Here is a 71690-nt window from a genome sequence, read left to right as displayed (position 1 = left end):
CAAGTTGTTGATCTTGATGATATAGATGAAGAAGACGTTCCAACGGCCGCTATGCGCACCATGGCAATTGGTGATGTGCGACCACAGGAACAATTGGAGCAAGATCAACCTTCTTCCTCAACAATGATGCATCCCCCAACTCAAAACGATGAACAGGTTCATCAAGAGGAGTGTGATCAAGGGGGAGCACAAGATGATCATGTGATGGAGGAAGAAGCACAACCGGCACCTCCAACCCAAGTTCGAGCGATGATTCAAAGGGATCATCCCGTCGACCAAATTCTGGGTGATATTAGCAAGGGAGTAACTACTCGATCTCGATTAGTTAAATTTTGTGAGCATTACTCTTTTGTCTCTTCTATTGAGCCTTTCAGGGTAGAAGAGGCCTTGCTAGATCCGGACTGGGTGTTAGCCATGCAGGAGGAACTCAACAACTTCAAGCGCAATGAAGTTTGGACACTGGTGCCTCGTCCCAAGCAAAACGTTGTGGGAACCAAGTGGGTATTCCGCAACAAACAGGACGAGCACGGGGTGGTGACGAGGAACAAGGCTCGACTTGTGGCAAAAGGTTATGCCCAAGTCGCAGGTTTGGACTTTGAGGAGACGTTTGCTCCTGTGGCTAGGCTAGAATCAATTCGTATCTTGCTAGCATATGCCGCTCACCATTCTTTCAGGTTGTTCCAAATGGATGTAAAGAGCGCTTTCCTCAACGGGGCAATCAAGGAGGAGGTGTACGTGGAGCAACCCCCTGGCTTCGAGGATGAACGGTACCCCGACCACGTGTGGTGATGACGCAGAAATTCGAGATGTCGATGATGGGCGAGTTGAACTACTTCCTTGGGTTCCAAGTGAAGCAACTCAAAGACGGCACCTTCATCTCCCAAACGAAGTACACGCAAGATCTGCTAAAGCGGTTTGGGATGAAGGACGCCAAGCCCGCAAAGACTCCGATGGGGACCGACGGACACACCGACCTCAACAAAGGAGGTAAGTCCGTTGATCAAAAAGCATACCGGTCAATGATAGGGTCTTTACTTTATTTATGTGCTAGTAGACCGGATATTATGCTTAGCGTATGCATGTGTGCTAGATTTCAATCCGATCCTAAGGAGTGTCACTTAGTGGCGGTGAAGCGAATTCTTAGATATTTGGTTGCTACGCCCTGCTTCGGGCTCTGGTATCCAAAGGGGTCTACCTTTGACTTGGTTGGATACTCAGATTCCGACTATGTTGGATGTAAGGTCGATAGGAAGAGTACATCGGGGACGTGCCAATTCTTAGGAAGGTCCCTGGTGTCATGGAACTCTAAGAAACAAACCTTCGTTGCCCTATCCACCGCTGAGGCCGAGTACGTTGCCGCAGGACAGTGTTGCGCGCAACTACTTTGGATGAGGCAAACCCTCAGGGACTTTGGCTACAATCTGAGCAAAGTCCCACTCCTATGTGACAATGAGAGTGCTATCCGCATGGCGGAAAATCCTGTTGAACACAGCCGCACAAAGCACATTGACATCCGGCATCACTTTTTGAGAGACCACCAGCAAAAGGGGGATATCGAAGTGTTTCATGTTAGCACCGAGAATCAGCTAGCCGATATCTTCACTAAGCCTCTAGATGAGAAGACCTTTTGCAGGTTGCGTAGTGAGCTAAATGTCTTAGATTCGCGGAACCTGGATTGATTTATAGCATACATGTGTTTATGCCTTTAATCATGTTCATTCTGCATTGTGTTGTTATGGTGCTCAAGTTGTACAAGCACTCCCCGGACCTCACAAGTCCTTGTGCCAGTAATGCACATATTTAGGGGGAGATGTGTTACAACTTGACCCTTTGAGACTAACCGTTTGCTTGAGTTTGATTGTTTTAGTCTCAAAGAAGGTTTGAAAGGGAAAGGTGGACTTGGACCGTGAAAGACTTCCACTGCACTCCGATGAGAGGGTAACTTTTTCCAAGTTCATCTTTAAACTCTTACTAGGTATATGCCCGTGCGTTGCAACGGTATACAAAATATTCGATAAAATGTTAGTGCACAACGATTATATAAAATCAAATATCATATATATTATCGACCTCAAAATCTTACAAATTCTTTGGCAACAACCAATACAAAACTAAAATGAATCATGAAAATTAATGAATGAACTAAATACATGAAAAAACTAAACCCAAATCTAAGAGTATCTACAAAGAGACAATCACCAGGCATCTCTACTTTACACCAGAACTCAAAAGATGATAAAGGGTACATCAAAAGAGTGCCTATTAGGAGCAACTTAGATAACTGAAATCAATACTTTTGAATGGGAACTTACGTCTGGAGTTTTCCCTGGATGATTAAGATAGCACCATGTGGAAGACAATGTCAACAAACGTAAGCAGTGTTAGTTTTCATATGGCAATTTTAAACAAGGTATGATACAAGCAACCAAACTACTTTACAGCTTAACTGATATGGCATATTGAACACGTATCCTTTAAGTACATCTGAGGTGAATTCAAAGTTTGTGGGATGAGGGTACAAATCACACGAGCACAGTTTTAGGCAATTTGAAATCGCCAAATGATGGACAGAAATCTGGGGTTGTAAAAGTTTCAGAAGTATACCTCCTTTCATTAGTCGAAAACCAGGAAGGGGTTGTGCGGCGGCAACATTCTTTGTGAAAACTTTCTTGAAGATAGAATCTGTCATTGTGCCAGATACATGTACATGTAGCTGCATTTTATAAGAAAGGCAATGGAAACATGAAGTCAAGAAGACATTGGTCAAAACTGTTAATGATTCATTGACACCTTCCACACAGAGATGACAGTAAAATTCTAGCTAACCTTTATCAAACCATTCTATTACAAATCCAGGTGTCATTGCTGGCTTCCAAGCTGGGAGATTTTGCTGGGTAAACCTATAGAAAACTGCTGAGAACAGAATATTGCTTTCTCTAAAATGGATGGAGGCGCGGGGCAGTCCGGATCGCCAGATGTACTGCTTTCTCTACAGTTAATAGCTCACCATGTTAGTCGATTGCCAATAGAAGCTAATAATGATTACCTTGCCATGGGATACCACATACTTGCTGAGGAAAGCCAATTTATTTAGTGCACTGAACCTCCCAGGCAACCATGAGGACGGACCTGTCTTTCTGGTTTGGTCAGTGTTCTGTAATAATCAATAGATCCACCTGAAAGGAATGATTCGTCACTGAATTCATGCATCAGAATTTTGTTGTGGATGTCTCTATCCAACCACTTCAACTAATTGGTGTTAGTTTAGATGTATTCATGGTTCATAATGTTCAAAGCATTACTATAAAGGTATCCACACAATACCATTGGTATTAGTTCCGGACGTCAAAAACATATCAAGCTGCGACAGATCTGCTATATATCCATCTGAAGTCTCCTCTTCTTGGTCACAAAACATATGTCATCCTTTTCAGGGTGGAGAAAAATATCTTACTTCTTCAATGTCTCGTTCGAAATCAAGGATCGCTCCATTGAGTTTGATGAAACAGGTGCTCACTTGACATAATGCCACTGTGAGTTGTTAATGGAATCTTCATGGTGCTCACATCTGTCATCCTTTTTGGGGTGGAGAAAAATATCTTGCTTCTTCAATGTCTCTGAAACAAACAAAAAATCAAGACAAATCTTGTGCACGGATCTATGATAAAAAACAGGAAAACCTTTAGCAAAGCCTTCCAATGCATCCAATGATATGACTACAATCTTTTTACCTAGTAGTTTAACCGATGATTGGCAACAAGATGGATAAACACGCATGTGCCTCCCGCTGGGGAGAAGTTCTTCACATTGTTCACCATTTTATTATTTACAATAAAAATATAGTTTCAACTCTGAGATATCACCAATGTAATGCTGAGAATAGAAATCAAGATCAGTTGGGGGGCAAATTTAACATTAAATTGGTATGAACTGGGATCTAAAAGATTTTGGGCATTGGGACCTAAAATATATATGTGCAACTCCAGACTACTATATGGTACATATTTGAAACGTTTGGGATGATGCTGGAGTGATAGATGTAGTAGTTGGATTGCACAAAGAAAATGAAAATACCAGTTCAGAAACAAGAATTAGTAGTAGAAACAGGCTAAGGAAAATTGTACACTCCTTGCTTGTTTGAAGAGCTGAGGAAGTTGCCTGAGTTGTGGTGCCGGTGACTGATGTGCTAGCAGCAGCAGTAGAAACACCTAGTATAAGAAAAACATACAATTGGAGATTAGTAGGTGACTGATGTGCCCGGAAAGCTGAGGAAGTTGCCTGAGTTGTGGTGTCGGTGACTGATGTGCTAGCAGCAGCATGGGCGAGGGAGAGCTTGTTTACATTATCTGAAAGCTTATTTACCATGTGGAAGACAATGTCAACAGACGTAAGCAGTGATTAAGATATCTAGTAATTGGTTCTTATTGTTTAGGGTTTACTCCCGTCGCAACGCACGGGCCCTCATAAATTTAGGATAGTGTCTTAACTCTGTGGTGCTAAAGAAATTCCATGGTACTAAGAAGGTGACAGCTGCAATATACCGAAAATAATTCCAATGTAATGATGGTGAGTTAAAAACCCTCCTGCCATCCTGAAACCTGTAGAAAATAGGTCACACAAACTGGAGCATCAATTTAGGAACTAAGGAAATAAATCTATCAAAGATTTACAAAATAGGAAGGTAGGAGGAGGCAAGAACAACATGCTATATTGAGTTTCTAGAAAACAAGAAAATTCATTTTATAATACATTGTTTAAATATGCCTTGCTTTATATTTTTGACAGCAAAAATGATGTAGAAACATGATGACCCGAGGCAATGCTAAAGTAATTGTATGACCGTAATATAACCATCTATTCATCTTCCACAACAACGGTAAAGTACTTCAAATATTTAGAATCTACAATGAACTTCAGTCCAAATAAATCTGGACGGTAGTAAAAGCATAATCGAAGTTTCGCAATGGATCATTATACACGAGGGGCGTATGAGAGAGCAGGCGAGGAAGGTGGACCAATGATCCATGATTGAACGGCTACAAAGTTTTCCGATGACGTGGATGGGCTAGTAGACGCCGTTTATGTCCATCTTCAATAATAAGGAAATTTATTTTTATCACATTGCATATTTATCCAGTAAAAGAACAACACAATGCATATTTATTTTTATCACATTGCCAGATGAACACAACTTCCCTTCCCTACTCGAACAAAACAACAATGGTTCAGATATTTAGTTAAGAAATGGTAAACGACCACTATCATACTTGGTGAACTGTGTGGTCTCTAAAACTGAACCGTGGTGTTCATCCTCAGAGATTATTTCCAAGATATAGAACAGTTGAGGAAAGGGAAAGGAGTAACTCATATAAACAAAATAAATGGTTTTCATATTCCTTGCCCGACAAATACCAAAAAATGATTTTTCCTTTCTTTTTGTCTTTGACTCAAATGAAATCTGAAAAGTATACAATGTATGTTTTAGGGTCATGGGTCTCACTCTCTCCGACGTTAGCAGCCTAGCATATAACTTCTTGGGTCTATATCCTGGGAAACCACTTTATGTGTTCATCAGGTTTGTATTGTTAGACTTTTGAGATCACATTCAGAGATTATTCTTTGGACATTCAGTATTATTCGGTATTTCGATGTGTCCGCAAAAAAAAAGAATACTACTTACTCACCTGATCATATGTATGTAACTTTACTTCGATGTGGACCAGTGGCTGGACTCCAGAACGATGTGGACAAGAATATTACGTATGACAACGATGGCAAAAAAAAACAAATGAAGAACACCAGGACGAACGCAAGGCTTCACAGTTTTTTTTAAAAAAAATGGATGGCGGCTCAGATCTTGCGCCTTGCGCCGGCGACCCATCTCCGACCATAGCCAACGCCGTCACAGCACAGGTGCCCATCGAAACAAACTCAATCCGACACAGCGGAAAGTGAGGATCCGAGAAGGACAACCAATCGGGAGGCTGCCCGGCGTCCACCAACGCCGCCACAGCACCGGCGCCCGTCAAAAGGAACTCGAGCCGACGTGGTGGGGCAACGAGGGAAGGGTGGCCCATCAAGGTGAGGATCCGAGCAGGACCACCAACCGGGAGACCACCCGACGTCGTCGCTTTTTCTCACGGGCTGTAGACTCAAGTGGTGGAAGGGGGTTGGGGGAGGGGGCCTGCAGCCACGTGCCACGGGGGCTACAGTTCCGTGGCGGCGATGTTTTGGGGCGGGGGCGCTCCGTTGATAGAAGGAGGCATGGTGGTTGGAAGGGGGCGTGCATCTCTGCAATCAGGACTGCTGCAATCTCGGCGCTGTCGATGCAAGGATGCAGGAGAAGGGGGCGGGGGCTAGATTCACGCGATGATGGAGCCGGGGCAGGGGCACGACGAGCTCCATGGGAGGGAGACATATGCGAGGGCGGGGGTGGGAGCTGTGACTGCGTAAATACGGACAACACCTTCGTCATCAGACCTCAGCTATCAGCGTACCATGGGCAGTGGCGAGGAACGCACAAAGGCAGCCGAGGGTAGGGATTGACCCTCTTCGCCACAGCACCGGACGAGCGAGGGGTGGGGGACCCCGCCGCTTGCTACCGTGGATGGCGGATTCATCGTTGGGTCGGGGGAACAGCGGTGGGACCGAGAGTTCGAGGGAGAGGCGGGAAGTGCAAGGAATGAAATTGGAAGTTCTCGCCATTGCTGGGAGGTAAGGTTTACCGGATCTTGACGTAGAGCAGCTGGCTCTCGCTTGGCGCGCGGCGTACTCGCGGTCGAGAGAGAGGTCGCAGCGGCGCGGGTTGGACTCGGCATGGGACCGCGCTTCGACGCCGATAACGGAGCTCCTCCACCGTCGTACCTCCCACTCGGACTCGGGCATCGCGAGGAATGGAGGAGGCTAGGTCACGCGCACGCTCCCTCTGTGGGCTGGACGCCGGCTGCAAATGAATGGGCCTCAGATCCACAAAATGCATTGGGCCGCACGAAAAAATGCCACAGGCGCGTGCCATTTATTTTATTAGTGCCACATCGGGCATTGAGAGTGAAGAAACATGGCTTATAAGGGCAGCTGTGGATTCTATGTTGCTTATTGAGAGAGATGGAACAGAACATGGTGTATAAACTTGTGCATGTACTGTTTATTTTGTTGCGCGGGACTAACGACGGCAGAACGGCAGAACGGCAGAACGCGTCAGAGGCAGACTACTATTGCTTACTTAATAAGTAGTAGAGATTGCCTATTTGCTCTTAATTGAAGATTTTGGTGAGGCAATGGGGTTAAAGGGCCAAGATTGATCCCGTTTTGGTGCTTGATGCCAAAGGGGGAGAAAATAAAGGCCAAAGCAATAAATGGATCAGCTACCACTTGAGAAACTTTGAAAATAGTAGGATAGAGCTTTTGGTTTGTCAAAACTCTTGCATTGTCTCTTTTGTCAAAAGTTGGCCTCTTGTAGGGAGAAGTGTTGATTATGGGAAAAAGGGGGAGTTTTTGGAATCTTGAATCAATTTTCTTTGGAAAACCTCTCTTTATGTCTCTACAAGTGGATTTGACTTAGAGATAGGATTTTGAGTTTGATTTGCAAAAACAAACCAAGTGGTGGCAAAGGATGATCCATATATGCCAAATTGAATCAAAATAAATTTGAGTTTTTATTTGAAGTGATATTGCACTTGTTCTAGTTGCTTTATGTTGTGTTGGCATAAATCACCAAAAAGGGGGAGATTGAAAGGGAAATGTGCCCTTGGGCCATTTCTAAGTATTTTGGTGATTGAGTGCCAACACAAGTGCTTAAATGTAAATCTATGCCCATGAATGGACAAAGTGCAAATCAAGAGCAAAGGTATGTTTCTAAGTCTTAGTACATTAGTTTTGTGTACTAATATACTTGTCTAAGTATCAGAAACAGAAAGAAGAAAAGAGAAGAGTTGGCTGTGTACAGCCAAAAGGCTGTTTCGGTCTGGGGCACCGGACTGTCCGGTGGTGCACCGGACAGTGTCCGGTGCGCCAGGCTGGCTCGAGCGAAGTGGCCGCTCTCGGGAATTCGCCGACGACGTACGGCTAAAATTCACCGGACTGTCCGGTGTGCACCGGACTGTCCGGTGAGCCAACGGTCGGCCGGGCCAACGGTCGACCGCGGAATCTGCGCGCGACACGTGGCCAAGCCAACGGCTAGAAGGGGGCACCGGACATGTCCGGTGCGCCAACGGCTCCCAGATCAGCAACGGTCGGCTGTGCCATTTTAGGAAGAAAATCGGGCACCGGACAGTGTCCGGTGTGCACCGGACTGTCCGGTGCGCCCGATGACAGAAGGCAAGATCAGCCTTCCAGAATTGCTCTCAACGGCTCCTAGCTGCCTTGGGGCTATAAAAGGGACCCTAGGCGCATGGAGGAGTATACCAAGCAACCTTAGAGCATTCTTGATCATCCACACTCAGTCTTTGCGCATTCGTTTGTCATTCTCAGTGATTCGAGCTCCGTTCTAGTGAGAACTTTGAGATAGTCTTTTGAGCTCGATTCTTGGCCGTGTGTGTGCGCATTTTGCTGTGGATTTGTGTGTGTTGCTTCCCTTCCTTACTCCGTGATTCTTTGTGAACATCAAAAGTGTAAGGGCGAGAGGCTCCAAGTTGTGGAGATTCCTCGCGAACGGGATAAGAAAAGAAAAGCATAACACTGTGGTATTCAAGTTGATCATTGGATCACTTGAGAGGAGTTGAGTGCAACTCTCGTCCGTTGGGACGCCACAACGTGGAGTAGGCAAGTTTTGTACTTGGCCGAACCACGGGATAAATCACTGTGTCTTCTCTGTGTTGAATTCTTTATGATTATCGTATTGTGCAAGACCTTCTCTCTAGCCACTTGGCGATTATTGTGCTAACACTTAACAAGTTTTTGTGGCTATAAGTTTAAGTTTCACAGGATCACCTATTCACCCCCCCTCTAGGTGCTCTCAGGCATAAGAAGATTGCCTCGGCAACAGACATTAGAGGATCCAAGCACTATATTCTTTATGTCCCTAAGCCCACATGTCGGGGCCCAGTCCTTTTGTGCATGCCCCCCTTCAGCTATAAAAGGGGAGGCATACGACGTTACAAGGGAGGAGGCTCTCAGACCTAGCTTTAGGCAGACACTCACAAGTTCATACAAGCTCCCAAGCAATACATCACACAGTGGAGTAGGGTATTACGCTCCGGCGGCCCGAACCACTCTAAACCCTCGCGTGCTCTCGTGTGTTGATCCACCAGTCTCGTAGCAAGTAAAACGCTTAGGCCCCTCCTCTCTTTAGGATTTAGGGCGGGTGCAATCCGCCACCCGGCCGGGGAGATTTCCTCCCCAACAATATCCAAGACCCTCACGATTAAATGAGCACCGTTGACTTCCCAATATGAAATCCAATTTAGCCTTTTCACCATATGCCTTTGTAGATCATGGGTTAGAGCATTCACTCTATCTACTAATACTTTATTCTCAACAATGATTTGTGATTCATCATGAGCAATGTTATCATTCATAAGAGAAATTTTGCATTTATCAAAAAAAGAGTTAGTAGGTTGTGGTTCACTTGTAGGACTATCAAGTAAGTCACAAGTGACCCCAACATCCTCGGTGACCACCACAACTTCATGCAGAATAGATGAGTTTTGAGCTTCCATAAGCTTCTCACAATTCTCTTTTAGATCGTTGTGAGAGGTCTTGAGCTCCTCAAAAGACACTTGGCGGTTTTTATACAATTCCTTCAAGGTCTTAAACTTCTCTTTTTCTTTGTGCATGTAGTCATCGACCTCACCTAACATTCTAACAAGATCATCATATGAATAGCCATCATCATCAACATCATCAACACCATCATCTATATCATTTAAATCGGTGATGATTTTTACCTTAGCATCTCCCTTTGCCATGAGACAATGAGGGGATGAGAAAAGTGAAGGGGCTTCCTTGATGGCAATTTCGGCATTAAGCTTGGATGAGGTGTCATCATCATCATCATCATCATCATCTGAGCTATCATCTGAATCCCATTCAACTAGGTAGGCTTTGCCATCTTTCTTCTTGTTGTAGAATTTCTTCTTCTTCTTATCATCTCCATCTTTGCCCTTCTTCTTCTTGTTAGGGCAATTCATGGTGATGTGACCGGGTTCCCCACACTCAAAACACTATATATCATTGAAAGCATTTCTTCTTGATGTTTGGCCTCTTCTAGGTTGACCCCTCTTTGTCTTCATGAATTTGTTGAATTTCTTTACAAATAGAGCCATATCTCCATCACTCTCACTTTCATTTTCTTCATCATCACTATCTTCTTTTTCAATTGCCTTAGAAGCTTTAGCTTTGAGAGCGATTGATTTATTCTTCACTTTCTTTGCCAAACTTATAGCGTCGGCTTGAGATTTCTTGAATATATATTGAGTAAGAATTTCCCCCAATACTTCAGTTGGAGAAGTTGTAGATAGATCACTTCTTACTAACATGGTCACATTAGTCTCATACTTCTCCGGAAGAGATCTAAGGAACCTATGAGTGAAATCCACATCTGGTACATCAAAACCAAGTCCCTTGAGCCCATTCACTATCTCATTTAACCGATTGAACATATCGGATACACTTTCATCTTCTTTCATAATGAATTGCTCAAATTATCCTTTGCACACATATAGCTTTGCACTCTTCACAATTGTAGTTCCTTCATGAATTTCCATTAGCTTAATCCAAATCTCATGAGCAGTTGTGAGATTCTTGATACAGTTGAACTCATTTATGTCAAGAGCATCATAGAATACATTCCTGGCTTGATCATTTGTAAGAATGTTTTCATTGTCACTAGCTGATAGTTCATCTTCTTTCAACACAACAAACCCATCCTTGACAATTGGCCAAATTTTTCCACCCATCGCTCTAAGATGCATTGACATTCTTATTTTCCAATAGTCATAGTTATTCCCATCAAAATACGGTGGCTTCCCAATGTGCACATTGTTGTTACTAGCCATTTTGTCAAACTCTGGGATGATTAGATCCACAAACAATGGAGTCCTCGGCTCTGATACCACTTGTAGGATCTAGGACACCGGCTAGAGGGGGGGTGAATATACGGTTTTGACTAAAATAAAAAACAGTAGAGAAATTTAATCAATATGACAAGAGGTATAAATTCTCTAGTGACAACAAGTAAGCAATCTATTAGAAACAACTATGGTAATTGTATACGAGAAAGACAATATGCGAAATACTAATTACTTGCACGATAATAAGTAATGCGAGAAGAGAAAGACACCAGATTTATCCCGTGGTATCGGTGATTTGCCGATCACCCCTAATCCACGTTGAGGTGGACTTCAAGCTCTCACTTGCTCCTCTATCAAAACGCGGCTTGATCTTTGAGCCAAGTGGACAAGAAATCACTCAATACCTCGTTTCCACTAGCGTCGCCTTTGCCGCTCCGACGAGGTAGGAGCGAACCCCTCACAATAGACACCGCGACTTCTCCACAATCTTCTTGGAGAGCTCGACGGAGACAACACCCGAGCCGTCTAGGAGGCGGCAACCTCCAAGAGTAACAAGCCGATGACGCTTGCTCGGTGTACCACCTAGTGCCTCAAGAATCACCAATGGATGCAAATGCACTAGGAACTCTCAATCTCTCACTAGAATGCAATCTCAAGCAAGGAGTGTGAGAGAATGAGTGGGAGGATCACAAATGAGCTCAATATGTGCAAGGAATGGCCGAGAGAGCCCTCACACACGAGCTCCCCTTCTATTTATAGCCCACCTCACAATTCTAACCGTTATGTGCAACTAGCACAGTTTCTGCGCACACGCGGACGGTCCGCGCCCTTAGGCTGGACGGTCCGCCGTACAAGTAACGACTAGTTTTCCCGTTTGAAATTTGTCAGAGCTATCAGAAAAGCGAGGTTCGGACAGTCCACCAACCTTGGCCGGACCGTCCGACACCTGGCAGCATGGAGCACCAGAGCCCTGACAATATTGAGATAACACACGCGGACTGTTCGCCAACAAGGCCAGACGGTCTGCAACCTGGGAGTCAGTACTGTCGGGGCTCAGGCCCTGGGCAGTCCGTAATACAAACACCCAAAAACACACAGTCCCTGCCCAAACCAATTTGGCACTTGGGGACGGTCCGCCAACCCTGGCTGGACAGTCCGCACAATAATATAGGGACTGTGCACAGAGCGACCCTCTCTGGTCAGGACTGCAGACGGTCCGGCCCCAAGGCCCGGACGGTCCACAGTACAAACATACAGGACCAGTCCAAAGTGGATATATTTCGGACCCCTCTGGATAGATCGCGGACGGTCCGTCCACTTGGCCCGGACAGTCCGCAGAACCCATGACTTAGCAACTTTTCAATCACTCTTTCGAAAAGATTTTTAACTCTCGAAACTGGAAGCGCTGTTAGACCTCATGCAAATGCAACTACTAGATGCTCTATGAGGCACTAAGTTTTACACAGGCCAAAGTCATTGACCCCTCTTAATAGTACGGCCATCTAGCCTACTAATCGGGTCAAATATCTTCTCTAAACTCCTAGAGACCGACAAAAACAAAAACTTATGTTATACCTTTGCCTTCACTTGATCCACAACCAATGCTTATATGTCTCCATGATTTTCTGTTCTATGTGGTCCAACATGCATTCTTATTTCTCTAAGAACTGTTAGTCCTGAAAGTTCCCTATGCCCGGGAATAGGATCTGGATGTCGCCTAGAGGGGGGGTGAATAGGCGAATAATAATTATCACTTTAAAACTGGAAATTCTTACTCTGCTCGAAGGCTGGATCGTAGTGGAATGAAAGACCCTTCGAATAGGTTGCAGCGGAATAGAAATTCTTGTCTTAAAATACCCTGCACTTCAAAGATAGCTTGAACCACATATAAATATTCAAGTGTAAGTATAAACAACAAATAAGACAGAGAAATAGCACACAACACAGAGCAGAGCACACAGACATAGGGATTTATCCCGAGGTTCAGCCAAGCCTGAAATGCTTGTCTAGTCCTCGTTGGAGTTAGCCACACCTTGGCTTGGAGTCTATTTCAACTCCTTCCTCCGTTTGCTCAGATCTGTCAGTGCGACAGATAGAGCCTTCCACTATGTTGATATCAGTTACAACGATGCTGTGGCTGCTTATAATCTTCTCGATAGCACTCCGGCAGAGTAACAATGCGCTCAAGATATTGCTCTAGCTCTCAGCAGCACTTCCCCTCTCTCTAAAGGCTTATAACTTCGCCTCTACACAAACTAGAGAGATACACAAGAGAGGAAGAGAAAGAATTGATCCAAATGATGTATGGACTTGTTGGCTGCACTTGTGTACTTGTTTGAGGTGCCTAGGTGTCCCTTTTATAGACCCAAAGGGCCTAGGAGCCATTGGAGCTTCATTTGGAAGCTCCCAGCCTTCCCTGGTTGCGGGTGCACCGGACTGTCCGGTGGCGCACCGGACAGTGAACAGTAACAGATCTGATTGACAGTTTCCTTCTCTGGAACAGCTAGACGTTGGTGCACCGGACAGGTTACTATTCACTATCATGTGCACCGAACAGGCCACTATTCACTATCCTGTGCACCGGACAGGTCACTATTCACTATCCTGTGCACCGGACATAGCTGCTATTCATTGTCATGTGCACCAAACATGTCACTATTCACTGACCTGTGCACCGGACAGAGTTACTATTCACTGTCCTGTGCACCGGACAACTACTATTCACTGTCCTGTGCACCAGCCAACAACACACTAACTGATTTTTCCTCCGTTCTTTCTCCGTTTGACTTCAACTTTTGGGAGGATTTTCCTGAGACTTAAACAAACACATTTAGAGTATAATCCAATTGATTTAGTCCTAGAAACTTACATCTTTCTTGTTCTTCTCCTAGCTTTTATGTTTCTCCTCCAGCAGAGCTCAGAATGGTACTTTCTCTACAGAAAGAGTTAGAGAGCAAACCAAAGCACCAAATTTGTAGTAAAAGGTGTATGCAACATGGTTGAACACTCAAACCTTACATACTTAACCTTTTTCATCGTTTTACCCAATTTGGCATGTGTTGAGGTCGATGTTGGACTCTAAACCATTAAGTCAACTTGACTTGATCTAGATTGACATATCTGAGCTCCAACTCCCTTGTTCATTTCTCGAGCTTGATCTTGAGCCTTATGACTTACACCACATAACTGTAGATGTTACCTCATTGGTTGTAAGTCATGTCCTTATGTAGTGATCCTTGATGCACCATAACTCTTAACTCGATCAACCTTGACTTTGCAAGTCTTCTTATTCACCCCTGGCTTTGGGTTCCTAGTCTCCTTGACCTTCTCCCATGCACTCGGTACCTCGAAGCTCTTCTTGCCTCCAACCTTGGCTTGATCAGTTGTCTCTGGGTTACGCACACTGAGTCTCACTTAAGCAGTGTTCAATATCTATAGATAAATTAGTCTTTGGACCATCACACTTGTTCATTTGTGTTAAACCATGTTAGCTTTGCATTAAGCACCTGTTCAACACTTAGCACACTTGTTAGTCATTTAATTGGGTTGTCATCCAAACACCAAAACCCACAAGAGAGCTTTCAAGTCCACAAACAGTTGTTATTAATTACCAAAACATCTGAAAGTCGCCTAGAGGGGGTGGATAGGCGGAAACTGAAATTTACAACTTTTAAACACACTACAAGCCGGGGTTAGCGTTAGAATAAAAACCGAGTCCGAGAGAGGGGAAAAACAAATCAACCAAGAAATAAAGCGGATGACACGGTGATTTGTTTTACCGAGGTTCGGTTCTAAAGAACCTAGTCCCCGTTGAGGTGGTCACAAAGACCGGGTCTCTTTCAACCCTTTCCCTCTCTCAAACGGTCACTTAGACCGAGTGAGCTTTCTCCTTAATCAAACGGGTCACTTAGACCCCGCAAGGACCACTACACACTTAATGTCTCTTGCCTTGATTACAAGTCACTTAGAGAACAAGAATAGAACAAGAATGAGGAAGAAGAAAGCGATCCAAGAATAAGAGCTCAAAGAACACGAGCAAAAACTCTCTCTCTAGTCACTAGGAGTTTGGAGTTAATTTGGGACTTGGAGAGGCTTTGATTCTTTTGAATTGTGTCTTGTATTGATTGCACTAGGTCTTGTATTGAATGAGATGTATGAAAAACTTGGATTCTTGGAGTGGTGGTGGTTGGGCGTATTTATATCCCTCAACCACCACATAGCCGTTGGGGAGGCTGTCTGTCGATGGGCGCACCGGACAGTCCGGTGCGCCAGCCACGTCACCCAACCGTTAGGGTTCTGAAGATTCTGACCGTTGGAGCGCTGACTTCATGTCGCACCGGCCAGTCTGGTGCGGCATCGGACAGGTGTTGTTCACTGTCTAGTGCGCCTCTGACGCCTGCTCTGACTTCTGAGCGCACTGTTCACGCTTTTGCAGACGATCGTTGCGTTGGGTAGCCGTTACTCCACTGGCACATCGGATAGTCCGGTGGCACACCGGACGGTCCGGTGAATTATAGCGGAGTGTGCTCTAAGAAACCCGAAGGCGAGGAGTTCAGAGTGTATGACTCCTGGTGCACCGGACACTGTCTGGTGGAGCACTGGACACTGTCCGGTGGCACACCGGCCAGTCCGGTGTGCCAGACCAGGGTTCTCTTCGACTTCTTTTGCTCCTTTCTTTTGAACCCTAAGTTTGATCTTTTTATTGGTTTGTGTTGAACCTTTGGCACCTGTAGAATATATAATCTAGAGCAAACTAGTTAGTCCAATTATTTGTGTTGGGCATTCAACCACCAAAATCATTTATAGGAAAAGGTTAAACCCTATTTCCCTTTCAACATCACTAAGGGGCCTAGATGATTCACAGCCTAGAGGGAGGGGGTGAATAGGCGAAACCTGAAATTTATAAACTTAAGCACGCACTAAGGTCGGGGTTAGCGTTAGAATTAAATTCAAGTTGGAATGAGAGGGGAAAACAAATCAACAAGAATCAAGGCGAGTGAACATGGTGATTTGTTTTACCGAGGTTCGGTTACAAAGAACCTAGTCCCCGTTGAGCAGGTCACAAAGACCGGGTCTATTTCAACCCTTTCTCTCTCTCAAACGGTCACTTAGACCGAGTGAGCCTTCTCCTTAATCAATCGGGTCACTAAGACCCCGCAAGGACCACCACACACTTAGGTCTCTTGCTTTGATTACAAGTCACTTGAGAACAAGAATGAGAAAGAAGAAAGGCAATCTAAGAAACAAGAGCGCAAAAGAACATGAACACACTCTCTCACAAGTCACTAAATGTTTGAGTTGAATTCTAGGCTTGGAGAGGGTTTGATCTTTGGAAATGTGCCTTGGAGTGAATGCACTAGCTCTTGTATTGAATGTTATCTCTGAAAAACTTGGATGCTAAAGGTTGTGGTGGTTGGGGGTATTTATAGCCCCAACCACTTTGGTAGCCGTTGGGGAGGTTGCTGGCAATGGGCGCACCAGACAGTCCGGTGCACCACCGGACAGGCACTGTTTCGTGTCCGGTGCGCCGCCACGTCACCCAACCGTTAGGGTTCGGAGCTGAGTCGACCGTTGGAGCTTTGTCCTCTTGCGGCACCAGACAGTCCGGTGTCACACCGGATAGTCCGATGCCACTCTGACTTCCTGCTCTAACTTCTCCCGTGACACTGTTCGTCTGTCAGAGTCGACCGTTACGCGCAGATAGCCGTTGCTCGTTGGCTCAACGGACAGTCCGGTGGCACATCGGACAGTTCGGTGAATTATAGCGGAGCGCGCCTCCGTTTTCCCGAGAGTAGTTGGTTGACACCTGTACGGTCTTGGTGCACCGGACAGTCCGATGCGCCATTCTTTAGCACACTCAAGTCCTTTTGCTCCTTTAAAATTGTGTCACTAACTTGATTCTTTTATTGGTTTGTGTTGAACCTTATGCACCTGTAATATATAAATTTTAGACTAACTAGTTAGTCCATGTGTTTGTGTTGACTATCAACCACCAAAATTAATTATAGGAAATGGTTAACCCAATTTCCCTTTCAACTTCTTTCTTCGCTTGTGTGCTCTCTCCCTATATGTATCTAGCGGTATACTACCTATGTCGCCTCCAGATGCCCAAGACTTCGTCGTGTCCTTCTCCGGCAACGAACATGTATGCCCGCCTCTTCCCTTCCCTTTATGCTATACAGAGGCGAGGGATAGAGGTCCCTGATTTGCTGCCTATGGTACCTGTTCGATGGCTCGATATCGCTTGTCTACATGGCCTTCTTCTTACCACGGTGTCGACTCGATATGCTTCTACCACTTCTATTTACCTGTCATCCATCCTTCTGTCATTGCAAAAATGATTGTAAAAATGATTGTGTCGCTCCTCTGTTGTTTTGGGTGTTAGTTTTTTTGTTGTGCTAAGGACTGAACATAATTTATGTGTGTTAATATTTTATTCATTGTCTACACGTGGTTTGTGTTCTTCTGATGATGGCTCATGGATCCTGCAAAATATGTGTTAGAATTTAGAGATCCATACGGGCACTACCACATGGTGCTCGTCCCTTGTGTTCTTGGCTATTTATGCATTAAGTCGTTTCTGACACCACATTGGCACAATGGACTCCATGGTGTTTGAGGTTGCTGAATTGGATGGAGCAACTATGATTTGTCATGCTAACAGTAAAAGGAAATGTTATTTGTTGATTTCAAACATTAGTAATTGATATGAAGTACCATAATTTGTATGGAGCACATCCAGTTTTTATTGATGACTGACTTTAGCAACCACTCCATATTTTGATCTATGTTTTTTATAAGTTTGAGTTCACGTGACTTATTTTAGAAACTTGAGCTCACGAACTTCCTTTTATTTGGTCTCTGTATGGTCGAATTATATCATTCTATAATCTCTATTCGTTCAGTAAGTCATTGTGAACTATTTTCTAATTGCTCGCTTCATTGGCCGTGTTGTACTAAAACATATTGGATGGAGTAAACAACAACGTCAGTTAGTCAAATAAAAAAATTATATGGAGAGCAGAGACAATCAATAAAAAATCTTGCGATCTTTTTGGTGGATAATTTACATGGGTATTGTTGTGAGCTGTCGCAACACACGGACAACCGACTAGTTATAATAAAAAAAATTGTAGGAAATCATGGTCTTATTATCAGTAATTTTATACAATGACAGGACGGGATGGAACGGGACGACCCCTAAAATAAGATTGCTTGATTTAGGGTCAATGGTTGGGACAAAACTATCTAGTTATCCATCAAACTTGGAGAGACAAAAAAGGACGCCAGTGAACATCCCTGTCCCGCAACCAAACACACCATTAATTACCGCGAGAGAGTGAAAATAAAAAATTTCATTTGAGAGAGAGAGAGGATCAATAGAAATTTAAAAACAAATCAATGGCTGTCCACCATATCCAATGGGCGAAGGGCACAAAGCAAAACGAACTACCCGATTTCAACGGCCCATATCACTCCACCAAACCCTAAAACCGCTTCCGCAACCACGTATAAAAACACCGCACGCGCCGCCGCCGCCGTCCTATTCCTCGGAGAGGAGAAGCCGCCGTCGCAGCAATCACAGCAGCCCGGAGAACGGCCAGGTCCGACAAGATGCAGATCTTTGTGAAGACGCTGACAGGGAAGACCATCACCCTCGAGGTCGAGAGCAGCGACACCATCGACAATGTCAAGGCCAAGATCCAGGACAAGGAAGGTACGCGAGCGCGCCAGCCCATCTTTTGGTAGCAATAGTATTACTAGCATGTAGCGCAGGCGCTAAGAGGCTGTGTTTGTTCCATTCCATAGGGATCCCGCCGGACCAGCAGCGGCTGATCTTTGCCGGGAAGCAGCTGGAGGATGGCCGCACCCTTGCGGACTATAACATCCAAAAGGAGTCTACGCTCCACCTCGTGCTCAGGCTCCGCGGTGGCATCATTGAGCCCTCGCTGCAGGCGCTCGCTCGCAAGTACAACCAGGACAAGATGATCTGCCGCAAGTAAGTTACCACCTACGCCTTCGCCTTCGCCTTTTTAACACTTCTGTGACCCCGAATGGAAAAGTTTGCTAATATTATTGTTCGAAAACGTTATATCGAATTATAGCGACGAGGGTTATTTCACTTATTTGTAGTAACTTTGCATCGAATGTGGAATTGATAACCACACGTGCATTTACTTCTGCAGGAACCAATGTAGGAAAGATATTTTTTTTCGAACTGATAGGATTCCACAATTGCATTACGAAATTAACGTCAGAGACCAGCTAGCTACCCTTGCCACCACAAGACACCTGAATCCTAAGAATCACAAGAGATAGTAGCAACGCAACAGAAGGTCTAAACCATCATAAGTCTTTCCAAAAACAGTACAACTGCTAGAACTTGCGAGACAACCACCAGATCGCAAAACGACTGAGGGCTTTTAAATGTCCATGTATCCACTTAGATCCTTGTGGGTTGGATTGGTGTGGTTTGGATTTTAACCTAAACACTCCAACCCATGTGGATTGAGGTGAATACGTGTGCATCCAAACAAGGCCTAAAAGAACAATAGTATCAGCCCAGAACTGTCAGTTCTTCTGATTATATCCATCGTTGTCCTGCAGCAACTGTTGTCCGTTTCTTTCTAAGGAGCCTCACCACAATCTTTAGCGTTGTGTTGACGCCTTCAAAAGCCATCTTGTCACAACAAGTCGGTAGGCTAGAGTTAAATCCAATAGAAACCATCTGTCAAGGTTCAGCCATATGGATAGCTGTCATGGGCATCATAGGGAGCGAGAGGCAACATCCAGGCTGGGATAAGGCTAGAGAATAAGATTGAGATGAGCTGGGATAAGGCTAGAGAATAAGATTAAGATGAGAGAATTGTGGAGAGTTGGTTAGCAGCAGATAAGATCATTATCAAACCAATCTCTCTCTCTCAAGCGCCTAGGCCTGCTACCCTAGAACCAAGCCTGCGGCAGAGGGGTATAACCTCGCCGGAGAAGACAGCTATCCCATGGACCGAAGGTCCATGACACCTGGTATCAGCTCCAGGTTATCCTCACCACCACCAGCCGCCCATCCCTCACCACCACCAGCCGCCGCAACGCCCTCCCACCCGCCCTCTCCAACTCCAGATGCATTCACTCGGCTCGAAGAGAGTTTTGGCCGTCTCGCAGAGAAGTGGGATCAGTTCGTTGTGATGTTCCACCGCTACAAGGAGAAGACAGAGAAGGAACTCCAAGCAGCGGTGCGGCTTCAGGCGGCAGCGCGAGGGTTCCTGGCACGCCGCCAGGTACAGTCCCTTCGTGGGGAGAAGCACCTTGCTGTGGCCTCCAGGGCCATCCCATGGCCGTCATCACATGAGCAGGCTGTGGTGCGCTTGCAAGCCGCAGTGCGCGGCTTCCTTGTTAGGCGGGCGGTGCGGAAGCTGCACTTGCTGATCAGCTCATCGCTGCACCAACTCGCAGCCTGCTCGCCCAACCACCAGGTCTCGTCTATACTTTTTGAACCCCCTGCAGAAGTCGAGATCTGGGTATGCAGCCCCCCTGCACGGCCAAAGAGGGTCATCTCCTTCATTCGGGCAACTACCTTGGTGCTGGACAGACCCAACATAAGAACGGGCTGGTTCCTCCTTCACCTTTCATCCAACGTAAAGTCCGCAGTTCAGCTCTTTCCTTGGGATCCAGGAGGACATAGCTGCAGTTCAAATTTATATTTTAGTTCCACAATTATTTTGTATTTTCGTCTTAAATAATAAAGGTAAGCCGAGATGTAAAAGGCTTAACCTTAAGTCGTGTCAGGTAAGTCTATGGCAGCTCAAGGACGAGCTGGTCCTCAAGGGAGGGGGAGATGTCATGGGCATCATAGGGAGCGAGAGGCAACATCGAGGCTGGGATAAGGCTAGAGAATAAGATTGAGATGAGCTGGGATAAGGCTAGAGAATAAGATTGAGATGAGAGAATTGTGGAGAGTTGGTTAGCAGCAGATAAGTCCAAGAAAGTAGGGGTTAGTTGAGAGTTTGTAGGAGAAGTTGGTTAGCCATAGGGCTATTTATAAGCCGCATGACAGCAGGGAATAAATCAAGCAAGATCATTATCAAACCAATCTCTCTCTCTCAAGCGCCTAGGGCTGCTACCCTAGAACCAAGCCTGCGGCAGAGGGGTATAACTTCGCCGGAGAAGACAGCTATCCCCATGGACCGAAGGTCCATGACAATAGCATTTTTCCATATACTCTTATTCAAGACTAAATCTTTGGGTATATTTCACCCTTTCCTTTTAGCCTTCCCATGCATCTCTCATTACACCTTAGTGCCTTGGGATCTTTTCCCATGAACGCACATGCATATAAAAAAGGAACATATTAGGTGCACATAGAACTTTGGTGCATATATTAAATCATGATCATGACCATCCATTTTAGATCCAACGTCCTCTCACACCCTCCCTTTGTGCACAGCTCAGGGTAGAAGTGGTGGAGGGTGTTTTTGCAAAAAATACAGGGCAGCGAGATGGCTGTTGGATCCAGAATGAATTGTCGCAATTTAATATATGTACCATGTACACCAAAGGTGACACAGGTACACTTTTTATGTTCCCTGTAAAAAATAGTAGCAGGGTCTTGTACTGTTGTACATATTTGTCTTCAAAGCTTAGTTTGTTTTGAGTTTTTCATACTGTCCAGCAAATAGCAGCAATCCCTACAGCATGGAACTTATTTTTCCAGATGGGAGCCATTTTTGAACCCATAACCAACATTGTTCAAAAGATCTAGGTGCATTTGTAGCACCATTGCAGTTTGCATTAATTGCCCAGCTACACTACACTGGAACAAAAGATGAGAAAGAGATTCATTACAAATGTAAAAGTAGCAGGTAGGGTCACCAAGCCACTTCTAATCATATTAGCATTGTCAAAATTCCATTATTCAGCGTTAGCTAGAGATATTTTTCTTTTAGCTGGAATTTTCCTTTCGATATTTTCTTATGAAATGGACTTGTTTCATTTGAATTCAGCACATCGTAAACTGATTTGACACTTAAGTGTCCCTAACAGCCAAACCTCCATGCTATCTCATCATCACCCTCCCCATTGGCACATTTGCAACATCTGCTAGGATTTTTCATCTCAATCTCCATTCATCCACCAGCCATCTTGTGAATCTTAATCATATGAGGGTTAGATTTCATATTATATACACTTAGGGGGTGTTTGTTAGGGATTATAATCATAATCCCTAACAAACACCCCTTATACAGTTATATCTTGTTAACATGCTTTAAGCAGTTCAAGATGCAACTGATAAAGAGGTTTGTCATAAAGAAAGATATCGTTCCAGAAGAGAGCTTTTGTCCATTTTAATGGAAAGTTTCCTCCTTTGCAAGTATATATCTTTGACCTCCAGTAGATCTGAGTCATCTGACCAAATGGGTGGGTCAGTTTGCCTATGTTTCTCAGTGTAAATCGTCCCATCCTTATGTCTTTGATACCAAGACCTCCTTTTTCTAGCTCTTACAGATTTTGGACCATCTGATCATCAGACAATACTTATTTTTTATTAACACCACCTTTCCAAAAGAAAGTTGTTCTAATTTTCTCAATGGTATTCACAATTGTTTTTGGTAACTAATGCTAGTAGGAAGTGGATAATTTTGCAAACAGAATTTAACTTCAGCATTAGCAGAAGCTTGATATGTAATTCTGCGATTGCACTAGCTGAGGTATATTGTAGTTTTCCATTTTTAGGTTTCCACTGTGCACGCGTTGTTAACATGAGACCACCAAAGATCCTTCAAGTAAACATGCAGAAACTCCACTCGTTTTTCTCTCTCAAAGAAACACGATTTGTTTCTAGTGTATTAAAGCATTTTGTCACCGGACCAGCATTGCTTCATTTCTAACACTGGAGAAATCATTGAACAGCCTGATTGTTTTGTTTTCTCATCTTTGTTTTTGTTGCCATCTTACCTTTGGGATAACCAATTACGGGCTTGATGATGACTTCTTGCTTTAACCACACTGAAACTGAAGACTGGAGGAGGTGTATTTCTCTCTCTTCCTTTGCTGCTCCTCTCTCTCGGCGGCACCTTGTGAAATCTCTTTCTTTTGGTGAAGAACTAAGTCTATCTCCAGCAGCCTTACTAGTGCAAAACGTCATATGCACGATCTGCTGGCCACACCCTAATGTCGAAATTATTCTTTCCTTAGCACTGCTCTTCACCAAAAGAATTAGATGGAAGGATTTGGCGAGACTGAAGAGCACTGTTGGAAGGGAGTGAGAAAGATCACATCTGATGGATCTTCTCATGTGGAAAAACTTTGGCCTTTGTACTGAGAGCACCAAAGTAATTTTGATCCTTGCTTTGCTGTAACATTTATTAGTATTGCCATTTTGTTGTTTGACTTTACTGTGCACTTTACCCTGGACCTGGTTCTTTTTGTTCATTTGCATGGAGTTAATACTCTGACTTGCCAGTTTATGTTCCTGACTATTGTACAAATCCGATTCCCTGCCCGCTTGCCATTTTACATGCAACCAAAGCTAAGCCACAGCTGGTCTGTTGCATTATGTGAGGTGATTTTGCTCATTCACATTTTGTGTTTTATGGGTACATTTTATTACTTGGGCCTGTTATTTTATTACTTGGGCCTGTTTTGGTTATTGGTCTTTATGTGGAAGTGTTCTTTTTTCTGAGGAAAATGATGACACGAGTGAATAGTGATAATCAATTAGACGCCGGAAGTGAACTTATGAGCTGAGTCTTCAGGCCTAATCATGTCTGATTTGCCAATTTACTTGCCATTTTCCATGTTAGTGCTAGTTTGACAACTCCATTTTCCTAAGTGAGGGAAAATGAGCTAATTTCCCTTTGAGAAAGCCATAGAACCCCTGCTTCACCCATACAGTAGGCTAAACCCTAAACCCTAAAACCCTAGGCCCAATTTTTAGACCTGTGCTTTGTCGTGGGATTGATGAGGGGATTTTTTAATCCTAAATTAAAATTTGCTGAGTCGAATTTAGACATAAGGAGCGCTACTCATATCACATAATCAACTCAGTTAGAGTCCCTTTCTACTCATATTACATAACCATCTCAGTTAGAGTCCCTTATGGTATCAGGAAGCTCTTTTTGGTCATTGTCCTCATGTTCTACCCTTTCTCTACAGATGCTATGCACGGCTGCACCCTAGGGCTGTCAACTGCCGCAAGAAGAAGTGTGGTCACAGCAACCAGGTTAGTGTTATTGCATTGGAAAGTATCGCGCTTGTATGTATGTAGGCTAGCATCTTTCTTTGTCCTGCCATTTGTAAAGCATTGAAGCCCAACAAAGTTAACGAACTGTATCTTGCTTTTCTCCTTGCAGCTGAGGGCCAAGAAGAAGATCAAGAACTGAGGTGTTGCTGCTAGTCAGTTTCATGGACAATGTTGTTTGGTTGTTGAACCGTGTTTGTTTACGAACTGTATTTTTGTTTGGTTGTTGAACCGTGTTTGTTTACCGAACATATTGGCCTTATGTTATGTTTTACCATGTTGTCGATGACACAATACTATATGACGATAGCAACTATGCTATTGTAGTTTTGGTCATTGTTCACCTGATATGTGCCATATTTCGGTACAATTTCGTTAGTGGGCATCCCGAACTGTTTCCTTTCTACTCATTCCATTTTAAATTATTGAACTTTTATTTAGCAATATCTTGACTTCTTGAGGTGTAATTTTGCTGTCCTCAATAAATTTTTTAAAAATCAAGTACATCATTAAATTAGTTTAATGACTTTTGTCATAATATTGTCTCGGTTGTGCATTTATTTAAAAATGTATATTTAATTTTCTAAAAGTTTGATTAAAGTTAGAGAAGTTCAATTTAGGATAATATCTTAGCAATTTGGAAGGGAAGTGTATGTATCCTTCCATCTACCAACTCATTTTCAGCACCATTCCATTCGACTGCCCCGTTGAAATGTTTGCTCCCAACAGGCTCTCACCTTTTCCAGCTCCACTCCAATCTACTCCCCACTTCTCACGAGTTCTACTGGAAGAAGGGAACATGTTATGTACAAAACAATACACTAGAATATGTACAAAATAACACACAAGAATATCCATCTTGCTTGCACGGTTTATACTGATAGATTGGTTTTCTCAAAAGAGACGGCATCGGAACTCGCCTCGGTGAGGCCTGTGGGCTGGCTTTTGGGTGGCTTGGAAGCGTGTACAGCCATGTAAAAAAAACTATTTTACACTAGATAACATAGACAACAATTAATTCAAAATAAGATGTGAGATATTAGGATGGGAGAGCACGTAAGGCTAGATATCGAGCCAGTTCTGGTTGGCTCGAAATCGAGCCAGAGAATTAGTCTGGCTCGGCTCATTTGCGACCTCAAACTGACTCTTTGCCTCGCAAGTCATAACAAAAAATCAATGCACACATATACACAATAATATAATCATTTACTTATCAATTTTAGACCAATTTAGCACTAGAAAAAAATTAATACCACTAACAGTTTCACATACTACGTCAATCAAACACTAAATTAACACAATTCATCACTTATTAGTTCATGCAACACAAATAGAGACTTTGTTTTGCTGGCAAATAGTTGCTCATTCGAGCTAACAAGCTGGCTTGAATGGACTCGTTAAGAAATTGAGCTGAGATGATAGATCAGTTCATGATAAAATTGAAACGAGCCGAGTCGAGCTGACCACAAGCTACGAGTATTTTGTTCAAGCCTAGCTGCTGGGGGTGAGAGCGTCTCGAGTGAAACACTGATATTGCTATTCCATGTAACTACTTTGAATAAGGATGCCCGTACTCATCTTACTATATATATATATGCTCTAAAAAGAATATTCCATCATATTCAACAAAATTTTATCTTATACAGTGCAATTTTCTGCACTCATACTACTCTATATCTCAAACTCAATACCAATTGTCATATATTTTATCGAACCATCTTTGTGCCGTACGACGTGGTTGTTGCCAAGTCGTGGATAGTGTTTGTGCCGTACGACACTACGGGCCTGTTTGGTTCGCGGCTAATTGTGCCACATTTTATATAAGGTTAGTCGTCTGAATTGAAGAACTAACCTTAGGCAGAAAAGTTAGACAAAATATGGTAAGTTAGGTAGTAAACTAAACAGGCCCAACATATTTCGTTCGATCACTCCTACTTAAAAATAGCATCGTTGATAAGGCAGGCAACTGATCTCAAGTAGCGTAGCAGATCGAGTCCTCCAGTGCAGACAGCCTAACAAGCCTTTCTATCCAATTTGACTCTTATCTTGTGCAGTGACTTCTCCAAATATGTTTCAATTTGAGTGCAATATATATTTTGAACCCTTTTTTTTAAAGAAAAATATAGATCGGCTATGGTCTTGTTTGTCTGGGCGTTTTCAGTTTATGGTCACCAAAAGCTGTTACGGACCGTCAAATGCCATAGTTTTTCAGCCAGCTTCTATAAAAACTGTTTTGATAAAACCGTCCAAAATCAACGTAAACACAGAATCGGCCGGATCGTCACGATAGTAGGAATCCATCGCTTTCTAGATTATGAACTCTTTGGATCACTTCATCTTTCTCCGCACGTAATTCTCACGATACCTAGATTCTTCCCACTGCCAGATTCTCTCCGCAGCCAGATTCTTAGAAAAGCTGCTCAGAAAAAAGCTGAACTAAACAGACCCTATGTTTTAGCTGGGCACAATTGAAATTGTATTAAAACATCAAATGTAGCTTAACCATATGGACTGAATGTTACTTTAATTTGTAGCTGAACCAAACAAATTCGAATCAATGCAAAAGTATGACATCTCATTCTAAGAAATCAGTTTCTCACTAACAGTATCACTTTAGCTTGGCTCGAGTGGACGGATCTAGGATTGATGGTAATAGAGAGGCAGAGAGCTGGGCTCCTAGGTAGACATGCACATTATTGTCGAGCATTGCTGAAATGGCGCGAACGACTCCAGCGGCACTGCAGTACGCCCGCCTCGGTGCCATCGCCGCATCTCTGCTTTGTGTTTTCTCTTTCGTAACGGAGTCCGAATTTGGGTTAAGCAGCAGGTGGGTGGCATGGCGCCGCACATTCTGATTTCCCGAGAAACGCGTCGGTTGGCTGGTGTTGAGAGCGCCATGCTCGCTCTTATTAGCCTCCTGCTCCCCCTCCTATCCGGCCGCGACGTGACGGCCGTCCGATCGCCACACGCCTTCCACCGGTGCAAGGGAAGCCGACCAAACAAGATGATCTGCTGCGGTGGCGCGGAGGAGGATGCGTACCCCGCGCCTTCAAGCCGTAACGCAGCAGCACCTAGGAGTACTTGGCAACACAACGCAGGTGAAATTCAATGCCAGTTTGGTACATGTGGTATCGTTCCTTCTCCAAAGGTACGCGATGACTGGAGTGTTGACGCACAAGAGCGACGTGTATAGCTTCGGAGTGAACTGATACTGCTGGAGCTGCTAACCGGCAGGAAGCCCGTGGACCACACCATGCTCAAGGGACAGCAGAGCCTGGTGACTTGGGTGAGTTGAACTATGCTATGCACGCTCAATAATGTTCCAGTAAAATCCACAGAGCAGATCTTAGTGATACCTGAATTTCCCTGACGAAAAAGGCCACGCCGAGGTTGAGCGAGGACAAGGCCCCTGTTTGTTTCAGCTTTTTGGAGCTTCTGGCCACCAAAAGCTGCTGCGGACTGCCAAACGCTCAGCTTTTCAGTCAGCTTCTATAAAATTCGTTTGAGTAAAAATCATTCAAAATCAACATAAACACATAATCGGTTGGGTCATTGTAATAGTAGGAATCCGTCAATTTCTAGATCCTGAGTCCTATGGACACCTTTATCTTCCTCCGCACGTAATCCTAATGATACACAGATTCTCTACACAGCCAGATTCTCCCCACAGCTAGATTCTCAGAAAAGCTGGTCAGAAAAAAGCTGAACCAAACAGGCCCAAGGTCAGCCAATGCGTGGACTCCAAGCTAGGCGGCGACGACTATCCTCCAAAAGCCGTAGCAAAGGTAACAAACAAGATCACGCTCCCTCCTTGAGATCTTCACATCCTGACAGTCCGAAAAAACCAACCCGAGAGAGTTTCTGTGTTCCAGCCTCCAGATGGCAGTACGAGTCCGATTTCCGGCCGAACATGACCATTGTGGTGAAGGCGCTGCAGCCTCTTGTCAACAGGGCGGCTGCGGCTGCGGCCGCGGCCACAGCCACAGCCGGCGGCGGGGCCTAGTAGTACATGATTGATAGAGGATGAGAACGATACACAGCCATGCATATCTCCAGCACATGTCCTGAAAAAAAAAATCTGTGCTTGGTTAACTGTCGCCTGTATACATCTCATCTTCAGTGGTTGTAATGCAACAACGTACGTGTACAGGTGTACTGACTGATCTATATCTTCAAAGGATTCAAGTGTGCATCACCTATGTCTTTTTGGGTCACTTGCCACTTCATGGGCCCCGAATGACACCGAACGGACCCCCACTGCTACTGCTACGGCGCTGACGGGCTGACGGCTCCGCGGCTCTATCTCAGAATGAGTTGGGCCAGCAATCAGACTGATAAAATATTCCATAGTAGGATCGGAACATGATAAGCGAGAGGAGAGGATGGACCCCGTGCTGCCGTGCAGTTGCCATTCGTGATCATCGGTTCTGTCTTTCACCGGATGCTTTGGTGGGACCATAGTGGACATGATGGCAGACACGGACCCACCCGTCTACTCGATCAAAAACGAATCTGAACTCTCCTGTTCTGTTCCTGTCCACAGGAACGCTTCACTGCAAAATTGAGCTGATCGACGTGCACGGTGACGATTTCATGCAACGGTAAAAGAAAAAAAAAAAGGATGAGGGAAATCACTGAGGAGCAGGTGAAAACACAAGGCTCCTGAGACTGAGAGTGAAACCTTTTGCTTTCTTTCTTCCTGGTGGGGTAGCTCTACTGCCCTCTTTCAGAATAGAAAGGCAGGCGGGTTTACAATTTCGGACCGAAATTTCCATGATTTCGCTGGGGTCCGAAAAATATATGTTTCCGAAATTAGTATTTTTCAATATAAATTATATCGTTTTTTAAAACATTAAATTTATTTGATTTTGATCTAGAATTTCGGAAATTTCGGAAATTTCCTGTTTCTCGCCGGGGGCCGGAATTCTTTCTTTTCCGAAAGCGCGTAAACCCTGGGCGAGAGCACGCCGCCGAGCTGGAAACGCCTCGCGCTCCCAAGTCCCGGGCGCCGACGTGTCGCGTGCGTCAGCGTCATGCGTCGCTTTCAGAACTTACTCTTAGCATCCAGCAACCAGCAACAGCAATAGCTGATGCACAGCTACGAGCCGGCAGTAGATGCGTCTGTTGGGTACCCACCTACGTACGTACCCTCACTACGCTGCACTGCACTCGGCTGAGGCCAGCGTCCATTTCTGTTGCCGTAATCGCCAGCCGGCCAGCGAAGCTTTCGCTAGCGACAGGGCCGCCTACGTACGCTTGTGGCTGAAGCACATCGCGTGGGGTGGGGATCGCGGGCGCGCGAGATCTGACGGAGGGGCCCGTCCACTGCGCGATGCATATCATCGGCCTCCTCTAACTTCCAACGCGAGGACGAAGGGAATCTGCAGCCGCCCCAGTGGCCCGAGCAATGCAAGCTAGCTCGCTGCGTCGGAGAGGACGCGACGAGAGCGCCAGCCGACGAGCATTGTTGCGGATCGGACCGCGGTCGGCGTTGCGAACCCCCGGCGCTCCATTCGGTTCTTGCACAGCCGCGCCGATGACGACCTGCTCCTCGTCGTTCCCCCACCCAGTGGCGTGAGAACTTCCTTGCAAGCAGTCAGCGGCTACTCGCTTATTGAAAAAAAAAATCGAAGCAACCTCACCTTTGGATCGATTTCTCACGAAACTATGACTTCGATGGGAGCATCAGTCACATGACAGGGGCACAGGGCCTGGATGGACATATTCCTGATTCAAGGCATGTAATGTTTACGGTTTACCCACCACCGATCGAGTCGTCCAGTACTTTCAAGTTCAGTAACTTCAACTTCGGTTCAGTAGAAAGTCCATACGCGAGCTACATATGAGAACATTGAATCTCAAGAAAAATGCCCAGAGCAGTGGTTGCGCAAGTCCTGAATATTTATTCTCTGTAGTAGTAAGATAACTCAACTTCTCTTTGAAACTATAATTTTTTTGTGACTGACCTGTTTGGTTTGAGGAACGAGTCAATATATCATCTACTCATTCCTTACTTTTTTATTTGATTTGTGGAATGATTATCATCTTGTTTTTCATAATCCATACTAGTATTTAAAATAGGAGGACATATCTGGTGCACATGTAAGTTTAGTGCACATGATGCACATATTAAATCATCACTATCCATTTTAGATCTCACGTCTCTCGTTGATCATTGCAATTTACAAATAACACCTTCCATCACGTCGGAGGATGTCTTTAACAAAATACACAAACAACTAGAGATGTTAAATCTAAAATAAGTGGTGCAGATTTAATATGTGCACCATATGCACAAAACTTTCATGTGCACAAGATATGTTCTCTTAAAATAGACCCCATTTCATCAATTTTGAGGTATAGAATAATTCCTTAAACCAAACACACCGTACATTTATCCTTGCTGCTAGCAAAAACTCAAATGGCCTTTTCTGAGTCGGACTATGCGAGCGGTTGCAAACATGGTCTGACTTTTGCTACCCAGTTATTTATTCTACTCACGAATTGATTTGTGGTTCGCTGAGTACTCTGAATCTCAAATGGTGACAAATGGAGGCCCTGAATAAACTATCTCAGTGTGCCTGAACTTTTTCTTTGATGCCACATAGCTAGCAAAATCACAAACGATCTTTGCTAGTTTAGGCTATAGCAGGGTTACAAAAATGTGTTAGAATCTATGGTGTATAAAATCGATTCCCCAATCAAAGACGCGATTAGACGATTAAGATTAATTCTATCCTGGTTACTGTTAATCTGCTAGTGTAGAGGATCTATACCAACCTGCAAATATGGGTAGTAATGTACCGCGATACAAATGTTTATTCATAATTCGTTAGGTCCCTAAAAATATATTAATTAAAAAATGAATAGAAATACAGTTCGATCTTAATCCGATTCGATTCTTCAATTTTATAGCATACAATTTAGAGTTCATTATCACCCCTGCCCACAAACAATATTTGAGTAGTTCGTTAAGTTTTTTTCCCCCCACCGATGACTCTCCGCTCCGGTCTAGTAAACGCCAGCCCAATAGTAGGTTTATGAGAACAGCAGCTGGCCATTAGATAGCTCGGGGTTTCCAAAATTAGGTCAACTGCAACAACAGGGATTAGAGCAGCCAACTGCAATAACAGGGATTACGGCGGCAATCAAGGCCTCAACAGGTTGTATGCAAAGCCTACTGAATTGTTTCTTTACACAATATCAAATGCACGGCTGGTTGGCAATGCTTTGATCTCGTCAGAAAAATGATTGCCAGCCTGCTAGTGCTAGTTCAGACGACGATGCCATTTGGATAATGCTGCTCGACGATGAAACCTTGCCTAGATTGACCTTAACCAACGCATTATAATAAAAAGGAAGCGAGAAAACTATCTAGACGCACGGATCGTGTGATGAACAAGAGGCAAATAGTCAAATACTAGCTCCCTTCATATTTTTTTTTAAATAATGCCATTCTATTCTAGCACGGTTCTCATCGGTTTAGATGGAGCTCTTGCAGTCTTGCTGGCTCGGTTCTGAAGAAGACAAGCGCCGAACAATATCGATAAATTTCAGACAAGGACGGTATGTTACGTTTTCAACTTCTGTGCTTTCGACAAATCTCAGCCGTTTTCAATTTAACTGCGCCGAACAATATCGATAAATTACAGACAACGACGGTGGAAATGCCCGGGAAACTCCCGGTCCGGGTCGATCGGACAAGGCGTGTAGCAGACGGCAATGACGCTTGCTGTTGTCGGGATCTTCCTCCCTCCCCTAGGTGACACTGACACCGTCCAGTCATTATAAGCTGAAAACATCATGTGTGGACTGCCTGCTTATATTTATTAGAACGGACTGGATGCTAACTATGTTGATCTAGTCTGAAATTGAAAGCGTACTTTGTATTTTTCCAGAGAAATATGCACATCAAACATGCATCGTAAGAGAAACGATCCCGAGCAAGTGAACACGATCAATAGCTTGACGAATTTTTGGATGTGTCTCTGTGATCGTGGAGTGTGCGCATCTTGAAAAAAAATCATAGGTGAGAGCAGGGCACTTGTTTGCTGTCTGCAGTCTGTAGAGCTGGCAACAAGGGCTCCTATACGCCTCCTTCTTGAGAAACAGGACATGGAAACAGTGGACCAGTCTGATTACCATTTCGTCTGTACATATTCAGGGTAGCGTTGTGCCGTCCGGTTCGGTTCTTAGCCAAGAACCGTATAGATCTACATGTACCTTGGACCTCGGCCCTTAGCGTTGTGCCATCCTGCTAGCTGCGTGCAGCGTGCTAACATTTTTTTAATTTATTTTGAGATTGAAACGCAAACTCATTGTACTAAATCTAGTGTACAAAAAGACAATGCCTGGCGAAAGTTCAAGCCATCTTTTATGAAACGAAAGGTTTAAACCTATTATCGTGTCGAATAGAGAAACGCACATGCACAGAAACTAAAACTCACTTAGGCTAAAAGAAAAAGACGTCCACACAATTGAACTTTGCGATTTGTCTTTGATATAATATTTTTTTTCTTTTAGTAGCCATGGATTTTAGACGAAATCTCATCAATCGGACGCGTACGTGTGGTCTCGTCAGATCAGACATTCGTATCAAAAGAAATCCGGTGGACGCGAGCTTAATAGAAGAATGATTCCTTTCCGGTGGACGTGGAGTCGTGGACGCGGGAGCAGATATCACTAGAAATAAACGATAACGTTACTAAATTTATTTTATGTCGACGTATAGATATGCGTAAACAAATCTGAAGACACCGGTTGCGCCAACGGTTCTGGCAGTACGATCTGAGCCGTCGGCCGCGCGATCTCGCGGTGCAGGAGCCGTGCGCCGACCCCGCCCGTGCCCGTTTTGCGTTACGCCTCCCAGTCCCGGCACAGCCCACGTTTTATAGGCAGGCGCGAGCGCGACCGCGCGGCGCAGAACGCGCGGGTACGGGGCGTCCTTGCCATTTCCCACCCTACTTGAGCTAGGCGGCAGGACGGACGCGGACGGGCGGGGGAGGAGAACACACGACCGCGACGGAATCGCGAGGGGTAGGCGAGGCGAGGCGAGGCGGCGACCGAGGGAGGAGCAGTCGAGCAGAGCGTAGGGGGCGCGAGGGATGGACGCGAACGGGTGCGGGGAGAATGACGACGCGCGGGCGCCGCTCCTGGCCGGGCCTGGGCGGCGGCGCAACTCCGTCGCGTCCATGCGCGGGGAGTTCGTGTCGCGGTTGCCCAAGAAGGTGCTCGACGCCGTCGACCCCGAGCGCCCGTCGCACGTCGACTTCTCCCGCTCCAAGGGCCTCCTCGAAGGTTCAACCCGTGATCCCAGCCACTCGCCGCATTCTTGGGTTGTTTTCCTTTGCCGTTGGTTGGTTCACTCTGTCCCTACAATCTTTATAGGCGTTTCATTTTCTTAATCTGGTAATTGTGCATCAAAGCTGGCGTTACTATCGGGCACTTTATCTACAGACTATCCTGGTGATATGATTGATGTGCTTTTGAACCTAGATTCTGGAGTTGTCGTAGATTATTCGATGCTTCTGTGGATGACCCGGACACTTATTCTTGATCCTCCGCAGACTTTTCTGGGTTCCTAGGATTTCCCTTACTTTTATGATTGAACAGCTCGTGACTTCACTATCACTTGGTGCTTCTTGTGTGCATGTTTCTTTGTAAAATAGATAGCTTATATTCTCTACATATTTGGTGGAGGAATTACCTTTTCGGCGTGTTTGTGACTTTGTTCTCTGGTCATGGCTCTGGCCTTCTAGGTGGTTTGTTGGATTCTCTGTACATCCAACCGTGAAGCTATGGAACATGGTGTTTGTTTTTGTCCAAATCCCGAAAGATAACGTTGTTACTTTCTTATGTTCTACAGCAGGCATGCAAACGAGTTTTACAGATACCACGTAGCAGGCAGTGTCCTGGCCTCCTGGCCTCCTGGCCCTGGGGCACCTTTCTCTCCCTGAAACTAAAGTAATTTTTTTAACTGTGCGTCCGTGATTGCATATGGTTCATTATTTTCCTCTTTTTTCTGGGGCCTGCAGCTCTGCAGTCTGCACTCACTCCACAGCTTTGATCTCTGTATTATCTTTTGGATCTTTGACTGAAGTTGGAATACTTAGTATTATGTAGGATTGAAACATGGATATTATACAGTACCAGCCTGTTTCTAATTGCAGTATCTATATGGAGTACGACGTTCTGGATCTGCCTAGTGGCTAGTGCCTATTATTCGCCACCCTTTTACTGAATATCTTGAAGGATAGCAGATTTTTTTCCTTCTCCTGAATGAAATAGAATTCTGCGCTCATAGAGAAAACAGGTTTCAATCATACACAAGACTTTTTTTTTTTGCAATTTTGGTCTTATTTTTTGATCCTTAGGTTTTCCTTACTCGATATTTGTTTAAATAACTGAGATTTCTTTTATCTTAGCCTTGCTAGTATATACCAACTTAATTGCCTCAATACCGTTCTTGTTATTTACTGCATCTGTCCTAAAATAGTTGACACATTAGCTATGAATCTAGACAATGCCAACTTTTTGGGGACGGAGAAAATATTTGAAATATGTTATAACGTTTGATGTATGTTGTATTTCTATCATAATTTTCTAGCCTTATATTATTAATAATACTCTTTCATGTCATATTATTTGTTGAGATTGAGATAGACTATTTCGAATGTATTAGCAGTAGAGCTTACGCCTTTCCTTTTAAAAGCTTCTTATATATCTTTAATTCTATATGATCGACAATCTAACAAAGTGTTGTGCTTTTTGTGCCTATTATTTAGGGGAGAGAGAGTACTATGAGAAACAATTTGCCACATTGAGGTCCTTTGAGGAAGTTGACTCACTAGAAGAATCCAATGAAATCAACGAGGATGAGGAGCTTGCGGAGCAAATCCAGAGTGAATTTGCTATGAAGATATCAAATTATGCAAACATTGTTCTCTTAGCGTTGAAGGTTGGTTCCTCCCCTGCTTTTCAATTCAAATGCATGAACTCCTGTACGATGATTAGACTATTTCCCCCCACAGGTATACGCTACAATAAAAAGTGGATCAATTGCTATAGCTGCCTCAACACTGGATTCACTGCTTGATCTCATGGCTGGTGGTATCCTTTGGTTCACACATCTGTCAATGAAGAGCATCAATGTCTACAAGTACCCCATTGGCAAACTGAGGGTACAGCCTGTAGGCATTATCATCTTCGCTGCTGTCATGGCCACTTTAGGTATTCTTGTTTTTTCTCCCAATGGGAAGTGGTTAAACAATCTAGTCACATTCTTTCCTCATTACTTGTTTGCCACATGTGTACTGCCATGTTAAACTTTACTCAATTGGGTGTTATCTTCCTGTCAAAGTCCTATACATTAATTGTTGTCGCTGTGTCATGTCTCCAGGCTTCCAAGTATTTATTCAGGCTGTTGAAAAGCTGGTAGTGAATGAGGCTCCAGATAAACTGAACCAAGTGCAATTATTGTGGCTATATTCAATCATGATCTTTGCAACAATAGTGAAATTAGGTCTGTGGCTCTACTGCCGAACGTCTGGTAACAAGATTGTCCGTGCTTATGCTAAGGTTAATAACTTGTTCCATTTCTCAACTTGGCATGAATGTTTTTTACTTAATTTGAATATAGTTTATCAAATATTTGTGATGGTTTGGTTTCCACAGGATCACTATTTCGATGTTGTCACAAATGTTGTGGGTTTGGCTGCTGCTGTCCTTGGTGATAGATTCTACTGGTGGATTGACCCAATTGGTGCAATTGTTCTTGCAGTGTACACGATTTCAAACTGGTCTGGAACAGTGTGGGAAAATGCAGGTTTGTGTTACTTAGGGGGTGTTTGAATGCAGCTAATAGTTAGTTAGCTAAAAATATACTATTAGAATTAGCTAGCTAATAAATAGTTAGCTAACTAGTAGCTAATTTACTAAAAATAGCTAATAGCTGAACTATTAGCGAGTGTTTAGATGTCTCTAGCTAATTTTAGCCACTAACTATTTTCTCTAGTGCATTCAAACACCCTCTTTTTCAGTTTTAACTGCTTATACCTGCACTCATTTACATCCGTCCAACCATACTCACGAGAAGGAAGTGAGCCTAGCTCAACTGGTTAGGTTGGAGGTGTGGTCGTACACCCAACCAACCAGGTTCAAGTCTTCTCCAGCTTGAATTTAGGTGCCTACTTTCTCTATTTTCTCTTTGTTGATAATGAAAAACCACCTACTTTCTCTTAGCTACTATAAATGGATTATTTTTAACCTTGAAGTGGTGCTACCGTTACAAATAAAAGTTACTTGAGCCAAATGCTTGCTCTGGAATCACTTCGGACTATCACCTAGAGCAGTTGCCACATGCAGCACCAAGATTACTTGCACGTTACAAATTGGCTAGGACTGACAGACAACCTTGTTATTGCTATCCTCCATGTAGTATCGCTGGTAGGTGAATCAGCTCCTCCAGAAATGCTTCAGAAGTTGACATATCTGGCTATCAGACACCATCCTCAGATTAAGCGTGTTGACACCGTTCGAGCATACACCTTTGGGGTGCTTTACTTTGTTGAGGTTAGTGTTTCTTAATTTTACTCTCTCCATTCCAAACTATAGGTTGTTTTAAATGAAGAAGAATTTCTTACTTTGTCAAAGGTTACAATAAATGCAGTAACATCTACAACATCAATTGGATTTCCTTAAATTCACATAAAATATTAGGTGTTAATATATTTTTATACAAACTTAACCAAAATCTAAAAAGTTTGGCTTGGGACTAAACTAAAACGACCAACAATTTGGGATGGGAGTATTATCTTATTTTCCTTCATGTGTCCTTTGCTGGGGGCTAATGAAGCGATAGTGTTATCTTAATCTGTTCAAATACATATATGCTAGAACTGGATAACGTTGTTGTCTCAACAACTCAAGTTTGTTGTTTCGAAAGGATAATGTCATTGTTTGGAACTAGCAGGTTTCAGTTGTGTCCTTCTGACACTACTTGAAGCGAAACCATTATCGTTTGTAAAGTATCTTAACCTTTTCTGTTCCTTCAGACTGCAGTGATCCTGCAGTGCTTAATCTAGAACGGTAAAGTAGGAGTAATGTGTCATTGTTCTGTTATGATTGTAGTAATTAGCATGGGTTTTGCAGATGATTGGGTAGTTGTTTCAGAAACAGAGCAGTGCTGGAATCTAGCAATCGGGCAAGAATCATACCCATGCTTATCTCATATGATCTATGCACTCGCAGGTTGACATTGAGCTTCCAGAGGACTTGCCACTTAAGGAGGCACACGCCATTGGAGAATCTCTCCAAATCAAGATTGAGGAGCTACCTGAAGTTGAGCGAGCATTCGTTCACCTAGATTTCGAATGTGACCATAAGCCGGAGCATTCAATTCTCAACAAGCTTCCCAGCAGCCAGCCTTGATCCGAACGAATCCTGTGTGGTAGATTGTCGTGCAGAATCTGCTGCAGTTCTTGCATTGGCGTCTTGTGCTGTATGACAAAACTAAGAGTTCAATTAGTTTTGTGGCGGTGAGTTTAAGATCAGGCGCATCTAAGACTACGAGAGATGAAGGTGCCGAATGCAGAGATTTCTCGAGTGTGGAACCCTTTGTGGTTCTGTTGGTATGGTCTTCGTTTTGAGCGAAATTAAGCATTTTGCTGTTGGCATCATGGCATGTGATTGGCGGCGATCTAGCTGTGTGCTATCGACTACGGTGATGTTTAGACATGGTTTCGAGAAAGAGAGTAGATCCTTGATTTCTTTAAGCAAATCTCAGTGCCTTTTTATTTTAGGGCTAGTTTGATATCAGTTTCTAAGTGATTTCTATTTTTTTTATTTTTTAGAAAATAAAGTAATTTTACTTGAAAAAATAGAAATTCTTTTAAAAAAATAGGGTTGCTTAGGACTAGTTTGGGAACATCATTTTTTGGAGGGATTTCTATTTGACCAAGGTAAATTAGTTCATTTTTCCTTAGCAAAATAAAAATTCCTTGTAAAAATGGAGTTTTCAAACTAGTGCTTAATGTGAAATTTATCTAGCGAACCTTCGTTTTTTTTTCTCTGAGGAAAGCTGAAGCTTCATTTTTAGGGGTAGTGTGTTATAATGGTCCAAAACCTGAACTCTAGTTATTTATTTAAAGCTCCAGTTTCCCTCGTATTTATTAATGGCCTGTTTGGCAAAGCTAGATAAAAAAAATGTATATCTGAGATTCACCATGGATTAGCTTCGTTATAGATCTGATACCTACCGTGAATCTAACCGGGACTTTTTGGCTACACAGCTTCACACGGACGTTTTTAGTGGGAATGTCATGTTTTGCCTTGGATTCATACATGTACTACACATATTTGCTCATAGCTACTCTAAAATGATGTATTTTAACACAAATGCAATATCTTGACATAGAAGATAGACAATTAATTAATTCATGTCCATGACATCATCTCAACAATATTACGATTGTCCATATATAACAACTGAAGATTATTCTTTCATTACATGCTAATTCTAAGCAAGAGTAAGAGTCGTGGTCAAGTCGTGATAAAATACATCTATAGTGGTGCAATTGGCTTCCAAAGTAGAACCATCCGATGTAATTATATAACGGTTATACCTTTAATAGAGATCACAACGTATAATAAATAGTGAATTAGGTAATATATTCACAAACTAAGTTGCCTAAATTTTGTCTAGTCAAAACCTACAAATAGTAAAATACTAGTCGGTTGCTCGTGCATTGCGACGGCTCACAACAATACTCACGTAAACTATTCACCAAAAAGATCTCAAGATTTTTATTGATTGTCTCCGCTCTCCGCATAATATTTTTTACTAGGTGAGTGCCCGTGCGTTGCAACGGAAATATATAATACTATGATAACTTATGTACAAATGTGTGTTATACTGTTAAGATGAGCCGTCTGTTAGCCTTGGATTTGCAAAAGAACATGGAAAATCATGATATCAATGTGCAACACACATATTTTCTTTGTACTTGCAATGTTTGGAGCAACCTTTCTGATGTATTCTTCTCGCTTTTTCAAGGGTAAGAGTTTAATGTGTTTGACAAGCTTGCAAGCTTGCATTGGGAGCACTTGGCACGTTCTATTTGAAACAGTGCCCGCATATAATTACTAAGAAGCTTTATTACATATATATGAATTAACTTGCAATTTTCTTTGATTTTATATAACTGAAAATAGTCCTAACTATTCAATGGCACCTACAAAAATTGTTCACTTATGTGGATAACAGAAAGAAGACTCAACTGTCACAGGGGCCTACCACTAGTTCTTAATCTGTATTCCTGGAAATAAGCTAGACCACATAATAAATCTTCAAAATATTCTGGTGACTTTGCAAGCCTTCCACTGAACCAAGTAAAACAATATTATTGTGACCAAATATTATTTGTTTATAATAAAAAACAAGATTTACTTTGAAACAAGGAGTTGTTACTTGCAAAGTCCTTGACAAAGTTTGCACAGAGGTTCGTCGTTAGTGGTCCAGCCCCGAGTGTATTGTCTCTCTATACAGGTGCCATTACACAACACATATCTCCATTCAGAAGTATCAAAATCCATATATCAATCAATGTGACATTTTGGATCAGTTGGTTAGAGCCTAGAATATAATTGGAAAAATAGATCAAAGTTCATATTACCCCACCAAAATGCATTGCGATGACGCACAAGAACAAATATTATAATTTATCTTTTCACACTATATTTATCAGAACAATCCGTTCAATTTGGATACACAAGATCTGGTCCATAGAAAACAAAGCTTACATCTACAGGTCAGCTTCGTCTTCATCCATAAACTACACAGGTCGAAGCAGCATATACACCATGGCTGGTTGCCTTATCTGTCTATACATAGAAACAAGCGAGCGCCAGTTCGATGAGTCCATGAACAAAAAAAAGGTGACCAACCAACACTGACATCAAAGGTTGAGAACTCACCATATGTAGTACCTATCATCTGTAAATTGTTTCTGCATTTTCCCCGATAGTTCAATCTTCACTATATCACAAATGCAAAGGGTCGGGCTTGGAAGCTTGAAGGTTTCAAAAAAAATTCCTATCACAGCACAATAAAGTAGCGTCGGTAAAATTACCAAATCATCCATTTAATAAACAACCAGGCGGGGAGCTACAAGTTAAAGATTGTAAACAAGGTTCAAAATTGAGCAACCAGCCATGTAGAATCACACCAACGACGACGACTCTTGTACACAGCCAAGAACAGAAGGGTGAATGGGACGACGACGATGCCTCCTGCACACAGCCAGCACACACGCCACGTCCGTCATCAATGGTTAGGGTAGGTAAGATGCTGAGATCACAAGATAACAGTCAATGAAGGTTTGTTTCTGATTTCATAGCACTTCTTTCCTAAAGATGAAGGTAAGGTGGCTCAGTGTCGAGGAGCATTTCAGTTTCCTGAGCACTCGATGCCTAATGATGACAGTGGAAAGGCAGCTAACAATATGATCAAACAGAGAGTGAGGGAATGAAGGACCTAACTTTTCAGAATGCTCAGTATTAGAAGAGAGGAAAGTAAGTAATCAGAGTAGTTGATGCAAAATGTTCCGAGTTGTCTAAATTTGAGTATGACTATCATGATGTATGCAATTCCATTTGACATAGTTTATTTATGAAGGTTCTCCATTTATCATAAAATTTTAGCAACAAACTGCTACAAGTAAATCCCAATTAAACTGAACCTTCCAGTGATCAGTGTAGGCAAGCATAACTAAGTTACCTTTTCAAGCCACCTACAGTGGATTTGATGAAGAAACTTAAGCTCGACAGGTTTTTAATTAGATATTCCCTTCGTAACTGCAAAATTTTTAGATCTGTATCAGCAGATTATAGAATAATAAACACTTGTACAAATAATTGAAGTTGCGAGTTATAGAATTTTAGATGCAGTATTGAGTATTTCTTTGTGAGTATTGAGTATTTTTTGTGAAGATCAATTCTATTTTCCTCTTAAATTTCTTATATTTATATTTTTTGGGGATATGCAAGAGAGTTGTTTGTCATTTGTTAGAGAATCAAAGAAAGGATCAATTCCTTATGGAGCCCTAGGGGTGATGATCAAACTTAGACATGCATGCATAAACCCTATGGACTATACCTACAGTTCAAGACAAACGTTGTTGTTTGTACAAATGTACAATGGAGAACTTTTTAACATTTAAAAAAAGAGGTTGACTTATATTGCTAGAAATGTTGGAAAATACTAAACTTAATATTTGCTAGAACTGCTAAAAAAGATGTGTGCCAACAAACACTTAGTTTGCCTAGAATATTAACAACAAAGAAATGGTATGTGGTTACCTAGAACCAAAAGAAAAGCCCATGCAAAAGCACCAAGCCGTTTGTATAGTTATTGCATTTGCGATTGAATTGCTCAACAAGATCTGAAATTCAACAAACAAAGAGGTGTCATTAGTATTGTGAAGTGTTGACAACATGCATTCTAGGGTAGCAGCTCAAAATTCTGTTGATGACTATGTTGTTTGTACAAATGTACAATAGAGGTAGACAGACTAACAAAGCCATGCAACAAGTCTACAAAATATGTTGGTTCTATAAATAAATATTTTTCGACAGTCCCCTTGTGTACAATATATTTACATGCAAATTAACAGATTCATATATGACATATGATAGCCTAATTAACACTGGGCCCATTATTGGACACATAAAAATTAGATTATTCTCACAAATATAGATAGAAGGTTGAAATAAGTCCCTTCCTTTTATTACCATGGGATTGTCAAGCCAAAGAACTATGACATTATATGTTGTCCAACACGTGCACCACCGTGACAATGGGTAATGGCCACAAGGCCAATTTTTGGCACAGTAGCTGGCTGCAAGAAGATGTCCTAAGAATGTTGGCACCAAACTTCTACAATTTAGTTAAGTACAAGAACAACTCAATTAGCCAGGAGCTGAGGAACAATGTGTGGATTAGAAGCCATCAGGAAAGAACCACCCATTCAACTTAACTGACTCGTTAATATGGAAACATTACAAAATCTAGGATGATTGCAGAAGTAAGTGCTTAACTTTGGTGTTAGAATAGGTTAAAATGTAATCATAGCTATAGAGACATCTGCTTTTGAAGTGTTACGTCCAAAAGATTGAATATTTGGTGTGAAATACTGAAACGTTACATTTATTTAAGCTCACCATCCAATTCTAGTGATGTAGATATATATTGTTTTTTTCTGTAATTCTTTTAACTGTCCAGTGTCCATTTATAACAACACAAATGAAATTATCAACTAATAGTAAATTCATGCATAAAATGTGATGTACCTTTCATGAAGAAACAAAATCACTCCTAACGCAACTCATAATGCACTTTCCTCAACCTTTATCTTTGCCTGCACCACGACGGATATCAAGCTAGAAAAGATTTACTTGAAATCTAAATATTTTGACTAAGTATTATATTAACTATAATAATATAGAAGTAACTTCCAAATTGAAAAGTTGGGCTAAACCTAACCGAAGTGTGATTGACATATGTTCCACATCGACTAATTTTAGTATTAGGAGATAAATGAGAATAATCAGAATAATATAATAAGCGAGATTTTCAGCTTACAAAAATGCATTTTTTCAGAATTCTTATTGCTTTGTTGTTTCAGGATGATGACAAATACGAGTTTGTTGACCCCACCAGGATTTAAGAATTAGTTAAGACATAATCACAATTTGTTTCATTCCCCATATATACATGGCAGGAGAAAACAAGAACAATTGACGTAGGATTGTGATATGGTTTACTATAATTCTGCTTCCTTCTGCTACAATTATGTATTTGCAACTACACCTATATTCCTTGTCTTAACAGGTTGAAGAGGAGGAAGAATCAAAAGGTGAAGAGGCTACTGAGGTTAGTTCCGTGTGAGTGCAATTTTATTTGAGTTCGAGTTTGGTCTCTGTTACTTACTGTTGTATCACCCTGCATGTAAAGTTCATACAGATCATTTCTGGTGAGTGAAGAGCATTAGCTCATGAAGGAAGGAATTAAACTGCATAATTTTGTTTCAACTGAGGATATGAAATGCCTCCTGATGTTTTGGCATTATGGTGAATTTTGACCACATGGAAATAGATAGTGGACCAGGACTTCATACTGGCAGTGCATATAATTACTTGATAACATGAAAATAATTCTATCTACAACATTATTTAGATCTTTGCTTTCACTTTGCACCAGTGCATAGCACGAATCTGATCCCAATTCTTCAGAGATATTTCATCTGCATCTGCAGCAAACCATGCCTCAAGCCGACAGACACACCATTGCAAGCACATAAATATCATTTATACACAAACATTTTATAAATATCAACATTAGATTCTTGGAACACCCAACATAAGAAAGCACGAAGAGAAATGTGATAAATAGAAGGGGTGTTACCTTCAGCCCTGCACACCCTACTATCCCAGTGACAACTGTAATTGCATCCAGGTGTCGAGCGACCTATTATTCAAGGGTTGAATACCAGAGAAATTTTCGGAGCAAACCTTTAGTTATTTACAGACATAGGATCATAAAATCACCTTACTTCTATGACACCTTGCTCCCCAAGAATAATTTTTGGCTTCTGTTCGCAATCAGCTAAAACTTCTTTTAGTTCATCAACTAATGTTTCGTTTCTTAGTTCTTACAACAACCAACTTAGGCGTCAATGTTTTGACATGTAGTAAGTTATATCCAGAGTGCTCAAATGAGTGCATAGTTTCTGTATTACAAGATTAATGCTCGAATAAGTGCACAATTCCATTTCAAGCTTTGAACAAGAGGGCAAAAAGGACAACTTGTTATTCACATCATTGCTCTCCATTGGACCATTGATGCAACCATAGTTACTGATGTGCATTCAAATGTCCAAACTGCACATCATAGAGAAAATTGGGAATAGAAAGAAAAAACTCATCACTTGCAGAATTAATGATTTGGGAAATGCATTATTATTATATACCTGCATTTAAACCTCAATATATGATTACCCTGTTGTGCGCCCATTCGTTCAAGGTTAGAGGCATAGCTTCAGATTCACCATCTCATCACAAGATGTAATTACATAGTTTAAAGGACCATTGCACATTTTACAAACTATAAATTTATAAATTTAAAGGATAAGAAGAATGGTGAAAAAACCTAGAATAATAGCAACAAGAAGCATACATTACTTTTCTGAGTCTAGCAAGATCAGGAACATCTTTCGGCCCGGCTAGCCTATTATTTGTATTCTATGAGACCAAGAGCTCGCAATGGCAACTTTCAATATCAGTTTCGACAAAGATCTCTAATATAAATAGAAAAAAGCCCCCCCAAAAAAGAGTTCATGTTGAACATACCAGGGAATTTTTAATCTAAGCTGGCGCCTTTGCTCCTACTCAATTTGATTTCGATTCTGACTTGCTGCAACGAGGTGTCCAGCAACACCATGGACAACAACCAATGCAGTGACGACAACTATATTGTGTGTGTGCTCATTGCACTTCCCGAACTTCATGCTGACGCAATGCCTGTCGTGAGGTGCAGGAAAAGATCAATAGCATCTGTGATGTTCTGCTCCCGGGTGTTAACATACCCCTCATCCTTGACCTTTGAATCAAAATGATTAACACGCCAGGAAATGCCACAAACAACAAACCAAACTATTACATGCCAGCTCACAAACTGTCGCTGCATCCTAACACAACGCCATTCCCGCATTGACGCATAGAACACGAACATCCAGATCTCAGGAGATTTAGGACCGAACCTGTCCAGGAATGTTGGGACGAGGCGCTCGGCCACGAGCAAGAGCAACCTCTGCTGTGACACGTCCTCCGCGTTAGGATTCAGGCTGATCACATTCTTCAGCAGCAACATGTTCCTGCACACACACGCAGACCAGTGTAATGAACAATTGTCTACTATGCATTCAAACGCGGCTTATATTAAGATGTGTAACATACAAGTATCATGCCTAATTGCTATTGCTAATTTTAGCCAACATAGCCCCGTCCAGATTGCGAGTGGCAAGGCTACAATTAGACAAGGTAGGACGATGTGCTGACATACACATTAAACGACTTTGATGCTTGACTTCGGCTGAGCCGTGATATTTATGCTATGTGTTGCTCCGGTTGCAGGTGAGTAGACGCCACACAAAACTGAAGATGGTCGGTTCGATAAGAGAAGACCAGCGTTCTCGCCCCACGAACAGCATCCGGCCACACAACTCACCCAGTTCGATCCAGGTCCTTGTGTACTCATCAGCATCCTCCCCATTATCGTCTGGCTCAATGATAATCATCCGGAAAACCTTGAACGACGACGTCGGCACATGATGGTGGGCAGCAAGCCTGACAACCATGAGCAGTTCCCCGCGGGATACCACGAGGTAGCGAGCGCGGACGAACTGCTCGTCACTACAACTGCACCTGCCTTCCTGGAAGCACGACAACGCCGACAGCACGACCAGGATACCCCCATCCCCATATGGACCATAGATCGGTCCACACATGAGGATATGCCCACCTTGGGTTAGGAAATGGAAGGAGTCCCGGTAGTACACGACGTCCTCCTGTTCCCAACCCGACCCAACTGGCACGGCGGGCAAAACGTCGCAGACGACCACCTTGGCCCCTGGGCGCCAGAACGCGAAGTGGCGTCGGCGCGACGCGTCGATGTCAGGCTGGTAGGTGACAATTCCTGCAACAATGCATCGCAGTCGCAGGTCTTCAGGCGGGAAGGAGAGGGTGGTGGCAAGGACGACCATTCTGTGGATTTTGTGAGCGGCGAGGCCGAAGAGCACGTCGGGTAGCGCGCGGGAGTCTCCGGTGCGGATGTTGAGCAGTCGGTGCCCGCAAGTCTGGCCGTAGGCGAGGAAGAACCATCCACCATCGTATGAGCCGAAGTAGCAGGGCCCAGGCAACATGTTGTGTTTGCGACAACCGCTGAGGTAGCAGTAGACGCCAGTCACATCCGCGGGCAGGAGGAGGAGCGACGGGAGCTGAAATTTTAGAGCCATCGCCCGCGCGACCGCCGTGAGCCACGCCTGGCAGACGGCAGCCATCCACGCGCGGTCGATTGCGCACGATGTATGCGGGGCCAGTGGGTGGGATCGGAGAGCGGATGATGCCGCGGGATCGTACGTCTTAGATCACAGAACGATTAAACGGATGGCTGAGATTGTCTAACAGCAGAACGCAAAGGAGGCAGGCTACCTTTGCAGTCTTAATAAGTAGTAGAGATTTCACTAACTGATGTTGTTATTTACTCCATCCAATATGTCTTAGTACAACATGACCAATGAAAGGGAGCGATTAGAAAAGAGTTCACAGCGACTGACTGAACGAACAGAGATTATAAAATGACATAATTCTACCATATAGAGATCAAATAAGAGGAAGTTTGTGAGCTCAAGTTTCTAAAATAAGTGACATGAACTCAAACTTATAAAAAAATAGATCAAAATATGGAGTTGCTAAAGTCAGGCATCAATAAAAGCTGGATGCGCTACATACAAATTATTGTACTTTGTAGCAATCACTAACATTTAAAACCAACAAATAATCTTTCATTTTACCGTTACCGTGACAAATCATTGCTGCTCCATCGAATTCAGCAACCTCAAACACCATGGAGTCCATTGCGCCAATATGGTCTCAGAAACGACATAATGCATGCAAGAGCCAAGAACACAAGGGACGAGCACCATGTGGTAGTGTCCGCATGGATCTCTAAATCCTAACACATATTTTGCAGGATCCATGAGCCATCATCAGAAGAACACAAACCACGTGCAGACAATAAATAAAGTATTAACACACCCAAATTATGTTCAGTCCTTAGCACAACAAAAAAATAACACCCAAAACAACATAACAACACAATAATTTTTGCGATGACAGAAGGATGGGTGACATGTACATAGAAGTGGTAGAAACATACCGAGTTGACACCATGGTAAGAGAAATGTTGGGCCATCGAACGGATACCATAGGTAGCAAATTAGGGACCCCATCCCTCGCCTCCCCCACTTCCAAGGTTTTGTAGAGCAGGAAGGGAAGGGAAGAGGCAGGCATACCTGTTCGTTGCTAGAGAAGGACACAACGAAGACCTGAGCATTTGAAGACGACATAGGTAGTATACCGCTAGATACATATAGGGAGAGAGCACGCAAGCGGAGAAAGAAGCCCTATCGGAGCAGCTCCAAACTGAGAGGCACCCGCACCAGACATCAGTCCGAGGAGGGCGAGAGAATACGAGTGCCTTCCCTGCCATGGACTCGCCGAGGCAACATAACACCACCACCAACTCCGTAGCATATGTTGACTGCTGTCGCGCTACGGGCCTTGGTTGTCCAATATCTCATACCTGGACTCCTCATCGCCAAGATAACCTAAGCGTGGTAGGCGCCACTGTGTCCTCCTCGACGGCACGCACGGAGAAAGACCAGGAGCAAGACTGACTCGCCCGTACCCGCGTCGACGAGCGTCGGTCAGCTCATGGTTGTGACCGTGGGTGAGGGCAGCAGGTTGGGGAGGAAGAACATGGCGAAGGCCGGGAAGATGAACATGACATCCGACGACAGCGAAAACGATGGTGCGCGTATGTTGTGAAACGTCCTCGTGGACGTGCAATAGCCACTGTGCGGGTCGGTGTCAGGACTGGTGTTGAACGAATATGGGGAGGAGGCGCCTGCCCCCACGCCCTCTGCCAAGAATGGGGTGGCGTAGAGGCGGAGGCATGAAGGGAGAGATAAAAGAAGCAGGATGTCAAACGAGGTGGCGACAACTGAGGCGAGAACCATCATTATCGTGTGGAGGTATAGATGGCCAAATGGCCTATGTCTGGCGGGCCGGCCTGGGGCACAACCCATTTAATAGTGCCTGGGCCAGCCCGACACGAGCGTCGTGTCGTGCTTGGGGCGTAGTCTCGGGCCGTAGTGTTGGCCAGGCCCAGCACGATTATATTTTTTATATTAAAAAATTGTATGTACATATGTACAATTTATATTCAATATTAAAAACACCTAAGCGTGATGTTTTACTGGTTAGATGGATTCACCCAGTGTCTCTCGCCCTTCTTCCGTCAGGGCGTGGGTTAGAACCCCATCTCCTGCATCACTTTTTAACATTTTACTTTGATTTAATCAAATGACCCGACGGGCTAACGGATCGACCCGATATGGTCAGCAGGCCGATGTGTCGTGCCTGGACGGAAGCTGCGGCCTGCGAGCGTCGGGCTTAGCGGGCCCGTGCCCGTCCGCCCGTTTGGTCATCTATATGCGAAGGTGTGGTTTGGGACATGGAGATTGGTTGCGTGAAGGGGACAGGCGTGCAGCGGGTTAAATTGAAATAGATGTAAGGGGTTATTTGTAAAACAATGATGCAGAACAACCATTGAAATTAGTGCTTTAATATAGTAGAGATAGATATAGAAATGTATGTCAACTATGGTTTAACTAAATGTTTACGGAACCTAGGTTCCAAACCTACCTACTAAATTAAGAAGGTAAAACACACAACCAAAGTATACAATTATCACACCCTGGATTTAAGGGCAAACCTAGGCACGTCTCAAATGTGTGTTAGGATCAAGTCTCATACATATGTGAAAGGGAAATGTGCCGTGGGCCATTTCTAAGTATTTTGGTGATTTAGTGTCCAACACAAGTGCCTAAGTATAAAATGGTGGACAAAGTACAAATCAAGGATAAAGGTATGTTTCTCAGACTTAGTACATTGTTTTAGAGACTAATGTATTGTGTCTAAGTGCTGGAAACAGGAAAAATCCATTTGGAAATGCCTTGGCTCGAGCAGCCAAGACTTTGCTCAGTCTGGAGCACCGGACTGTCCGGTGGTGCACCGGACAGTGTCCGGTGCGCCAGGCTGGCTCTGGCAAACATGCTGCTCTCGGGACTTCGACGGCGGTGTACGGCTATAATTCACCGGACTGTCCGGTGGTGCACCAGACTGTCCGGTGGGCCGTTCACAGGCGAACTCGTCGCTCTCGGGAATTCATCGGCGACGTACGGCTATAATTCACCGGACTGTCCGGTGTGCACCAGACTGTCCGGTGAGCCAACGGTCGGCCGCGCGATCTGCGCGGGACACGTGGCCGAGCCAACGGCTAGTAGGAGGCACCGGACTATCCGGTGTGCATCGGACATGTCCGGTGCGCCAACGGCTCTCAGGCAGCCAACAGTCGACTGCGCCATTTATGGAAGGAAATCGGGCACCGGACTGTCCGGTGCCCCAGTCGACAGAAGGCAAGATCAGCCTTCCTAGATTGCTCTCAACGGCTCCTAGCTGCCTTGGGGCTATAAAAGGGACCCCTAGGCGCATGGAGGAGCACACCAAGCATTCCTACAACATTCCTAAGCACCAAGACATCAATTCCACACCTTTGATTCTTTGCGATAGCAATTAGAGCTCTAGTTGAGTGGTGAACTCATTGAGTTGTGTTGTGAGCTCTCGTTGCGATTTGTGTGCGTGGTGTTACTGTGATTTCTTGTCTTGAGTGCGTTGCTAATCCCTCCCTTGCTCCGTGCTTATTTGTGAACTTCAATTGTAAGGGCGAGAGACTCCAAGTTGTGGAGATTCCTCGCAAACGGGATTGAGTAAAGAAAGCAAAACACCGTGGTATTCAAGTGGGTCTTTGGACCGCTTGAGAGGGGTTGATTGCAACCCTCGTCCGTTGGGACGCCACAACGTGGAGTAGGCAAGCGTTGGTCTTGGCCGAACCACGAGATAACCACCGTGCCATCTCTGTGATTGATTTCTTATGGTTATTGTGTTTTGACTCCTCTCTAGCCACTTGGCATTTACTGTGCTAACACTTAACCAAGTTTGTGGCTTAAGTTTTTCAAGTTTTGCAGGATCACCTATTCACCCCCCTCTAGGTGCTCTCAATTGGTATCAGAGCCGTTCTCTTCACAAAGGGACTAACCGCCCGAAGAGATGGATCCTAAGGGGAAGGGTATCGTGATCAACGATAAAGAGAAGGAATCCTTCGTCAACGAGTCGAAGGACGACAAGCCTACCAACTCCGGCTCGGGCCATAGACGGAAGGAAGGGAAGAAGAAGAAGACAAGGCGCATCAAGGAGATCGTCTACTACGACGACAGCGATGAGTCAACTTCTTCCCAAAAGGACGACGACCACAATGACTACGAGAGAAGGAAACCGGTTAATTCGAACTTTTCTTTTGACTACTCTCGTATTCCTCAAAGTACAAATGCTCATTTATTATCTATTCCACTTGGCAAACCTCCTCATTTTGATGGAGAGGACTACGGATTTTGGAGCCACAAAATGCGTAGTCACCTATTCTCTCTCCATCCTAGTATATGGGAGATTGTAGAGAGTGGAATGCACTTTGATAGTACGGATAGTCCCATGTTCATTAATGAGCAAATTCATAAGAATGCACAAGCTACTACTATTCTTCTAGCTTCATTGTGCAGGGATGAATACCACAAAGTGAGCGGCTTGGATAACGCCAAGCAGATCTGGGACACCCTCAAGATTTCTCATGAGGGGAACGACGTCACCTTGCTCACCAAGATGGAATTGGTGGAGGGCGAGCTTGGACGGTTCGCGATGATAAGGGGCGAGGAGCCGACACAAACATATAACCGGCTCAAGACCCTTATCAACAAAATAAGGAGCTACGGAAGCACGCGATGGACGGACCACGACGTCGTCCGACTGATGCTAAGGTCCTTTACCGTTCTTGATCCTCATTTGGTGAATAATATTCGTGAGAATCCCAGGTACACCAAAATGTTGCCCGAAGAAGTCCTTGGAAAATTCGTAAGCGGGCGAATGATGATCAAGGAGGCGAGGTACGTGGACGACGCTCTAAACGGTCCAATCAATGAGCCTCAACCCGTTGCTCTCAAGGCAATAAGGAGCAAGGAGGCGTTACCCAGCAAGGTAGCACAAATTGAGGCGGCCGGACTTAATGATGAAGAGATGGCCCTTATCATCAAAAGATTCAAGACGGCGCTAAAGGGTCGCAAGGGGCAACCAAGCAAGACCAAGACAAAGGGGAAGCGCTCATGCTTCAAATGTGGTAAGCTTGGTCATTTTATTGCTAACTGTCCCGACAATGATAGTGATCAGGATCAAGGGATCAAGAGGGAGAAAAAGAAGAACTATAAGAAGGCAAAGGGCGAGGCACATCTTGGCAAGGAGTGGGATTCGGATTGCTCTTCGTCCGACTCCGACAATGAAGGACTCGCCGCCACCGCCTTCAACAAGTCATCCCTCTTCCCCAACGAGCGTCACACATGCCTTATGGCAAAAGAGAAGAAGGTATGTACTCGAAACTCTACTTATGCTTCTTCAAGTGAGGACGAATCTAGTGATGAGGATGAAATAGATTACTCTAGCTTGTTCAAGGGATTGGATAGAAATAAAATTGATAAAATCAATGAATTGATTGATGCCTTGAATGAAAAGGATAGGCTTTTAGAAAAGCAAGAGGATTTGTTATATGATGAACATGATAAATTTGTAGAGGCACAAAAATCCTATGCTTTAGAAGTTAAAAGAAATGAAATGCTTTCTTATGAACTATCTACTTGTCATGAAACCATTTCTACTTTACAAGGTGTTAACAATGATTTAAATGCTAAATTAGAAGTAGCAAATAAATCTAATTCTTGTGTAGAACATGTTATAATTTGTACTAGGTGTAAGAATTTTGATATTGATGCTTGTAGTAAACACCTAGTTGCAATTTCTAGATTAAATGATGAAGTAGCTAGTCTTAATGACCAACTTAAGACTAGCAAAAGTGATTTTGATAAACTAAAATTTGCTAGGGATGCCTACACGATTGGTAGACACCCCTCAATTAAGGATGGGCTTGGCTTCAAGAGGGAAGCCAAGAACTTAACAAGCCATAAGGCTCCCATCTCTGCCAAGGAGAAAGGGAAGGCCTCTATGGCATGTAGTACTAAAAAGAATCATGCTTTTATGTACAATGATAGAAGACAATCTCATAGGAGTTGTAATGTTTTTGATTCACATGCCTATGATTCTTATGCTATGTTTGCCCCCAGTTCTTCCTATATGCATGGTAAAGATATGCCTAGGAAGAATATTCATCATGTGCCTAGAAAGAATAGTGTTCATGTTCCTAGGAAAGTTATGAATGGACCCTCTACAATTTATCATGCTTTAAATGCTTCCTTTGCTATTTGTAGAAAGGATAGGAAGATAGTTGCTAGGAAATTAGGGGCAAAATGCAAGGGTGATAAAACTTGCATTTGGGTCCCTAAGGAAATTGTGACTAACCTTGTAGGACCTAACAAGAGTTGGGTACCTAAGACCCAAGCCTAAATTTGCCTTGCAGGTTTATGCATCCGGGGGTTCAAGCTGGATTATCGACAGCGGATGCACAAACCATATGACGGGGGAGAATAAGATGTTCACCTCCTACGTCAAGAATAAGGATTCTCAAGATTCAATCATATTCGGTGATGGGAACCAAGGCAAGGTGAAAGGTTTAGGCAAGATTGCAATATCTAATGAGCACTCTATCTCTAATGTGTTTTTAGTTGAGTCTCTTGGTTATAATTTACTATCTGTTAGTCAATTATGTAATATGGGATATAATTGTCTATTTACAAATCTAGATGTGTCTGTCTTTAGAAGATGTGATGGTTCACTAGCTTTTAAGGGTGTACTAGACGGCAAACTTTATTTGGTTGATTTTGCAAAAGAGGAGGCCGGTCTAGATGCATGCTTAATCGCTAAGACTAGCATGGGCTGGCTGTGGCATCGCCGCTTAGCACATGTGGGGATGAAGAACCTTCACAAGCTTCTAAAGGGAGAACACGTGATAGGTTTGACTAACGTGCAATTCGAAAAAGATAGACCTTGTGCAGCTTGTCAAGCAGGTAAACAAGTGAGAGGAGCACATCACAACAAGAATGTGATGACCACTTCAAGACCTCTAGAGCTGCTGCATATGGACCTCTTCGGACCCGTCGCCTATCTGAGCATAGGAGGAAGTAAGTATGGTCTAGTTATTGTTGATGACTTTTCCCGCTTCACTTGGGTGTTCTTTTTGCAGGATAAGTCTGAAACACAAGGGACCCTCAAGCGCTTCCTCAGGAGAGCTCAAAATGAGTTTGAGCTCAAGGTGAAGAAGATAAGGAGCGACAACGGGTCCGAATTCAAGAATCTTCAAGTGGAGGAGTTCCTTGAGGAGGAGGGGATCAAGCACGAGTTCTCCGCTCCCTACACACCTCAGCAAAATGGTGTGGTAGAGAGGAAGAACAGGACGCTCATTGATATGGCAAGGACTATGCTTGGAGAGTTCAAGACCCCCGAGTGTTTTTGGTCGGAAGCCGTGAACACGGCTTGCCAGGCCATCAACAGGGTCTACCTTCACCGCCTCCTCAAGAAGACTTCATACGAGCTGCTAACTGGTAACAAACCCAATGTATCGTACTTTCGTGTATTTGGGAGTAAATGCTACATTCTAGTGAAGAATGGTAGGAATTCCAAATTTGCTCCCAAAGCTGTAGAAGGGTTTTTATTAGGTTATGATTCAAATACAAAGGCGTATAGGGTCTTCAACAAATCATCGGGTTTGGTTGAAGTCTCTAGCGACGTTGTATTTGATGAGACTAATGGCTCTCCAAGAGAGCAAGTTGTTGATCTTGATGATGTAGATGAAGAAGATGTTCCAACGGCTGCGATACACACTGTGACACCCCAGGTGTCTATTTCACGTTATATCGGGAGATTTATCCTAATCTCGGATGCTTAGTGAAAAATTCTATTTCTCGATCGCGTTTATCTCCAATTATCAAGTTACTTGTGAAGGTTTCACCGATTTCTGATTTTATTCGATCTCAAGAACAGTCAAATTTGGAGCCTGTTAAAAACTTTTACTTCTCGGAACGAATGCAAATTCGCTAATCAATCTCGATTTATAAATCTCGTCTAAAGCTCATTTAATTAGGCGCTCGACAATTGCTAGTCGAGCTGTGTCCGAATCCAATTTCTCGATGTTCGATCTGTGTCCAAAAATTAATCCGAGCCCGTGCTCTCAAACGGGATACTCCACGTGTTGGCACCTATTTAATTTTATCCAACTCGGCTTAAAATCTCTATGTCCAATCTAAATTCGAAAATCAGCATCAGCAATGATTTTTATTAATCCGATTCGCTTTAATTCGATAACGAATCCGAAGCCGATCGATCTCGATTCATTTTATTTCTACTTATGCGCGAGAATTTAATTCCCAAGCAACACCCAAATAAAATGTCTCGGTCTATTTTATTCTGTGGCCTCTCGTTCATCCGTACGTCAGTTCGCTCTATTCCCTGTGTAGGTCTCAGCCAACGAATAAGTGCTGCGTAAATCGGTCGACAGATGACCACTTCTCTCCAACCAATAATTGCTGCCGTCCTCATAAACAACTCATACAGGAGCTCTTGTCTCAGAGAAATAAAATAAAGTTACTTAGCTCCTAAGCAATCAGCCTTTTTATCCTTAAATATTTCATCAGCAGTTGTCTTATTTTCTCCCGCACGCACAGAGGCTACAAACGCACGCCAACACCTGGTCCTGGCGCTCGGCCCCGTGCTCTCTGCGCCAATGGCTGCAGCCGGCCACTAAAAAATGCCGCCCAAATTTACCAATGTGTGGCTGTCCAGTCTCTGCTCCAATGGGTGATGTCGTTTCCTCCTAGCCAATCACCCTGTTGCAGCCACCCTTTAAGCGTCGCTCCTCTGTTCCTTAGCGCAGAAGCATTTTTCCTGGCCGCCAGTTTCTCACGCACACAGCCTGCTCGTCTTCCACCTCCGGCCATCTTCCTCCCTTTGCTCCTGCTCGTCCATGGAGCCCTGGTGACCGTGCCCCTCTGTGGGCATCACTGAAGGGCAGCAAGGCATTGGCCGGGACAAGTCTGGAGATAATGAAGAACATGACACCAGAGAAGCTGATGCTGAAGAAGAACGCGGAACAGGAGATGGAGCGAGGCGTCGTTCGAGTCGTCTGAAGCAGGCCAGTACTAAAGTAACTGGGCCGTGGTGGGTGAATTAAGCCCATGTAAGAGAGTATATGTAAGCGGTGAGAGAAAGGAAGGGTATGGAGAAAACTGAACTCTGTAATTCCTTTCCTCTTCCCCAAGGCCAACTACTTCAGCCGCCACTCTGCTCTACTTCTCCGTTATTCTCGTTCTTATTCTCTGTGGAGTGATCGGAGTTGCTAACAATTGGTATTCAGAGGCTACGATTTCTGGCAACTTCCTTCGTCGCGCGCTGGATCTTCAGCCAAACCACGGCTACTTCACCCGTTCACGTCGTCGGCAAGTCGTCATGAACCCGGACATGCAGATCGTCCTCGACGAGATTTCCAAGCGATTCGCCGACCACGATGCCAAGTGGGATCGGCGGGCGGCAGAACAGGACGCACGCTGGGAAGCGGCGTTCTCGGCGTTCACCTCGGGACAGGAGCAGCGCATCACCGCCATCGAGCGCACCTCTGGGGTGTTCGACGACTGGCGCACCTCGATGGAAGGAGTCGTCGATGATCTGCGTTTGGAGGTCGGCAAAATCTCCAAGCACTGGGAGAGGGCGCTGGTGGACAAACCTCCGCCCATGCTCGGAGTCCTCGCGCCTACTCCGGCTGCTGTCGCGCGCCCATCGGCCGGACATGCAGCCAACCAGCCCCACGGGCACCACGTCAACTTGATGAACCGGGAGGATGGGTTTGGGTCAGTGACGACCCTGCTGCATCCCCCGGTAAAGGGTACGTCCTCACCGCAATTTCATCATCATGTTTTACATGGGTCATCATCGTGTCAACTGGTGTTGCCGTTGTCACGTGCTGAGGACGACCAGGGGAATGGGTGGGGAGGTGCAGTTAGAGGCCGATTACCTAAGCTCAATTTCCCTACCTTTGATGGTTCACACCCCAAGCTATGGATTCGGCGTAGCCAGGATTATTTTGATATGTACTCGGTGGAGCCTGCAGTCTGGCTTCGTGTGGCTACCATGCATTTTGTGGGAGCCGCTGCTCGTTGGCTATCATCTTTTGGTGAGCAGTATCCAGCTTCATCGTGGTTGGGGTTTTGTCAGTTACTGTTGGAGAGGTTTGGCAAAGACGAGCACGAAATTTTCATTCGTCGCTTGTTTCACATTAAGCAGACCACATCGGTTTCAGAATATGTAGAGCAATTTGATTCTCTAGTGGATAATTTGACTGCTTATGGGAAGCCTATAGATCCAATGTACTTTGTCCAGAGATTTGTAGATGGGTTGCGGGCTGATATACGTGCTGCTGTTTTCGTTCAACGCCCACCTTCTTTGGATGCTGCCTGCGTGCTTGCCCTGTTGCAGGAGGAGGTGTCGGGCCCCGAGAAGAAGGAGATTCGTCGTGCCGACTGGGCATGGACTGGCAAGACGTCGGGTAGGGGACCTCTTCCTCTACCTCTTCCACCATCGTCGGAGAAACGAGGTGTACCTGAGGGCCACACGGGGGATCATTCACGTCCTCGAGCCTTTGATGATAAGATGGCGACACTGCGTGCGTACCGTCGAGCCAAAGGGTTGTGCCAACGCTGCGCTGAAAAATGGTCGAAAGATCATCGTTGCCCCCCAACAGTCCAACTTCATGTGTTACAAGAAGTCTGGGATTTATATCAAGCTGAGGATGAATCTGAAACAAGGAGTACAGAAGCTGCCCCTCCTGTTGATACAACTCAGTGCTTGTCGCTCTCGGTCGCAGCAGTGCAAGGTGTTGAAGCATCGAACACAATGAAATTTCAAGGCTTCATTCAAGACATTCCAGTTCTTATCTTGATAGACTCGGGAAGTTCTCACTCCTTCTTGGCTTCCACGGTGGCCAGTAAGCTGACCGGTGTGTCCTCATTGGGTTGCCCTGTAGCAGTCAGGATCGCAAATGGTGGAAATATGCAGTGTTCTCACCAGTTGTTGGGGGCTTCTTGGTCAGTTCAAAATTATGAATTTGTGTCAGATTTCCGGGTGTTGGATCTGTCCACATATCATCTCATTGTGGGAATGGATTGGCTCTCGCAACACAGCCCCATGAAGGTCCATTGGTTGCACAAATGGATGTTGATTCCCTATGGTCAGTCATCTGTTTTGCTGCATGGGGTCACAGCAGCATTACTGCCAGGTGCTGTGGTGGAGGTAGCAAGGATAGACACTGGTGGTCCTTCCTTTTCAGATATGAATCTGCCCCCTCTATTGGTTGAGTTGCTCTCCGAGTTTGCTTCAGTGTTTGCCCCTCCAGTAGGTTTACCTCCGGCACGGGAGTGTGATCATGCAATTCCTCTGGTTCAGGGTGCAACGGCCGTGCATGTCAGGCCTTACCGTTACCCACCCGCTATCAAGGATGAAATAGAGCGACAGGTGGCAGTAATGCTTCAATCTGGTCTCATTCAGCCGAGCACAAGTTCCTTTTCATCATCTGTGCTGTTAGTTAAAAAGAAGGACAATTCATGGCGTTTTTGTGTGGACTTTCGCCATCTCAATGCTATCACCAGGAAGTCAATATTTCCGGTTCCCGTGATTGAAGAATTATTGGATGAATTGGGTAATGCTTCGTGGTTCACCAGCCTCGATCTTACTGCCGGTTATCATCAGATTCGGCTGCTTCCATCCGACACGCACAAGACGGCCTTCCAGACCCATTCCGGCCAATATGAATTCCGTGTCATGGCTTTTGGACTAACAGGTGCACCAGCAACATTTCAACGGGCAATGAATGTGACCTTGGCTCCCTTGCTGCGCCGTTGTGTACTAGTCTTTTTCGATGACATTCTGATTTACAGTGAGAATTGGAATGCCCATCTTGTTCACATTCGTCAAGTTTTGGAGCTGCTGGCAAGGGATAAATGGCAGGTCAAAGCGTCGAAGTGTTCTTTTGCGCAGTCTCAGCTGGCGTATTTGGGACATGTCATTTCAGCTGACGGGGTAGCAACAGATCCATCTAAGATTCAAGCTGTCGCACAGTGGAAGACACCTGGCAATGTTAAGGAATTGCGTAGCTTTCTCGGGCTAGCAGGGTATTACCGGCGGTTTGTGCGCCATTTCGGGGTCATTGCCAAACCATTGACATTGCTGTTAAAAAAGGGGGCGATATTTCTCTGGACATCAGACCATGAGTCGGCTTTTCAAGCACTGAAACAGGCATTGGTGACAGCACCGGTTCTGGCTCTTCCCAATTTTTCCTTGCCTTTTTGCCTCGAGACAGACGCCAGTAATGTAGGAGTGGGTGCGGTGCTGATGCAGGCAGGCCATCCAATTGCTTATTTAAGCAAAGCCCTTGGTCTCAAGCTGCAGGGACTGTCAACATATGAAAAGGAGTTTTTGGCCATAATTGTCGCTGTGGATCACTGGCGTCATTATCTGCAGTTGAAAGAGTTCCAGATTCATACTGATCATCGTAGTCTGATTCAGCTTGATGAACAACGTCTCCATACACCGTGGCAAAAGAAAATGTTCACCCGTCTGTTAGGGCTACAATATCGGATTGTCTATAAAAAGGGCATTGACAACACTGCTGCTGATGCACTATCCCGGCAACAGCACACGATGGAATCTTGTTTGGCCTTGTCGTCGGGTACACCACTTTGGATAACTGAAGTGGCTGATTCCTACTCACAAGATGCAGTGGCATCAGCAATGATCACCAAATTAGCTCTTGATCCAAATGCAGTGCCCAATTATTCATGGAACGATGGTCTCCTGCGCTACAAAAATAGAATCTGGGTAGGGTCTGCACCGGAGTTACAACAGCGTTTGGTTGCAGCCTTCCATGCGTCGGCGATTGGTGGTCATTCGGGCATACCAGTCACTTATGCCAGGTTGAAGCAATTATTTGCATGGCATGGTATGAAGAAAGCGGTGCATGAGTTTGTTCGTCAGTGTCTCATTTGTCAACAAGCCAAGGCCGATCGATCTCGATTGCCCGGTCTATTGCAGCCATTACCAGTACCAACGTCGTTGTGGCAGATTATTACTATGGACTTTATCGAGGCACTACCGGTATCGCAATCATACACATGCATTTTGGTTATTGTCGACACTTTTACCAAGTATGCAAACTTCCTCCCTCTCAAGCACCCCTTTACAGCTTTATCGGTGGCTCGCCTATTTCACGATCAGGTGTACAAGCATCATGGGTTGCCTACGTCCATAGTGTCTGATCGAGATAAAATCTTTCTTAGCACATTATGGCAGGAGCTCTTTCGGTTGGCCGGTGTCCAACTTCGCATGAGTTCAGCGTATCACCCTCAAACGGACGGTCAATCAGAAAGAGTAAATCAATGTCTGGAAAATTTTCTCCGTTGCTTTGTGCATGCGTGCCCTCACCAGTGGAGTAAATGGCTGTCTGTTGCACAATTTTGGTATAATTCTTCCACTCATTCAGCCACTGGTATTTCACCGTTTCAGGCGTTATATGGCACGCAGCCTCGACAGTTTGGCATTTCAGCAGAATCCACTGTCAGTTCGCGTGATCTGAGTTCCTGGTTGCAGGAGAGGCATTTGATGTCTGAAGTGATAAAACAACATTTGGAACGGGCCAAGCACCGTATGAAACGTCAAGCAGATAAGGGCCGATCCGAGCGTTCTTTTGCTGTTGGAGACTGGGTTTTTCTAAAGCTTCAGCCATATGTTCAGTCGTCCATAGCAGTAAGGGCACACCAAAAGCTGGCGTTCAAATTTTTTGGACCGTTTCAGATTGAACAGAGAGTTGGCTTGGTTGCATACAAGTTGCGGCTTCCAGCCACATCCAAGATTCACCCAGTGATCCATGTTTCTCAGTTGAAGCGCGCAGTCGGTTCGGGGTTTGTGGCTTCCCCTTCATTACCGACTGGGGATTATTGTTTCAGTGTTCCTCTTAAAATTCTGCAGCGACGAACTATTACTCGTGGTGTAAACTCTGGTGTACAGGTCCTGGTGCAGTGGTCCTTCATGCCACCAGCCCTAGCGACTTGGGAGGATGAGCAGCAGCTACGTATTCAGTTTCCTAATGCCGCTGCTTGGGGGCAATCAGCTATTTTAGCAGGGGGGAATGTGGGCATCACTGAAGGGCAGCAAGGCATTGGCCGGGACAAGTATGGAGATAATGAAGAACATGACACCAGAGAAGCTGATGCTGAAGAAGAACGCGGAACAGGAGATGGAGCGAGGCGCCGTTCGAGTCGTCTGAAGCAGGCCAGTACTAAAGTAACTGGGCCGTGGTGGGTGAATTAAGCCCATGTAAGAAAGTATATGTAAGCGGTGAGAGAAAGGAAGGGTATGGAGAAAACTGAACTCTGTAATTCCTTTCCTCTTCCCCAAGGCCAACTACTTCAGCCGCCACTCTGCTCTACTTCTCCGTTATTCTCGTTCTTATTCTCTGTGGAGTGATCGGAGTTGCTAACACCCTCACATGGACGCGCCCCCTGCTCGTGATCTCCCCAGGACCGAGCGCCCCTCCCCAACTCTCCTACACCCTCAAGTCGAGTGGGCTCTCTCCATGGGTGAAGCTTAGGCGCCGATGCTCTCCTTCTCTGGTTCGACATGTCAGCTTGGTGCCCTCTCTCCCATGCCCGATCCTGAGGTCCCTGCCTCGACCTCCACATCGGCCTCCATGGCGCTCTTCTCCCTGGGCACCCAGACGTGTGCGCCCCCTTCCCTGCTCTTGCCGCGGCGAGCTCCTTCCCTCCAAGCACCAGCCCTGGACGCCAGGCCGCAGGCCATAGTTCCCGTGCACTTGTCCGCAGCCAGGTTCATGTAGCCACCGTCGAGCTCGATCAATCTTCTTCCCCACCATGCTGCACCGAATCTGAGCTCCCCTGGCATTTTTTTTCCTGCAGAAAAACTCCCCGTGGGCTCTGGAAGTGCCCAGCTCGCGCCGGAGCGTGGCGAGGCTTGACTAACGCCCAGCCATGGTGGCTGTAGGCTGAGCAGACCCCTCTGCTCCAGCCATGGCGCGGACCTCCTCTGGTCCGAGCTCGAGCAGTGAACTCTCCGTGGCGCCTTCCCCTGCAATTTTTCCCCTTCCTCCCCTCTACTTCTGTGGCGCTCAGCACTCCTGCCACAGGTCCGGCTGCAGCAAGCGCTCTTTTTTCCCATGGCCGAGCAGGCGCTCCCAACAGCCGCGATGCCTGGTTTCTCTCCCTAGCCACTACGCCGTCATGCTCCCTCTGCCCCTGCTTTTTTTCAGGACGCCGAGCACCCTCCCCACAGATCGCTTTTTCCAGCTGCGCCGGACACTCTGTGATTTGGCCGCGTCGCGTCCAGGACTTCCATGGCTGCCTCCCTGGCGTACCTCGCGCAGCAGCCGCGACGCCAGTTCGCGCAGCCACGTGAATCTCCTTTGCGTCACGCCCTCGGCGTGCTCGACATAATGCCGCAGCAAGCCTGCAGCAGCAGCCCCGGATCCCCTCCGCATCGAGAGCAGCCGCGTCGTCGATCCGTGCAACCCCGACGTCTCCGTGTCTTGCTTCGCCGTCAATCTGCGCAGTCCCCGTCGCGATGCCGTCGAAACCCGCGGTGAGCTTCCTCGCTGTCCCGTGTTCCTTGATTTTATAAAATGACTGAACAAATAAACTGTGTAATAATTATGCATATCGTTTAATCGCAGCCCCTTGTCATTGTCGCGCTTCGCGCGTCGTTTCTCGACAGAAAGCCAAACCAACATGCACGCATGCACAACACCAATCGGATTTCGGCCAGGTTGTTCGATTTAGAAAAATTGTGTTTTTTGTTTTATTTACGATTCAATCGATGGCGTGAATATGTGTGTGAAAATATAATTGTATGAATGAACGCGTGTAGAGAAGAAACTGAAGTAGAAAAGAACTCGGACATTTTTATATTTTGATAGGAAAATTATGCGATGCGTTGTTTGATGTGAAAAACTAAGTTACAAAATGTGGATTATGTTTTGGGAAATGCATCGATATGTGTTTATGTGAAAAGTATAATTGTTCTATGCAATGTGCTGGGATTCGTGATTATATCGGGGATATATTTATTGATGTGACGAGTAGTTTAGAAAATGCTAGTTGCGTGTAGGATGTATTGTTAATACATGAGTGTCGGGGTTCATATATTAGTGGTCGCGCCACATTGATCGAAGTGTCTCGAGTGCACGCCACAATATGGTTGTATGCGAGACCGGGTTATGTGCCTGACGAGTTAGTAAAAATCTATCGGTGTCACTTGTGTTAAGTTGAGGTTTATTTGCGCGTGGAAAGTAATAATGTGCTTAATACCTAGAACTCTTAGTGGATAGTAGAAATTGTTTTGGCTTATATAGATAGGTGGTGACATGCCAAAGTAGTCGTCACTTCTCTATATTTATGGGTCGAATCGTAACGATGCGTATTATGCGTTCGTTCAATTATGCGTCACATATAGTGTATGATTGTGCTCACAATTTTGAGTAGACGCTTCAAGTAAGTCAAGTAGATACAAGTGTGTAATGGAGTTAGTTGTCTTAGGATAAATATTGAAATACTCGGATCGTATGATAAACATCTATGCGTTCATAATTCGGGAAGTAAATGCATGGTGATTGCGATCCGGAGATTAGTGGTTTACGGTTCGTATAAATTGGTCGATGTGCGAAAATACTTGTGAATCTGTGTGTTTATAAAAATGTTGTAGTATATGTGTTGTCTCGGATTGCGATAATAAGAGGCAAGCCGACGTGTAGGATGTATACCGGCCTATGTGGTTGCTCTAGTTAGCCAAATTGTTAGATGGTTTGGTTAAGTGCGTAATCGCAATAAATTGCTTGTTGTAGTCTAAATGTGTATGGTTATGGTCGCGGGTAAAATTAGTGGTGTTCATGTGATGTCTAAGTAAAAATACAAATTAGTGTGTGAAGGGCGCAATCGATATACACATTTATACCGGGTTTGATTATTGTGGTGAATATGTTTGTTGATTGTGTACGGTAATTCTAACGTGCGAAATAACTTGTATAAAATTAGTAAGTCTACTTATTAGTCCTTATTTGATTAATTTAACGCTAACAAATGGTAAATTGTTAGAATGGTTCGAGTCTCTAAAACGCGGCAATTCTTGAAGTAAATAGGAGCTGAAATTATTAGTTGCTGTTTTGGACTGCACGCAGTGATTTCCCCGTGCTGTATGTTTGATGAACCAAATTGTGTTTTCTGTAGATATGTGCTATAGAAAAGTGGTAGATAACTTTATTATCTTGCTGGTGTTAAAATTTGATAGGCATAAGTCTGATCGTTTAGGAGTTATGCTTTTCACAAATTCAGTAACTGAATCTGCCCAAATTCTGTACAGGTTTCAGAAACTGCATTGATTGCCTAATTTAATGTTACAATATGTTCATGGTCATTATAAGAAAGTTGTAGATGCTTTTCTTATCTTGCTTGTGTTAAAATTTCACAACCATAGGCCTGACAGTTTGGGAATTATGAATTTTACAAACTGGTTGCTGTGTTCTGTCCACTGACACAACAGATTTCGAAAACTGTATTGTTTGATTTAGTTAAACATGGAATCACATTTTGGTGATTATAAATGTTATGTAGTGCTTTTGCTGAGATTTTCAAAAAGTCTTGGATCACTCTTTTTGGTGATCTGAAGATTAAGTTATGGATGTTTAAAGTCTGAAGACTGAATCTGCCCAATTCTGGACAGCAAAGCCTTCTAGTGTCTTTTGTTCTTAGTTAAATATTGAATCATCTTGAGATGTTTATAAATGATATGTAGACAATTTTATTACCTTTCCAGAAAGTCTAGGATCAATTTGTTTGCATGTCTGAATCTTCAGTTGTGAATTTTTGAAGTTGCAATTCTGAATCTGTCCAAATCTGGACAGAGCTACTGTGTTTGCACAATTCGACCTTGCTAAGTGTTTAATCATGTTGAGATGACAATACCAAAGTTGTAGAGCACTTCTTAAGCTTTCCAGAAAGTTCTAGTTTTATATTTTTGGACTAATAATTGAAGAGTTATGATTAAAACAAGTAACTGCTGTATTGCTGTCCAAAAATTCTGCTAGTGCTTATTTGATTGTTAGTTCACCCTTTTGGCTAAAAATGGTTGGTTAACACTAAATTAATATAGACTTGCCATGACTAAGCTTAATAATGCATGTGTGTCATGCTTTATATGTTTCTTGCTCTAGTTGATTGTGATATAGGAGTTCCGTAGTTAGTGATGCCTATGTCGTATTTAAGCTTATGTTGTCTTGGTTGGACTTGTGTGGTCGGTGATGCTTTTGTGTGATTAATAGAAGAACTAATGAAAAACCGTAGCAAATTAAATAAATGTTCATACTTGTGATGTCGTAGTTGTGTTGCGTAAATAAATAAAATGTTGTGGTCCTTTCAATGGTGTTAATGTTGAACGCCGATAATGTATAGATAACTAATGCTAACGTGTGGTTGTTCACGGTGTCTTACAATTTAGTGTTTAGTTCGCTACTGTGTCTTCAATATCTTGTGCTATTTTCATCATATTCATATATATGCATCCTGCATCTCATTTAGGACCGAGAGATGATGATCGTGCAAGTGATGTGGTGCCAACCACAAGGTGCAGTCGGTGGACGACCCAAAGAAGGATGGACTTAACCAGTGGATGCTCGCCAAGCGAGCACCTCCCCCAGCAAACACTACCTAAGTGTTAAATTAAAGGCAAGCCTCGGTTTTATGCATAACCGTTTATATATACTATTTTACTACACTTAATGTTTGTAGGCTTGTACCGTGCACTTAAGTGTAGGAGTTGGTTGAAACCCTAGTTGCATGAACTCAGGATTCCTTTTTGAGATGGATACTAGTATGCTAGGTCGAGTAGCTGCTATGCTAAATCAGGATCTCGGTAGAAGTCGAGTGATTTTTCTAGCACTCGCGCGAGGTCAGGAATTGGTTGTATCCATTTTGATAACAGAATGATGATGGTCTGTGGACACGGATCCATGTGGATGTGTTGTCTATGAGACGAAATTGGAATAAGGATTAACGTGCAGATACCTGTGTCAAGCTTTTGAACGTACTAAGCACATGTCGGGAAAAATGGTAACCGGTAAACCTAGTACCTGAGTGAAGCCGGGTGCGGACTTTATCCCTCATGTGACCTGAGACTGGGTCTCCCATTCTAGATATGGTGGGTACAAGTGCGGCCACTGCACGACGACGACCGGGGTCAGTGGAGCATTGTATGCCAAGGCGGTGAGGCCTGGACGCGAACGGGGAATCGATGGGGACAGTTGACATGTGTGGGGTTGGAGTACCCTGACATGTCGTGTGTTTAGGTTTACCTTGCAAGGATAAAACTCGATTCGAATCGTCTGCTTCTCGCAGCTAATGAGACTGCTTGATCCATTGTACTGCATTGAGTAATAAGTGGAAATGAGGATACTGGCAAAAGATGTTGGTTGACTAAATTGCTTGCTACCATGTATGAATAGATAGGTTCTCATCTAGTCTAAATTATTATTCTAGAACTTGAAAAGCTAAAACTTGTTTTTAGACTCAGCTAGTGCTTTTGGCAAACCAAACCCCTCAGCCAAACAGCTGCATGTCTAGAGGTAGAGGAGTAGACTCCTCACACCGGGTAAGTCTAGCTGAGTATTAGTATACCCAGCCTTGCTTGTGGCATAATTTTTGCAGGTACCTCCTTGATTGGTTGATGGTGTGTCTTGGCCTTCATCCCTGCCACCGGGATAGATGGTCGAGTGGGTTACTGCTTCCGCAGGAGAGGACCAGGAGGAGTAGCGTGGCCAGGCTTCGCCATGTTACTCGGTTCTTCTCCGTTAGTTATTTCCGCTGCATTAAAATTTATGGTTATTATTTCTGAAACTCCGATAATGTAATCACTAATGATACTTATTAAATTGTGGTATTATGTTTTATTGTATTTCTCTGTGCCTCACCTTCGTGTGAGCTAGTGGTATTCGATCCTGGATAAGTGGCTTTATCGGACTAGATCCGAGGGACTGACGGGTTATTCCTGTTTAAGTGTGTTGCTGCCCTTTATGGTGCGACTTGGGCACTTAAGCTGGAATAATTCGGGCGGTTCCGCCACAGCTGGTATCGGAGCGAATACCAGTACAGAGAAGTCAATAAGTCATGATTTCCAACTTTTCAAAAGTAAAACTTGCTTAGAAACTAAAGTTGGATAGATGAGGACGATAAGGATAGATCTAAGACGTGAAGCCTTAGGAAATAGATGGGTAGCTAGGTGACTATTTATATAGGTGTCGGCGTTTCGAGACTGGGGGGTCCCTAAGCCGACGAGTGAGTGTGCCGCGTGCCCCAGCCCAGATGGGTCGAGCGCGTGGGCGAGCGCGAAGGGGGGAAAGCGAGGTGGCCGGAGACGGGCGTGAGAGAGGTGGAAATCCCGCGGCCTTAGTGTTCGTCCCGCGCCCAGGTCGGGTGCGCTTGCAGTAGGGGGTTACAAGCGTCCACGCGGGTGAGGGAAGCGAGCGGCCCCAAGAGAGCGCCTGTCCCGTCCTCGTCCCCGCGCGGCCAACCTTCTCTAAGAAGGCCCTGGTCCTTCCTTTTATAGTCGTAAGGAGAGGATCCAGGTGTACAATGGGGGTGTAGCAGAGTGCTACGTGTCTAGCGGAGGGAGAGCTAGCGCCCTAAGTACATGCCAATGTGGCAGCCGGAGAGATCTTGGCACCCAGCTGGCGTGATGTCGTGGCTGTCGGAGGAGCAACGGAGCTTGGCGGAGGGACAGCTGTCGGAGCGGTCGAGTCCTTGCTGACGTCCCCCTGCTTCCGTAAGGGAGCTGAGAGCTGCCGTCGTCACAGGGCACGCGGGGCGCCATCATTGCCTATCTGGCGGAGCTAGCCAGATGGGACACCGGTCTTGTTCTCTGCGGCCCGAGTCGGCTCGGGGTAGGGTGATGATGGCGCTCCCTGTTGACGTGGCGGACCCGCGCCCGAGGCCGGGCGACGTGGGGGCTCCTCCAAAGCTGGGGTCGAGTCTGTCTTCCGTTGCCGAGGCCGAGCCCGAGCCCCTGGGTCGGGCGAGGCGGAGGTCGTTCGGCAGAGGCCAGGGCGGAGTCCGAGCCCTGGGGTCGGGCGAAGCGGAGTTTGTCGTCTTCTGGGGCTGAGCCCGAGTCCGAGCCCTGGGTCGGGCGGAGCGGAGTTCGCCGTCTTCCGGGTCTTAGCCCGAGTCCGAGCCCTGGGTCGGGCGGAGCGGAGTTCGCCGTCTTCCGGGTCTTAGCCCGAGTCCGAGCCCTGGGTCGGGCGGAGCGGAGTTCGCCGTCTTCCGGGTCTTAGCCCGAGTCCGAGCCCTGGGTCGGGCGGAGTGGAGTTCGCCGTCTTCCGGGTCTTAGCCCGAGTCCGAGCCCTGGGTCGGGCGGAGCGGAGTTCGCCGTCTTCCGGGGCTTAGCCCGAGTCTGAGCCCTGGGTCGGGCGGAGCGGAGTTTCCTATGGCACCTTTGGCAGGGCCTGACTGCCTGTCAGTCTCACTCTGTCAAGTGGCACTGCAGTCGGAGTGGCGCAGGCGGCGCTGTCCTTCTGTCAGACCAGTCAGTGGAGCGGCGAAGTGACGGCGGTCACTTCGGCTCTGCCGGGGGGCGCGCGTCAGGATAAAGGTGTCAGGCCACCTTTGCGTTAAATGCTCCTGCGACTTGGTCGGTCGGTGCGGCGATTTAGTCAGGGTTGCTTCTTAGCGAAGGCAAGGCCTCGGGCGAGCCGGAGATGTGTCCGCCGTTAAAGGGGGGCCTCGGGCGAGACGGAAATCCCTAGGGGTCGGCTGCCCTTGCCCGAGGCTAGGCTCGGGCGAGGCGTGATCGAGTCGCTCGTACGGACTGATCCCTGACTTAATCGCACCCATCAGGCCTCTGCAGCTTTATGCTGATGGGGGTTACCAGCTGAGAATTAGGCGTCTTGAGGGTACCCCTAATTATGGTCCCCGACAGTAGCCCCCGAGCCTCGAAGGGAGTGTTAGCACTCGCTTGGAGGCTTTCGTCGCACTTTTTTGCAAGGGGACCAGCCTTTCTCGGTTGCATTTTGTTCCGGTGGGTGCGTGCGAGCGCACCCGCCGGGTGTAGCCCCCGAGGCCTCGGAGGAGTGGTTTCACTCCTTCGAGGTCTTAATGCCTTGCGTAATGCTTTGGATGGTCTGGTGGTTCCCTCATGCGAACTGGCCGTAGCCCGGGTGCACGGTCGGGACCCAAGCTCTCGGGCTGGTATGTTGACGCTGTCAACGGTTCGGCCGGAGCCGGGTTTGCGAGAGCAGCCCCCGAGCCTCCGCACAGGGCGAGAGGGCGATCAGGGACATACTCGGCTTTTTTACATACGCCCCTACGTCGCCTTTCCGCAAGGAGGAGGGGGGGAGAGCGCCATGTTACCCTCGATGGGCACCGAACATGGTGTCTCCGGTGAGCTGCAAGCGGGTAATCCGAGTGGACGTCCATGCCCCGTTCGTTGGGGGTCGGCTAGGGGCCCAGAGGCACGCCCAAAAGTACCTACGGGTGATCTGCCGGACCCGGTCCCCTGGCGACGGGGTCCGAGGGCTCGATGCCTCCCTCCGATGGGATTCCGTTACAAGATCGCTCCCGCTGGTCTCGGAAATGTCCTAGGGTACCTCGGGAGCGCAGCCCGAGCCTTGGTTATGTATCGAACGTACCCCTGGTCATCCCTCGCTCGGCGTCTGAGGCGACTGTGAACCCTTCGGGGGCCAGCCTTCGAACCCCTGATCAGTAATGGGCGCGGAGCCCGAGTAGCCTGAGGCGGCCGTGGAGCCCTTCGGGGGGCCGGCCTTCGAACCTCTAACCAGTAGTGGGTGTAGGGCCCACGCGATCTGAGGCGACTGTTGAACCCCTCGGAGGGCCAGCCTTCGAACCTCTGATCAGTAGGGGGGGCTCGGAGCCCGGTTCCTTCACAGGGAAGGATCCTTTTCGGGGTATCCCCTTTCCCGGTCCCTGTTGCAAGAGATAGAGAAAGAGGAAAAAAGGAAAAGGATACGAAATCGAACGACGTGGCGTACCTTTTTTGGCGCGGTTATTACGGCGAAGGCGAAGCGTCGCCCGCTTCTCCTGCCAGAAACGCCGCCTGTCCCGCCGCGGAGTTAATGCGACGGGGCGAGTGGTTGGCGGGGCGGCCGTTGCGCGTGCGCGAGCCGTTCGAGGGACGGATCACGGGTGCGCCGTCTTCACGCCGTGAGAGGAGGCTCTCTTGCTGCCCCTGGATGGGACGTGAGCCTGGCTGACGACGTGACCGCTGCTCCCGCCCGCCTGCCACCGTCATTACTGCCGGCCCACTTTCGGCCGCATTGACCGTCGCGCCAGGCTGGCGCCGCTGAGTCGTGCGCTGGGTCGCCTCGAGTCGCGGCATTGGTTCCGCAACCGAAGAGGCGCGACGGTGGCGCAAGTGGCGGTGCAGTTGCCTGCATGCAGCATCCGGCGCGCCGGTTGCGTGACGCGTGGGCCGGGGCCTCCATGCTGGCGCGTTGGGAGTCGGAGAAGCGTGTCCACTTGGCGCGGTTGCATGCCGCCTGCATGGTTGCCCACTCCTTCCGCCCGTTGGTCTGGGCAAAAGTGGGGGGTCGCTTGTAACCGCTGGGCGGTTGTGTGCACCACGCGCGGCGCTTTGGCTTCTTCTGCTCTGAGCCGGTTTGCATGACATGCGGGACCCAGCCCCTGCGCCGCAGGGGAGGGCCTTGGAGCGTGTTGGAGAAGACTCAGCCCGTGGCGTTTGGGGGCGCACGTAGGGAGAGTTGCCTTTAAAAGGGGGGCGACCCCTTTCGGAAGGCAACCATGTCTTCTTCCTCCCTTATGCGTCGCGTCTTTCCACCTTCCAAGCCCCCGGATGGGGGGTATCCGCCGTCTTTTCGCCTCATCATTGGTGGAACGCAACTCCGTGGGAGTTGGTACCTTTCAGCCATCGTTCGGCTTCAAGGATTTTCATCACACAGCCCGGTTGCTCCCCTTCGCTGGTGGTCACCCAAGACGGTGACCTCCAGCTCCTGGATGGGGAGAGGCAAACCGGGCTGTGATCCCGCCCTCAGCATCGGGGGTGTTCGTCATCCTCGCTGGGGCGGGGAGCGAGGCGAGCCGGGGCTCTACCTCCTGCGCGGGTCGGCGGACCACCTCCTCTTCCAGCTTCTGGTGGTGGCAATCGTCCTCCCGCGCTGCGACGGAGACGTCCTCCAGTCATGCCGGGGAAGGCGAACTGTTGCTGCCCAGCTAGGATGCAACATTCCGTCCTTTCCCTCGCATTCGCGGCGAGGACGGCAGCGAGGATCTGCAGGTGCGCTTGGGAGCGGCCCGCTCTTTGGCTTTGATGGTTGGTTCGCGTCCCTTGAGCGGGACCACGAACGAAGCCCTCCGGTGGCCGCGTCCACCCGGGACCATGGTTGCTGCTGCAGAGGTCGCTGGCGAGCCTCCCGATGTTCGTTGTCCCGCAGGCTCGAGGTCGCTCATACCCGCGGGGACGGAACCGGAGTTCCGTTTGTAAGGGCACTTTGAATGCCAGTGTCTTTGTTTATCGTGGCTGTCGAGGCCTGAACATGTATGTAGTTTTGGCACGGAGCCGTGTTTTTTCCTCATTTTCGAGCACTAAGTCTCGCCTGTTGATTATCTGAACCGCTTCACCAAGCATGAGTCGCCCCGTGTCAAGGTGACGAGTGAGGTATCCGTATCTCGGAGGCGTAGGAGTCCCTCGGCTCGGTCAGCCTTGGCTGCTTACGTGTACTCTGTCGTTTTCAGGATCCGTTTTTCGAAGTAGTCAAAAAGCACGAAAGATATTCTGGTAAAAGGGATCTTTTTTCGAGGAAAATTTCGACGCAGAGGGGGTCCCCCCCCCTTTTAGCCCCCGAGGGAGGGTCGGGCTTTGCCGAGGTGAGGCCGACCCTTCCTTGATGACTAAACTTTGCGTGGGTGCGAGGTATATGAACAACTTGAAAACATCTTAAGGGTAGAAGCGACGTAGCTGTTTGATGTTCCAAGCGTTGCCGTAGACCTCGCCTTGATTGTTGGCCAGCTTGTATGTTCCGGGCTTCAGAACTTTGGCGATGACGAATGGCCCCTCCCGGGGGGGCGTGAGCTTGTGCCTCCCTTGGGCGTCTTGCCGCAGCCGAAGCACCAGGTCGCCCACCTGGAGGTCTCGGGACCGGACCCCTCGGGCGTGGTAGCGTCGCAGGGACTGCTGGTACCGCGCCGAGTGTAGTAAGGCCCTGTCCCGAGCTTCTTCCAGCTGGTCCAGCGATTCTTCTCGGCTAGCTTGGTTGCTTTGATCGTTGTAGGCCCTCGTCCTCGGGGAGCCGTATTCCAGGTCAGTGGGCAAGATGGCCTCGGCCCCGTAGACCAGGAAGAACGGCGTGAAACCCGTGGCTCGGCTTGGCGTTGTCCTCAGGCTCCAGATCACCGAGGGGAGTTCCTTCATCCATCGCTTGCCGAACTTGTTGA

General features: G+C 45.5%; 3 protein-coding genes and 2 pseudogenes across 5 annotated transcripts; 4 read left to right on the top strand and 1 right to left on the bottom strand.

Annotated features, from left to right (window-relative positions):
• Positions 1-18430: 18430 nt before the first annotated feature.
• Positions 18431-24652, top strand: LOC103633247 (ubiquitin-60S ribosomal protein L40-1). 2 transcript variants are annotated; one of them, XM_008654946.4, is made up of 5 exons: positions 18431-18726; positions 18819-19008; positions 21459-21574; positions 24162-24228; positions 24359-24652. In XM_008654946.4, exons 1-5 carry the CDS (start codon positions 18624-18626, stop codon positions 24360-24362), a joined length of 480 nt encoding a protein of 159 aa, XP_008653168.1. In that variant the 5' UTR covers positions 18431-18623; the 3' UTR covers positions 24363-24652. The 2 variants fall into 2 exon arrangements, with proteins under 2 accessions (XP_008653168.1, XP_008653176.1); XM_008654954.2 differs by lacking the exon at positions 21459-21574.
• A 2612-nt stretch (positions 24653-27264) lies between these two features.
• Positions 27265-28249, top strand: LOC109940859 (probable protein kinase At2g41970; annotated as a pseudogene).
• A 4944-nt stretch (positions 28250-33193) lies between these two features.
• Positions 33194-37918, top strand: LOC100381541 (uncharacterized). Its single transcript, NM_001174369.1, has 7 exons — positions 33194-33543; positions 35031-35203; positions 35277-35475; positions 35645-35823; positions 35920-36070; positions 36683-36816; positions 37495-37918. The coding sequence occupies exons 1-7, from the start codon at positions 33351-33353 to the stop codon at positions 37672-37674; spliced, it is 1209 nt and encodes a 402-aa protein (NP_001167840.1). The 5' UTR covers positions 33194-33350; the 3' UTR covers positions 37675-37918.
• Positions 37919-44803: 6885 nt separating this feature from the next.
• Positions 44804-54198, bottom strand: LOC103644532 (uncharacterized; the record flags this gene model as incomplete). The annotated part of the gene is made up of 4 exons (XM_008667721.1): positions 44804-44899; positions 45055-45112; positions 45496-46381; positions 54183-54198. Coding segments are annotated over 4 exons (1056 nt in total), but the record flags the coding sequence as incomplete, so codon positions are not given.
• A 6473-nt stretch (positions 54199-60671) lies between these two features.
• LOC100278281 (uncharacterized) lies at positions 60672-62251 on the top strand (annotated as a pseudogene). Its single transcript, NR_157575.1, has 4 exons — positions 60672-61059; positions 61149-61375; positions 61499-61827; positions 61919-62251. The product of NR_157575.1 is annotated as an uncharacterized protein (transcript).
• Positions 62252-71690: the final 9439 nt, after the last annotated feature.

This window comes from Zea mays, chromosome 1, assembly GCF_902167145.1.
Source record: "Zea mays cultivar B73 chromosome 1, Zm-B73-REFERENCE-NAM-5.0, whole genome shotgun sequence".
Lineage (NCBI taxonomy): Eukaryota > Viridiplantae > Streptophyta > Magnoliopsida > Poales > Poaceae > Zea > Zea mays.
Note: the sequence above shows the minus strand (reverse complement) of the source record. Positions and strands in the feature narration are given on the sequence as shown.

Bases quoted from the DNA above. Each gene is read 5' to 3' on its own strand.
- LOC103633247 (XM_008654946.4), top strand. From the start codon at position 18,624: ATGCAGATCTTTGTGAAGACGCTGACAGGGAAGACCATCACCCTCGAG. The intron at 18,727-18,818 runs GTACGCGAGCGC...TCCATTCCATAG, and splicing joins CAAGATCCAGGACAAGGAAG to GGATCCCGCCGGACCAGCAG. The intron at 19,009-21,458 runs GTAAGTTACCAC...TGCACAGCTCAG, and splicing joins GACAAGATGATCTGCCGCAA to GGTAGAAGTGGTGGAGGGTG.
- LOC100381541 (NM_001174369.1), top strand. From the start codon at position 33,351: ATGGACGCGAACGGGTGCGGGGAGAATGACGACGCGCGGGCGCCGCTC. The intron at 35,204-35,276 runs GTTGGTTCCTCC...TTCCCCCCACAG, and splicing joins TTGTTCTCTTAGCGTTGAAG to GTATACGCTACAATAAAAAG. The intron at 36,071-36,682 runs GTTTGTGTTACT...TCCTCCATGTAG, and splicing joins AACAGTGTGGGAAAATGCAG to TATCGCTGGTAGGTGAATCA.